The 72089-nt window shown below is 36.8% G+C and overlaps 1 protein-coding gene, 1 long non-coding RNA gene and 1 pseudogene across 30 annotated transcripts; 1 reads left to right on the top strand and 2 right to left on the bottom strand.

The window, feature by feature from the left end:
* Positions 1-22570: 22570 nt before the first annotated feature.
* LOC145009190 (uncharacterized) lies at positions 22571-33767 on the bottom strand. Of its 29 annotated transcripts, none has more exons than XR_013663776.1 (20): positions 33401-33767; positions 33080-33290; positions 32200-32553; positions 32049-32119; positions 31748-31863; positions 31547-31616; positions 31365-31472; positions 30593-30681; positions 30015-30075; positions 29441-29517; positions 29262-29362; positions 28179-28414; positions 27986-28079; positions 27329-27417; positions 24995-25373; positions 24434-24605; positions 24165-24272; positions 23583-23667; positions 23178-23482; positions 22571-22808 (listed from the first exon to the last, which is right to left on the bottom strand). It is a non-coding gene; the product is annotated as an uncharacterized LOC145009190 (long non-coding RNA). The 29 variants fall into 29 exon arrangements; XR_013663775.1 differs by having other exon boundaries at positions 28376-28414; XR_013663779.1 differs by lacking the exon at positions 29441-29517 and having other exon boundaries at positions 28376-28414.
* Positions 33768-45532: 11765 nt separating this feature from the next.
* Positions 45533-48204, top strand: LOC145013193 (G-type lectin S-receptor-like serine/threonine-protein kinase SD2-5; annotated as a pseudogene).
* A 20815-nt stretch (positions 48205-69019) lies between these two features.
* LOC145009512 (protein disulfide isomerase-like 1-4) lies at positions 69020-71340 on the bottom strand. The gene is made up of 7 exons (XM_078968196.1): positions 71179-71340; positions 71052-71092; positions 70854-70923; positions 70691-70771; positions 70452-70571; positions 70304-70360; positions 69020-69109 (listed from the first exon to the last, which is right to left on the bottom strand). The coding sequence occupies exons 1-7, from the start codon at positions 71338-71340 to the stop codon at positions 69020-69022; spliced, it is 621 nt and encodes a 206-aa protein (XP_078824322.1).
* Between the last annotated feature and the right edge of the window lie 749 nt (positions 71341-72089).

Here is a 72089-nt window from a genome sequence, read left to right as displayed (position 1 = left end):
AGGAGTGTGTGGGATCCTTAATCATGACTTAACGGGCTCAAGAGACTCGCATTTCGGAACCAAACACTCACAAATGCCACACTTGAAATCTCTCTCAAATATCTCTCTGTATGAGAAATCTCTCCAAGAATGTCAAATCTCTCCTAAATCTCTCCAAGTATGTGAAATATCTCTCTGTATGAGAAATCTCTCCAAGAATGTCAAATCTCTCCTAAATCTCTCCAAGTATGTGAAATCTCTCCCAAATCTCTCTCAAAAGTTTCCCGTAACTTTTTGGAATCATTCGGGTCATTCCGGCCCTTAACCGGGTCAAAAACGGCTTAAAACGGGGGGAAAACAAAAAAAATTAGACATTAGGAACCGAAGGCCCTCTTAGGGACCAAGAGCAAGGAGGAGCCGAACCCTCCTGATGCTGAACCGAAACCGAGAGCAAGAAGCAAGAACCGAACCCTCCTGATGCTGAACCGAAAGTACTGTTCACAACCGAGCGGTCGGTCCCTCTCGGTGCCTCTCGGTCCGCCCCCACTCTCTGTCCGCTATTCTGTCTCTCGGTTCGCTTTTCTGCCGCTCTGTTCGCTGTCTCGCTTCTCGGTTCGCTACTTCGCCTCTCTGTTCTCCTTCTCACTCTCTGTCTCGCGCGCCTCTCTGTCCCCTCCCACCTCTCGGTTCCTACCCTCTCCCTTCTCCCCTCTCGGCTCCTTCCTTCTCTCTTCTTCTTCTCTCGGTTTCTGCCTCCCTCTCTCTCGGTTTAGCACCAGAAGGCCGAGCCTCGGCCAGATTTCGCATATTTGCCACTTTTAGCCCATTTTTGATATTTTTGACATTTTAAGCCCGTTTTTCATGATTTTAAAGCGGGATTTTCTCCAGAAATTTTATTTTAACATAATAAACCCTAAATATTCATAATTTAAACATATTTTTATAAAAATCATAAATTAAATAATAAAGATCTAATGGGGGATTTATTTAAGGTAGAGTGTTGACTTTGCCTTAACTTATGACACAAGCAACCACCCCACACCCACTCTATGACCAGCCATACCTCCCCACCTTACCTATGTCACTTCAATGTTCCCTTACACTCAAATTTCACTCACTCCCACGTTTTTGAGCTGGAACAAACAACCACACACCTCATTTTCTCTCATTTCTCTCATTCCACTAAGTAACAAACACCACTTTTTCTCTCAAACTCTTCTACACAAATTTTCGAGATCCAAGGCTGATTTAAAGTGTTCTTCCACACTTAGTAAGTAAAAATTCATCCTCCCTATTACTATTTCACTTCATTCTACTCAAATCTTTGGTTGCTTACAAAAACTCCCTAACTATGATGTTAGATTCTCGAAAATCTTCAAGGCATCTCCAAGTGTTCTTGAATTAAACACTTCCATTCTTCAACAATCATCTACTGAAATCACTCAAGGTGAGTTCATACCCCTACATTTTCATGTTTTCTCAAGTTTTCAGGGGGGGAATACAAGTTAAAACACTAAGAACATATCTAAATTTTTCTAACAGCCTTCATCAGAAAAGTTCAACTCCATTCACGGACTGTTTTGGGCATCTTAAATATTTTTGTTTTCAAAACTGTACAAGGTGCAAATAGTTCAAGTTTTTAGCTTTAAAATGGCTACTTGCACATCTCCATACGATTTTTCTACGATTTATGGTGATTTTTACAAAACTGCCTATCATTTCAAACAACAATCCGGACCAGTCTGTGATTTTGGACTTTTTCACCCAAGTTAGAGGTCGTATTAATTTGTGATAAAAATTATGAGCAAACTAGACACATTTTGTGAACTCTCAGAATTTACGGATCTAGTTTTCGACTTCGTATGATTTTTCTATGATTTTTCCAAAACAGGGCAGAATTACTAAATTTTGCCAACAGCATGTAAATATCATAACACTTTGTATTATGTTGAGCAAAGTGTATAATCATAAGCTTTAGTATTTGTATGTGTTTCCTTGTTAGATTATCATTATGAACTGAAACTAAGACATTCATATTAAATATCAAATATTATTCATTCATTTTGGAACACGTACTATTAGACTATAAAAAGTATAGTTTGATAAATTCACAATACTAATACATTTCCATAAAAGAATTCATACATATTACATACATTTTAGATAAACTATAATAGGTATAGTTTATGATACATCACTCAACGCTCTCGTACAAAAAGGGTACATCCATACAAGAAAGATTTATATTCACACACATTTCACGTAAACTTGTTAACCTATGTTGTGAGACTCTCTCTCTCTCTCTCTCCCCGTACGTCCGAGTGCGGGATATAATTCCTGGTAGTTATAATCAGAATCTCCTTGAAGGAGAACGTGATACTTGTATATAGATCTATATTGGGTTTGACACCCCACACCTTGCTGCTAGCTACAGTGGGACCTGCAGGTCTACGGGTGAAAAATGTCATTTCATTTTCGCGACGCTTGAGAAACGTTGTGGCAGGTTCACATAGTCACAGTATGATTATAGCGACTCACTTAGGGGGATAACAATTCATGAAGTTTACGGGGTTTCATAAAACCGAAGTAGGTTTTAGGTTGATAAAAGAAATTTACTTTCCATAACATATTAAACTCACAACATTATTACTAAGAAACGATGATTTCTCATACACTCTAGTCTTGGTTATAAGGCTACATTTCTCGGATTTCAAGGGAAATATCGGATTTTTCTGAAACAAACGCGACATTTACATGTGAAATACTTCTACTAAGTTTATTAATAAAAGCTTATGAACTCACCAACCTTTGTGTTGACACTTTTCAAACAACTTGTATTCACAGGAAAACACTAATCAGGTTATCAAGTGCTTTTGAGGTTGGGACGTTAAGGCGTCAAACTTTTCACATTTTGACAACATATTGTAATTGATTTGGAAACATGTAATTCATACAAGTGATGTAACTTTTTCAATTATATATATGTTGGTTGTGTTTGCTTAAATTACTATTAAAATTGTGGTTATGATGCTATACATGAAGTCCTCCACCCCCGGACGTTTCCGCCATCCTTGGTTTGGGGGTGTGACAGATTGGTATCAGAGCACGGTTTATAGTGAATTAAGTATGTCAACCACATAAGATATACAAACTATAAACACATTTGGGACTAAAAGTCTCTGATTCTTAAAGTGATTTAAAGAGTTGTACTTTTAGAAAACAAATAATTTCTTGTTTTAAAGTATACTTGCATGCATTCTATACTAGCATGGTGTCATAACTTAGGAGAACATAAATTGAAAGAGGAGGAGTCGAACATTATTAATACGCCTTAGCATGTGTAATCAGTTCTGGGAAGGATATAGCCTGATCAACTATATCCGTCCAAGAAGTGACTTACGCACACTAAGGAATAGTCGTAATGAGCGACAAATCTGAAAACCTAATAACACTCCATAAAGAACACGCTAAGAACCAAATATAAACATTTAAAAATACTATAGGAGTATTTGTACGTTTCTATAGCGCCAAATTATTATTTTCCGATACATACTTCTTAACCCCGTTTCTCGTGCAGACGACATGGCAGGATTTCACATACCCGGGGACCCCTACTTTCCCAATCAGGGAAACGCGGGATGGATTGAAGACGAGCCCGAGGAGAATCCCGAAGAGGAACCCGAGGAAGATCCCGAAGAGGATCCCGAGGAAGATCCCGAAGAGGATCCCGAGGAGGAGCCCGAGGAGGAAGACGAACAAGAAGAAGAAGAGGAAGAAGAGGAAGATGACCAAGAAGAAGAGGAAGAAGAGGAAGAAGAGGAAGGTGATGAGGTAGTCATGGTTGGGAACGAAGCGGAGGAACCACCAGAAGTATTCAACCCTCCCTACATCGCGAGGGTACCCGCGCACCGTTTTGGTTACAACGGACCTGAACCCCCTTGGGTAACAACGATCGAAAGATGGAGCCGACAACAACGCCAACGGTCACCATATGGCTACCAACGAGGTTACTATGATCTCACTCATGGTGGACCGGCTGATAGGGCTCTCCCCGTCACGATACAACGAATGGCAAGAATGGATGATCGTGGTAGGACAACGGCAGATCAGGTCCGGGAGTTAAGCGCCATTGTACAGTCTACTACGGATCGCACCAGAAACCTGGAACGAGACTCCCATCACCGAGACCAACTCATTCGAGACCTTCTCGCGGCTCAAGCAGAAACAAGAGAGTATCGGGAAAGATACATGGCACTCGAAGAGAGAATGGTTGTAGCCGAACGCAAATTGGCGGAACTACAGGGTGCATCGACATCATCGCAGCCTCCGTCAAAGAAGGGTCGCAGTGATTAGAACTCGTTGCTATTCTCCCGTCTTGGTAGTAGAATTTTATGAGTACGCGTTGGTGCTACTCCTTGTATGTAGGTCGACCCTGCGACTATGTGATTACACTATTCAAAGGGCTTTTGTAATGCCAAAAACTACCTTTTGTAACGATGTAATGTAGACCCTTATGAGGTCAAACTTTTCTCTCTAAACGTTATGTACTAAAAGTTATCAATGAAATTTGGCATGTGTTTTATTTATTGAATGTTTGGCACTATACATCATAACCTGATCACACAAACAGTTTACGAATAATAAAGTTATGGTAAAATACAAGAGGGATGAAACCAGTAACACTCGACTCGTTATCACTATTGAAGTCTCATCAACTAGTCATTTTTTTTTTGACAGAATCATGCCACCAAGGAAAAGACCAAGGCCTTCCAGCAACCCAGTGCCGCCTCCACCAGCACCTCCGCAGTTTGATCCTGCAATGTTCCAGGCTGCAGTAACGGCAGCCGTGGCGGCAGCAATGTCGCAAATGGGAACCCATGGTTCCGGCGGTTCTGGATCCGGAGCTACAAATTCCATTCATGGGGACAGTACGGGGCGTACGAGGGAGTGCTCTTACAAAGACTTCACTAATGGCAAACCCGATCCTTTCAATGGAAGCGGGGGCGTTATCACAGTGGTTCAATGGTTCGAAAGGACCGAGGCAGTTTTTGAAATCTGCGCTTGTCCCGAAGCGAGCAAGGTCAAGTTTGCGGCATTCACTTTCACTGGAAAAGCACTTACTTGGTGGAATGGCCGAGTTAAGTCACTTACTCCTGCAGTAGCTAACGCGATCAGCTGGGAGGATTTGAAAGCTCTAATGTTAAAGGAATACTGCCCGAGGGGCGAAATACAAAAACTTGAAGAAGAACTTTGGAACCTCAGGATGACAGGCACTGATCTTGAAACTTATACTGCCCGTTTCAACGACCTAGCACTCCTTTGTCCAACAATGGTCACGCCAGAAGAGAAGAAGGTGGAACGATACCTCTGGGGGCTGTCATCCCAGATTCAAGATAGTGTATTGGCTTCGAAACCCACTACCTTTGAGAGTGCCAAGGAATTGGCACAACAACTCATAGATCACAGGGCTAGCCGTGGTACCGTGATAACCACCACCGACCGAACAAAAGGAGGGAACAACAAGAGGAAGTTCTGGGGCAATAAAAGGAAACAACCAATTCAGGACCCCGCCAAAAAGCAACCGATTGTTGCTGTTCGCGCCGCCACTACTGCTGTCGCACCAACGCCACCGAAACAGTATACAGGAACTCTTCCCAAATGCAACAAGTGTAACTACCACCATAACGGTGCTTGTCGAGAGTTACACTGCAATAACTGTAACAAAAAGGGGCACACTGCACGATTCTGTAGAGCGACTACCCAACCCGCCACACAAGTCGCTACGACCGGCAACACTGGAGCAAGCCAAGCCTGCTATGGGTGTGGTGAAACGGGACACTTCAGGAGGAACTGCCCCAAGGCACGAGCCCCTAATGCTGGGGGTGAAGGGAGAGTCCTAACTTTAGGGCAGGGAGAAGCAATCAAGGATCCCTCTGTGGTTACTGGTACGTTCCTCCTCAATAACTCTTATGCATGCGTACTTTTCGATAGTGGGGCAGAAAGGAGTTTCATAAGTCACCAATTCAAACATATACTTAAGCAAAATTCTCAACCACTAGAAGATTCTTACATCGTAGAAATGGCAAATGGAAAGGTTGAGCGCGCTAATGATATTTACATAGGGTGTACTCTCACTCTAGACAACCATTTGTTCAAAATCGACCTTATGTCGGTCACCATAAAAAGCTTCGATATAATCATTGGCATGGATTGGTTAAGCCTTCATCGTGCCGACATTCTATGTTACGAAAGGGCCGTCCGCCTCAATCTGCCGAATGGCAACGTTCTCACCGTTTATGGCAATAAACCTAGTGCGAACCTACAAATCATCTCTTGTGTTAAAACCCAAAAGTACCTCCGAAAGCAATACCAGGTTTTCTTAGCCCACATCGTAGACAAGAAACAGGAGGTGAAGGACATCAAAGAAATTCCAGAAGTATGCAACTTCCCTGATGTTTTCCCAGACGATCTGCCTGGTGTACCACTCGCACGACAAGTCGAATTTCGGATCGACTTAATCCCAGGAGCTACCCCCGTCGCCAGGGCTCCCTATCGCTTAGCACCGGCAGAAATGCAAGAACTATCCAGCCAATTGAATGAACTATTGAGCAAAGGGTTCATCAGGCCAAGCTTCTCACCTTGGGGAGCACCAGTCTTATTTGTAAAGAAGAAGGATGGGTCTTTTCGCATGTGCATAGACTATCGAGAACTGAACAAACTCACTATCAAGAACCGTTATCCCCTACCCCGAATCGATGACCTCTTCGATCAGCTCCAAGGAGCCAGCTACTTTTCAAAAATCGACCTGAGGTCGGGCTATCATCAACTGCGAGTTCAAGAAGAGGATATCCCCAAGACGGCATTCAGAACTCGCTATGGGCACTATGAGTTTGTAGTGATGCCATTCGGATTAACTAACGCGCCCGCGGTATTCATGGATTTGATGAATCGAGTATGTCGACCCTTCTTGGATAAATTCGTCATCGTATTCATCGACGATATCTTGGTCTATTCGAGGAGCGAAGAAGAGCACAGACATCACCTACGACTAGTTCTGGAGGTTTTAAGGACCGAGAAGCTTTACGCTAAATTCTCAAAGTGTGAATTTTGGCTCCGAGAAGTAGGATTCCTTGGCCACGTAGTAAGCAAAGAAGGAATACATGTGGACCCCTCGAAGATCAAAGCAATCGAAGATTGGTCAACACCCACAACGCCGACAGAAATCCGACAGTTTTTAGGACTCGCAGGCTACTATCGAAGATTCATACAAAACTTCTCCAAAATCGCTAAGCCTCTCACCACCTTGACTCAGAAAGGGGTGGTGTTCGAATGGGAAGATAAACAAGAAGCCGCCTTCCAGACACTAAAGCAAGCCCTATGCAGCGCACCAGTCTTGTCTCTTCCAGAAGGAACTGATGATTTTGTGGTGTATTGCGATGCTTCAAATCAAGGCCTCGGCTGTGTGCTCATGCAAAGGGGAAAAGTCATCGCTTATGCATCAAGGCAACTGAAGACACATGAAGTTAATTACACAACCCACGACCTTGAATTGGGAGCTGTGGTGTTCGCCCTGAAGATTTGGAGGCACTACCTCTACGGCACCAAGTGCACCATCTTCACTGATCACAAAAGTCTTCAACACATTCTCAATCAGAAAGAACTAAACATGCGCCAAAGAAGATGGGTGGAATTACTGAATGACTACGAATGTGAAATTCGCTACCACCCGGGCAAGGCTAATGTAGTAGCCGACGCCTTAAGTAGGAAAGAATACTCGGGTCGCCGAGTAAAATCCCTAGCCATGACCATCCACTCCCAACTGGCCACCCAGATCAAGGACGCCCAATTAGAAGCCCTGAAACCAAAAAACGTGGCAAGCGAAGCACTAAGGGGGGTGGATAAGAACTTGGAAGTCAAAGGGGATGGAGCTCGTTATCTCATGAATCGAATCTGGACACCGAAGTTCGGTGGGTACCGAGACGTTGTAATGAACGAGGCCCACAAGACTCGATACTCCATTCATCCGGGGTCAGATAAGATGTATCTAGACCTCAAAAGGTTATACTGGTGGCCAAACATGAAGGCCGAAATTGCTACTTACGTGAGCAAGTGCCTCACTTGCGCCAAGGTCAAGGTGGAATATCAGAAGCCATCAGGACTACTTCAACAACCGGATATACCCGAGTGGAAGTGGGAGCGAATAACCATGGACTTCGTAACCAAACTGCCTAAGACATCAGGTGGGATGGATACCATATGGGTGGTTGTGGACAGATTGACCAAGTCCGCGCACTTCCTGCCAATAAAGGAAACAGACAAGATGGAAAAGTTGACCAGGACGTACATTAAGGAGATCGTGCGACTACATGGTGTACCAACATCCATTATCTCGGATCGAGATAGTAGATTCACCTCGCGTTTCTGGCAGTCCCTACAAAAGTCTCTGGGAACCAGGTTAGACATGAGTACGGCCTACCATCCACAAACGGACGGACAAAGCGAGAGAACCATCCAGACGTTAGAAGACATGCTGAGAGCCTGTGTGATAGATTTTGGTAAGGCATGGGATACCCATCTACCGCTTATCGAATTCTCTTATAATAACAGTTATCACACTAGCATTGGAGTCGCTCCATTCGAAGCTCTCTACGGCCGCAAGTGTAGATCACCACTGTGTTGGGCCGAAGTTGGAGATACTCAGCTAGCCAGAGGGCAAGTCCCTGATAGCACCCTTACCGGGCCTGAAATCATAAGGGAAACCACAGAAAAGATCATTCAAATTCGGGAAAGACTAAAAGCGTCTCGTGATCGACAAAAGAGTTACGCGGATAAGCGACGCAAACCTTTAGAATTCCAGGTCGGAGACCGGGTACTACTAAAAGTTTCCCCCTGGAAGGGAGTGATACGTTTCGGTAAACGGGGGAAACTAAACCCAAGGTACATCGGTCCGTTCGAAATCCTTGCTAGGATTGGTCCTGTGGCGTACAAACTCCGACTACCACAAGAACTTAGTAATGTGCACCCTATCTTCCACGTGTCCAACTTAAAGAAGTGTCTGTCTGACGAGACACTCGTAATACCACTCGAAGAAATCGAAGTTAATGAAAATCTCCACTTTGTGGAGGAACCCGTCGAGATCATGGATCGAGAGATCAAGAGAACAAAACAAAGTCGCATCCCCATAGTGAAGGTTCGTTGGAACGCGAAACAAGGGCCTGAGTTTACCTGGGAACGTGAAGATCAAATGAAGCAAAAGTATCCACATCTTTTCCCAAACCCTTGAAGTCCCAGCCGAATTTAAATTTCGGGACGAAATTCCCTCTAACGGGGGGATGATGTGACAATCGTCAATCTTGAGTCAAGTCAAGTCATCAAGTCAAACCGGTCAACTCTATTAAACCTTGTGTATTAGGGTTTGTGTTGCGTTCGTACTGTATAACTTGCTATATGAATGGGAAAACATCACTGGAGAAAAGTTTTGTGTTAAAAACTTCCTAAGCCTTAGTACTAATCAATGAATTAAACTGATGAAAACCACGTAGCATACTCATTAGGAGTGTGTGGGATCCTTAATCATGACTTAACGGGCTCAAGAGACTCGCATTTCGGAACCAAACACTCACAAATGCCACACTTGAAATCTCTCTCAAATATCTCTCTGTATGAGAAATCTCTCCAAGAATGTCAAATCTCTCCTAAATCTCTCCAAGTATGTGAAATCTCTCTCAAATATCTCTCTGTATGAGAAATCTCTCCAAGAATGTCAAATCTCTCCTAAATCTCTCCAAGTATGTGAAATATCTCTCTGTATGAGAAATCTCTCCAAGAATGTCAAATCTCTCCTAAATCTCTCCAAGTATGTGAAATCTCTCCCAAATCTCTCTCAAAAGTTTCCCGTAACTTTTTGGAATCATTCGGTTCATTCCGGCCCTTAACCGGGTCAAAAACGGCTTAAAACGGGGGGAAAACAAAAAAAAATTAGACATTAGGAACCGAAGGCCCTTTTAGGGACCAAGAGCAAGGAGGAGCCGAACCCTCCTGATGCTGAACCGAAACCGAGAGCAAGAAGCAAGAACCGAACCCTCCTGATGCTGAACCGAAAGTACTGTTCACAACCGAGCGGTCGGTCCCTCTCGGTGCCTCTCGGTCCGCCCCCACTCTCTGTCCGCTATTCTGTCTCTCGGTTCGCTTTTCCGCCGCTCTGTTCGCTGTCTCGCTTCTCGGTTCGCTACTTCGCCTCTCTGTTCTCCTTCTCACTCTCTGTCTCGCGCGCCTCTCTGTCCCCTCCCACCTCTCGGTTCCTACCCTCTCCCTTCTCCCCTCTCGGCTCCTTCCTTCTCTCTTCTTCTTCTCTCGGTTTCTGCCTCCCTCTCTCTCGGTTTAGCACCAGAAGGCCGAGCCTCGGCCAGATTTCGCATATTTGCCACTTTTAGCCCATTTTTGATATTTTTGACATTTTAAGCCCGTTTTTCATGATTTTAAAGCGGGATTTTCTCCAGAAATTTTATTTTAACATAATAAACCCTAAATATTCATAATTTAAACATATTTTTATAAAAATCATAAATTAAATAATAAAGATCTAATGGGGGATTTATTTAAGGTAGAGTGTTGACTTTGCCTTAACTTATGACACAAGCAACCACCCCACACCCACTCTATGACCAGCCATACCTCCCCACCTTACCTATGTCACTTCAATGTTCCCTTACACTCAAATTTCACTCACTCCCACGTTTTTGAGCTGGAACAAACAACCACACACCTCATTTTCTCTCATTTCTCTCATTCCACTAAGTAACAAACACCACTTTTTCTCTCAAACTCTTCTACACAAATTTTCGAGATCCAAGGCTGATTTAAAGTGTTCTTCCACACTTAGTAAGTAAAAATTCATCCTCCCTATTACTATTTCACTTCATTCTACTCAAATCTTTGGTTGCTTACACAAACTCCCTAACTATGATGTTAGATTCTCGAAAATCTTCAAGGCATCTCCAAGTGTTCTTGAATTAAACACTTCCATTCTTCAACAATCATCTACTGAAATCACTCAAGGTGAGTTCATACCCCTACATTTTCATGTTTTCTCAAGTTTTCAGGGGGGGGAATACAAGTTAAAACACTAAGAACATATCTAAATTTTTCTAACAGCCTTCATCAGAAAAGTTCAACTCCATTCACGGACTGTTTTGGGCATCTTAAATATTTTTGTTTTCAAAACTGTACAAGGTGCAAATAGTTCAAGTTTTTAGCTTTAAAATGGCTACTTGCACATCTCCATACGATTTTTCTACGATTTATGGTGATTTTTACAAAACTGCCTATCATTTCAAACAACAATCCGGACCAGTCTGTGATTTTGGACTTTTTCACCCAAGTTAGAGGTCGTATTAATTTGTGATAAAAATTATGAGCAAACTAGACACATTTTGTGAACTCTCAGAATTTACGGATCTAGTTTTCGACTTCGTATGATTTTTCTATGATTTTTCCAAAACAGGGCAGAATTACTAAATTTTGCCAACAGCATGTAAATATCATAACACTTTGTATTATGTTGAGCAAAGTGTATAATCATAAGCTTTAGTATTTGTATGTGTTTCCTTGTTAGATTATCATTATGAACTGAAACTAAGACATTCATATTAAATATCAAATATTATTCATTCATTTTGGAACACGTACTATTAGACTATAAAAAGTATAGTTTGATAAATTCACAATACTAATACATTTCCATAAAAGAATTCATACATATTACATACATTTTAGATAAACTATAATAGGTATAGTTTATGATACATCACTCAACGCTCTCGTACAAAAAGGGTACATCCATACAAGAAAGATTTATATTCACACACATTTCACGTAAACTTGTTAACCTATGTTGTGAGACTCTCTCTCTCTCTCTCTCCCCGTACGTCCGAGTGCGGGATATAATTCCTGGTAGTTATAATCAGAATCTCCTTGAAGGAGAACGTGATACTTGTATATAGATCTATATTGGGTTTGACACCCCACACCTTGCTGCTAGCTACAGTGGGACCTGCAGGTCTACGGGTGAAAAATGTCATTTCATTTTCGCGACGCTTGAGAAACGTTGTGGCAGGTTCACATAGTCACAGTATGATTATAGCGACTCACTTAGGGGGATAACAATTCATGAAGTTTACGGGGTTTCATAAAACCGAAGTAGGTTTTAGGTTGATAAAAGAAATTTACTTTCCATAACATATTAAACTCACAACATTATTACTAAGAAACGATGATTTCTCATACACTCTAGTCTTGGTTATAAGGCTACATTTCTCGGATTTCAAGGGAAATATCGGATTTTTCTGAAACAAACGCGACATTTACATGTGAAATACTTCTACTAAGTTTATTAATAAAAGCTTATGAACTCACCAACCTTTGTGTTGACACTTTTCAAACAACTTGTATTCACAGGAAAACACTAATCAGGTTATCAAGTGCTTTTGAGGTTGGGACGTTAAGGCGTCAAACTTTTCACATTTTGACAACATATTGTAATTGATTTGGAAACATGTAATTCATACAAGTGATGTAACTTTTTCAATTATATATATGTTGGTTGTGTTTGCTTAAATTACTATTAAAATTGTGGTTATGATGCTATACATGAAGTCCTCCACCCCCGGACGTTTCCGCCATCCTTGGTTTGGGGGTGTGACAAATTGGGTTACTTGTTTGATGATTAAGCATAATAATTATGTTATTGTGGGTTGAAAACCCTATGCACTCACCAGGTTTCCCAACCTGACACACTCAGTTTATTTATATCACAGGTGTTGATATGAAGTCACATTACCCAGAGAGATTCAGGAGATATAAATCACTAGTGATAATGAATGTAAGTTTTGTTTATGCTTATGTTTATGTATTGCCGATGACATGCCAAATGTTTTAAAATGAATAAAATACGTTTGTTCGTAAATGCTTTGATAACGTATTTATCATGTTTTTCTGTGAAAAAATTCCGCAACATTTTTATTAAAAGAGGTACTCTGATTTTCATAAAGCGTAAACAAAATCGGTCTTTTCTGGCCGTGAAAATGAGGATGTCATAGTTTTTATCAGGGCATTAGTTTAAGCGAACTAGGAATATGAATTTATTTCTAGACTGAAACTTAGAAAGCTAAGCGATGATTGTAAGATGAGGCTCTTCGAATCCTGTGCCCACAACTAATTGCGAGACACTTATGAGATTGTGTTGCAATCCCTCCACATAAGCCACCTTTCTGATGGAAAAGTCTCCATTAGTTATCATTCCATATCCTTTGATTGTTCCATAGGAGTTGTTTCCAAATTTCACCGAACCGCCATCCTTTAGAGACCGAAACTCCCTTAATTCCTCCTTTCTTCCTGTCATGTGACGCGAGCAGCCACTGTCTATATACCATTCATCGTCGAACTGTTCATCACTGATTACCTGCAATTTGAAGCAGATTTAGGAACCCAAAGTTTCTTGGGTCCTGGTGAGTTTTTCACAGAGAAAGGGATTACAGTAGAAGCATCAACAAAATAAGTTCTTTTGACGAGAGTTGTTTGATCTTTTCTTTTGATAGTAAATACCTTGATTTTCGTCTTATCTTCTTTAAATTTTAAGGTATTCTTATTAGTTAGTTTAGTGTTTTTCGTTTGATTATTAGGTTTAGGGGAGGATCGCTTATATTGATATTGAAACTTGGAGGATCCATATCTAGAATTGGAACAGAAACCGGTGTTAGAACTGAATCTTGTGTTAGGGGTGAACTTGGGACGTTGGCCGAAATCTGGTCTAGAACCGAAACCTGGTTGAAAACCGAAATTTGGTTTAGAACCGAACCTCGGTTGAGAACCGAAAGTCGGTTTAGAACCAAAACTCGGTTGAGAACCGAAAGTCGGTTTAGAACCGAAACTCGGTTGAGAACCGAATCTTGGTTTAGAACCGACACTCGGCTTTTGGTTTTGGGATTTGGAATAATAGGAGTTGGAATCAAAATCTTCCTTTAACTTTTGTTTCCCTTTATCCTTGGATTCTTTCCCAGGAGATTTATAGTTGGGATTTTGAGAATTCCAATGCTGTTTCCGTTCATTTAGATTTAAGGCATATCGCTGATTTCTGAGTCTTTTCTGTTCAGCTAGCTCTTTCTGAGATTTGTGAACATTGAAACTTGACTCGGATTTCTCCTTCATTCTCTTGTCTTCCACTTTGGTTTCGGTGCGTTCCTTATTCTGAACTGCCGATGCTTCCTGTCTCTTGAGTGGACATTTCGGTTCTTTTCTTTCGATTAGAGCGTCAGGTTGCATTGAAGGTTCTGCTGGAACATCTTTCATTCCGCTTGTGCTGGGAATATCGAAACTTGAAGGTTTATTGATGGGTTCTGGTATGTATCGCCCTTTGACTCTCCAAGTGGTTTTCTCAGACAGACCCACAGTCTCATCTGCATTGTCAATTGGAGCAGACCAGAAATAGTCTTCGCATCCTTCAACATTATCCTCTTCAACTATCGTCCTTAATTCAGTTGTTTCTCTGTGAGTGACTCCAGTCACAGCATAAACTTGGTTTGGTACTGTCTGTACCTTCTGATAAACCACAACCTTTTCTTTGAGTTTCGGTTTCTGTTCCTTTGACAGACGAGCAAACTCAACTGAGTTTTCCGAAATAAGAGGTTTTTCACTCTTGGCTTCATCTTTCACAAACTCAGAACAATCAACAATATCCTCTACTGAGATTTCACTCATTTCACTCTTTGTTTCAAATTCAGATGTATTATCTATTATAATTTTATTTTCCTTGACGATTTTGGTATTTGATTCATCGAATGTTTGTATAGTTTCGGTTTTAATATTCATCCTATCATTTTCATCTAAGGTATCTCTTAACATACTTTTATGTTCCTTAGAATCGATGAAAGTTTCTATTTTATCTAAACCTAGCCTATATGACATGGATGAAACTTCTGATTCACATTTTGCTATAACATCATCTTCCTTAAATTCAAGAAAGGGCAAAATCATTTTATGTATTTTCTTTCCAATTTCACAGTTAAGATGCAATTGAGCAATATTAGTATAAAGACGCTTAGCAATTAAACAGAAAAAATTTCTTTGTTTTAATAATTTTAAATTGTCTCTTTGCAAATAAATACTCTCATCGTTAGCCCTAACTAACTCCGCTTCCTTCTGCTCAATCCAGATCCTTCTCTCCTCACTTTTTGAAGACACCCTTCCGAGTTGGTCAGTTAGGTTAGAGTTTGCTAAGCGGGTTTGCATGAGGCTGCTACTTAGGTTGTTAAATTTAAAGTTTAGTTCATTTAATTCTTCTAGATATTCAGTTTTGGAAATTTTAAGAGATTCAAGGAGAGAATGTACCTTTTTTATCAATCGATCGCAGTCGTTGATCTTCTCACTCACTGGCTTGGCTGCAAAGCACTTGTTCTCAGTCATGTTCGGTTCTGTGTCTGCACTTTCGGTTGGTGGTCCAACAGTGACTATCAGGCATTTTCCACCAGAACCTCCAGCCTTTCCATGCGTGGGTCTTCTAACCTCTTCATCTTCAGAATCAGTTGACCAGACTTCTACGCCGCCAAACTCATCTTCCCCTGCATCTTCTTGTACAATTAGAGCATTCATGGAGCTGTTGGAAGCCTTCTTCTTTTTTACTTCTTCAAGTTTTCGCATATAGTACGCTTCATCATCTTCACCCTCTTTCTTCTCAGCCATCTTTCTTAACATGCAATCTTTGGCAAAGTGGTTCTTGTCGTGGCAGTAATTGCAGTCGTAGCCAGTGTCTCCCGCAAGTTTGTTTTCTTCCACCTTTTGGGATGAGCCTTTTGGTTCTTCTTTTACCTTCTCGGAACTGTAACTTCCTTGCCAATTTCGGTTCTTATTGGTAGGAAATTTCTTCTAGCAAATTTCTTTGGATTGGTTATCATCAGAGCATACTCCTCACTTGTACGATCACATTCTGACATGTCTGACTCTTCCTCTTCTTCAACAGTACTTTTTCCTTTAGAGACAAGAGCCAGTGATCCCATGCTAGAGACCACTTTCGCCTCCTTAGTTACAACACTTTCATGTGACTTCAGTATGCCAACTAGTTTCGCTAGAGAGTAGGATTTAAAATGTTCATGTGCCTTCACAGTGGAAACCACAGCCATCCATTCTGGTCTGAGCCCGTTCATGAATGTAACTTTCTGTTCGATTACCTTCCTTTCAATTCCATGCTTGATCATCTTACTTAAAAGACGATTGAACCGATCAAAGGTCTGAATGAGCTTCTCTTCAGGTTTCTGTTCAAAAGCTCCGAATTCTGAGAGCAACAGAGTTTGAATAGAATGTTCCAGATCCTCATCAGTTGAGTAGAGTTCCTTCAACCTATCCCAGATTTCCTTAGCAGTTGTGCAAGAGCCTACAAGCCGAAAGGTGTCGAATTGTAAGGCGAATCTTATCATTCGCATGGCTTTGACATTACACAGAATCTTGTCCTTCTCATCTTGCGGCATCTTTTGAACATCTGTTACCAACTTGTTGTAATCTTTCTGTGTCTTGACAATGGTGTTTGCTTCTGAGTGCACAAACGGTCCAAGAACAATAGCTTCCCAGATGAGATAGCCATTATCCTCGGATCCAACCACGTAATCTTCAAAGTGATGAGCCCATACTTCGTAGTCTTGAGTGTAGAGTATGGGTACTCTGGTTGTAGAACCGATGTTGTTTGAGATGCTAATAGGGTTTGAATGCGTATCTTCAGGAGACATGGTGAGCTGCTAGAATCTTACCTGTAAACTTAAGATTAGGGTTTTATCAAAAGCGGAGTAATCGTCGTTAAGAAGACGACGGCTTCGATAAAAGCGGAAACCCTAACTATTTGTGAATACAGAAGAAAAGTGTATCAACGAACACAATCTCCTGCTCTGATACCAATTGTTAGAACAAAGTTCTTTCAGGATCGTATGATTCTAAGCAAAAGATTAATAAGAACGTAAATAAGAACACAAGTATTGCGATGAAGATGTCGAATGATTAATGCAAAATACCCCAGAAGAGCTCGATTAAGAACTACAATCTGTAGAGGTATGATTAGGGTTCCAAGAATCAACGTGAATGAATAAAGCTATTATATACGCATACACGCATGCATATATTTATAATAAAACCCTAACAACTAATATAGATAAAGGAAACTATTCTAGATAACTACGGATGGATAAGCCCAATCCGTTTACAAAACAAATAATCCAAGACGCAACACTTAAAATATTCAACACTTATAATATGCTAGATACACCCCAACCACCCTCCTGGTGGCCCACGACGGCGACATCAAAAGTCTTGGGACAACAGCCACCACCTCACGGTGGTGGCGGTGGTTTCTCTCAATTCCCCGACAAGCAGGAAAGCCCACCACGCGAATCCTGAAGCAGAAATCACACACACCTATACGAACTCACAGAAAGCGCACACACACGCATTTACTTGCTTGCAAGTGGTAGCGTACAGTGGCGGTGGTGACACGGAAAGGTGGCAGCAGCACACCCGACTTGCTAGAAGTGAACCCAACCACCCCTTTGGTGGCATCCACCGGCAGGAGAGTAACGAACGACGACCATCGCAACGCCACTCCTTCAATCTCCATTGATGCAGCTTCGTTCCCGTCCCAGTTGGTCTTCAATGTCGCTCGATGGCTTTTAGGTGGTCGGAGAACGTCTTGGTGGATGGCGGCGGTGACCGATGACTAAGAGGAATAACGTGGCGGTTGTTGGGAGAGATGACGGGTTTATATATCCCGTTTCCCCAAACTTGTTTCCATAATGGCAATTTCAGCCCCTCTTTTCCCATTTTCTTTAAAAAATGTGATCCAATATTTACACTTTCAACCCAATCCATGGAGATCCCTTACAATTTATGTCCCATAAATTCTCAAACAACCCCCAATATCTTGATTATGACATAATCAGCCCCTCCACCTCATTTCCTTTTAAATTAAATTCAATCAATTACTACGAAGCCCCTGTCTTTATAAATATTTATAAAATGAGTCCCAAACTCACACTTTTAACCCCCGCCTTCCAAAAATGTGGCAACTAACTCCTCGAACCCAACACACTGCATATATAATTATTTATTTCAGGCTACCATTCGTTCATTAACTTATTTATTTAACTAATAAATAATGAGTGTTACAACTCTCCCCCACTTAAATTAGATTCCGTCCTCGAAATCACTCCTTACTATTTCTTATATGCTAGACCACTTCTAGTAACATGATCACCGTATTGGGCTCACCCTAGCCTTCCCAAGGTAGCTGTGACCAATCTTCGTAAAGCCATAATATCCTCATATGTACGAATTCCTCGCAACAGGATCACATCCACTTTGTCTGAATCTACTATCTCGAGATGGTTTGATTCCCCGACAGACCACTCATACTTTATCATTATCATTGAATCTAGTTCGTGCATCCATCAACATGCTACTCAACTTATTATAGCTTTAGGTTCTTACTATAAAACAGGTTCACAGACCCAATTATCCCTGCAGATCACTTATACTTGGCCAAGGCTCAATTGATCCCGCTGTGAGCGACTTGTCACTTCGCAAATCAACCAGCTATTCCGTCCGTACTTGGAACCTGAAACAAAAATACTAATACTGCCCAAACACTAAAACTTCCCGAATACTGAACTGCCTGAAGCAGTATAAGTTGCTACATAGCTGCTTACCAAAAGCTACCGAGACCTCCTGGGTCTCAATTCGCTTGCCAATCCTCTGAAATACTGGGTTTAGACCCGGCTACGGAGCCAAAGGACTCACTACTTAGTCACCTCACACGACTTCTGAATGAAATCCTTCTACGGAACTAGTTGCCACTAGTTATTATGACACTGTGGCTCTACTACTTTATGATATAACCGGTTGGGTCCATACATCGAATCCTGTCATCTTCAAATGCAAGGCTGAAAGTGATTGCTACCTGACCAATGGTACTCGCATGTCCTGAAGCAGTCCGTTGCTTTTCTGATCTCCCAACTGTAGTGGCGCTCCTACAATCCTATCACTGGCTCAACCAGATCTAATCCATCTGGGTAATTCCGAAATCCAATCTGTGGATTTCCTTATCCTTACTGCTACACCCGAACTGGTGGGTACTACTATTCCATCTGCGTCCTAACAACGCGCTCACACCATCTACTAACCTAGTGAATGTTACGGCTACACCCGCAGTCTCACAACACTTTATCATTATCTGATCGCTAGTGAATGCTACGGCTACCCCCGTAGTCTTACAACACCTTCCATACAATCTGACTACTAGTGAATGCTACGGCTACCCCCGTAGTCTTACAACACTTTCCATACAATCTGATTACTAGTGAATGCTACGGCTACCCCCGTAGTCTTACAACACTTTCCATACCAGGTCGGACACGCACTCGACCTAACACATCATTGAACTAGAGTCCTAACCGGAACTCTAACATGGTTCCCGAAACCTGCTATCATGTGACCCCATTGTATCAGTACCGTACCCATGCCCGTGATCAAAGCGTCACAGTAAACCATAAAATCGTCTACACCCTATTACAGGGTGAGAATCAGTGCCTCGCATAACTGCTGTCTGAGAGTATTGAAGGCTGCTTGCTATTCAGGCCCTCAACGAAAGGCCACTGACTTCTTGGTCAGTCGGATAAAAGGAACCACAATCTTGGAGAAGTCCCATGCAAATCTCCGGTAGCAACCTGCTAGACCAAGAAGCTCCGAATCTCAGATGGAGACCTTGGAATCTCCCAATGCATCACGGCCTCTATCTTGTCCGGATCAACTAGAATACCCTTCTGGTTGACAAGGTGTCCAAGAGATTGCACCCCGCGCAACTAGAACTCACATTTGGAGAACTTTATAAAAAGTCTCTCCCCCACTTAAATTCGACTAAGTCTTCACTGCACGCAAAAATTGAAGGATTTCCAATCCTTCTCGCTTTCTAATATCCCACTGATGACAACTGTGCCTGCCAATGCTAGTATTTAATCACTGATTAAACCTTAAGATCTCACATCGTCGGAAATCTCAATGAGTACTCTTGACATCTGATCCAGTCTGACACCTCGATCCATCTATCATGTTGTCAATTGAAGGTCTCAATCTTCACTCTGGTTGAAAAATCCTCGTTCTCATTTCCAATCTTGCAGTACCACTGAACTCTAACCGAACACAACCCATGCGGAAATACAATTCTCCTGAACATGCGATAACCAACCACTTATGCATCTAACACCCGCAACTGACACTACCCTTTTCATGTCACCAGCTCTGTCCTAGCAACGGTAGTGTCTTGAACTCCAAAGTTCATCCATAGACAATTACCGACCATACCTGAACAATGATAGAACCCCTGAACGCTGACTTCACTGTAGAACTATTACTCTAACCCTAACCGAGGATCTTCCCAAACAATACTCCTGCACAGATCTCAACATAGATCCGAAATGATAACGGTACACGCGGAACCCGCTCCGCAATATGCATCCCTTGTGGGTTCATCAATGACTTTTCGGCTTGCAGGATGGCATATATGATCCTTGATAACCCAAACACTAGCAGGAAACCGACCCGAGATCTAACTTATCCAAACTTACTCATAACTCCAACGCGATACGTATCCCTAACATCCATCAAATAGCAATAGAAGATGACATACCCGCAACACCTGGAGGAATACTAATCACCTTCTACTGACATGACCAACCCCGCTACCCTGTAGTAGCTTAAACCCTCGGAGCGACAAACTCTCTTGTACACTATCCTGTACGTGCTGTACTGACTCTGGCCTTGCTGGCCCTTCACCTGATGATCAGAAATCATGGGTCTCTTCCCGAGACCCCTACTATACACACCTGGCACACACCTCTCTTTCCAGGGTGCTCCCAAATCGATCCCGCATCTGCAACTCTTGGAAATCATATCCTTCAGGGTCTGACACCCTGTCACGCTCACTAACTCGCTTGCTAATGGCTAAGCTGCAACAACTGGAACATCCTCTATCCCCAAACTGGGTCATAAACTCTTCCCTGAAGCTTCTTAGATTCTCCAAGACTCTCACTGATTCGAGTATGGATCCTATGCTTTCAATAGTACGGGCCAATACTACCTTCCACACCTATCCATACTTTCCTCAGCAATCCTACCGAATCCTCCAAGTCACTTCCTCAATCCCAAGTCTCAATCATCCTCGCTACTAACTCACTGAAACATATCCTAGGCTTCCCTAGGTTCCCGAACTCACCCAGTCCTCAACTGCTGAAAGATTCCCAGTAATGGCAACTAGCTACCTTATGAATATAACCACATGCAATAGAGATCAGATAATCCTTCAAGTAACTGACTCATCCCTATAACGGTTAGACTCAAATGAGAGCTGCGCAATAGGGTCAAATCTACCACTCTGAGATTATCCAGCCTGTGCCACATGTGACTTAGCATATTCACTTAATAGCTAACTCACATTACTAAGAGTCCCACAGCAAGCAACATTTTGACAATGGAAAATCTAACCATCATATTCCAATCAATCATTTTATCCTCTAATCAGGAATCTGTACATGCAATTAATAGACTCATACAATCAGGCATAACCTAAACAGGCTATCCTATCATTGACTGATCAGTACTAGCATGCAAGTCTACAAGCACATATAATAGGCATATAAGGCATCCTCCTAGATCCTTAGCCCTAATCTAGCATGCAATTCTCATAATCATATCGTAACATAACATATCATAGCATGTATGGGTATCTTGGGGAAAACTTACTTGAGCTCGGCTGATTGCACGCATCACACACTTTGTTCTTCTCAAAGTTTCTTTCTCTTTTCAGATTCCTTTCAAACTCCTTTTTATAAAATGGTTTTTACTTTTGAAAATTTTCATACCAATCCCTTAGTTTGAGTTCAGACACACTCGAGAGTATGTCCGAATCCCTCAAACCAAGGCTCTGATACCAACTTGTAACATCCCAAAAATACAAGCCAAAAATTTCATTTTTAAATACGTCATTATAATACCAACAGTGTAATAAAACATTCGTAATAGCATGTCATGTCAAAACCCAAGTATAAATAATCAAACGTGTTATCATAAAATAATATCAGAGTGTAATCCCAAAGATCTCATGTGAGGAAAACCATAGTGTGATGCGCTGCGATCAAGCCGACTCATTTCCTTTAAACACGAAGCACATTAAACCAAAACTAAAAACCGTAAGCACGAAGTTTAGTGAGTTCCCCCACTGTACCACATACCATAAAATCACATAACATACATATACTGTCGGGCATATCTGGGTGCCCGACCAACCCCTTCGGTCCTTGCGACCGGATACTACCGAGCATATCTGGGTGCCCGACCTACCCTTCGGTCCTTGCGATCGAATACTACCGGGCATACCTGGGTGCCCGACCTACCATTCGGTCCTTGCGACCGAATACTGCCGGGCATATCTGGGTGCCCGACCTACCCTTCGGTCGTTGCGACCGAATACTCGGGACTATTTCACCCCCTACTAGTACCACATAACACATATCACATAACATCATATCATACTAGCACATAAACATAACACATGTAGTAGCAACCCTAGATGAATATCACGGAGACCATCATCTATCATACAACTCCTACTGGTGGGCCTGCATTGTGGCCGTAGACCCACCGCTACTAGAAGGAAACCCACCTCACACTGCTGCCCGAAGACACAATCCCACACTTACTGAAGTCCCGCAGACTCGACCCCAGCTGCTGGCTGACAGATTCCCAAACTGTCAACACCAAAATAACACCCAATTAATAATTGGGTCCCAACACATAACCATAAATACATACTTGGATAATTACTACATTACCCTAAGATTGGCTTTATCAGGCCCAAGGCCCAAACCATAGACCCAAAGTGAACAAGGAATCAAAGTCCAACATATGGCCCAATTTGGAATTTTCCAAATTGGGCCTAGGCCTATATGTGGTCTTATGGCCCAACATTATACAATCATTAAGGCCCAACTATGACCCATCTATGGCCCAATTTTCCAAATTGAGCCCAACCCCTTATATGGGACTTACCCTAGGCCCATTAAATTATTTTAGCCCATATAATTATTCTTGGATGACCCATTATTCTTGGGACTTACTATAATTAATGTCCCCTGTTCCGATGTTGTTGCTACTATATGTGCAACACTATTTTATGTGCAACTCCAAAAAACATGAAGTAATTTAAGCAATGAACGTTTCTTCATGTGACATTAAACATAGTCCACATTCTCCTTGTTTATAAGGTGGGTCGAACAACATTCTGCTTCTTTTCCTGAAATTAGGTACAAATATAATCATTTGGTCCCTGAATAAAGCATGAACAGAGCCTTTAGAGATTGTAGCTACAAGAATTTCAGGAGTCATATGATAATAAGTATGTCCCTCTTTGGAAACCATAAGACTGAAAATGATCAAAAGGTTGGAAATTAGTATAAACAAATGGAATGAAATGCATTTAAAGAACTGAAGAACATAAAAATTGTATGTATGTTGCTTTTCACCTTGATTGGTTCTGAAACAGAATGAAGCCTAACTAATGTCCCCTGTTTGGATGTTGTTGCTACTATGTGTGCAGCCAATGGTGATCTTTGAGCATTATTAATGAACCATGAATTGAAAATATTTTAGAATTAAGTGCATCAGTGTATATATATCTGGTGATAAAATGCACTTTAAATCTTGAAAGATAATATCTCTAGTGACCATGGGTTTCAAACATGGGTTTCTCAGAAGAATATAATATAAAGCAGACAAACAGGAGTAAAATACACTTTTGGTCCCTGAATAAAGCAAATTTACAAAATTTGGGTCCTTATCCAAGCATTGTAAGGTGACTATTTTTGGTCACCAAGTCCCAATTTTTTTGTCACCTTACTTGGAACAAGTAAAAAACGTTACAAACCCCAAACAAGAACCAAAATTGAAAAAAATTAGTTACACTCAGGGACAAAAATGTAACAATACTCTAAACATACAGACAAATCATTCGTATATTGTTACTTAAATACTGATATTTGATAATAAAAACTATTTATTAAGTAACACAAAATTATCTATTAAAGTATTGACAAAAATTGCAACACCTGATCACATTTCTTTCTTGTACAGATCACCACCAGAAAGAAATCCATACTTTCTAAAAGGTAACAATAAGATGCTTGTTGAAGCATCACAGCTGGATGAAGAGATTCCTGCAAAAAAATGAAGTTTTTTTTAACAAAATTCTCATATAATTATTGTTCTTAACATTTCAACCCACCAAAGACCACACCGTGTGGCATTTCCCGTCCCTGATGAGTGATGTCCCAATTTGCTAAATAAAAGTATATTTTTAAACAAGTAAAAGAATTACCTAAATAACAAAATATCTTTTGTAAAGAATTACCCAGCGAACTAAATGCAATATTCAGAATCTTTTTTGATTGATTTAACATGAAGTATGTTAATCCCATCAATTCCTGAAGACAATAAATGACCACGAGTTTTAGGAACAAACAGGGTCATAGACTCATAGCTGTAGCTACCTGTACACCAACATATCATTTCCATCAAGGCATAATCACCCAACACAACATCCTTTAAACATTAACAGAGTAACTAACAAAGAACATAAAAAGCATGAAGTATTTTCCAGTGTACGATAACAATTAAAATATATGTGATGAAAGATCTTTTTTTCCAGTGTTAGGGGTAAAAATTACATGTTAACCAAAACCAAACATGTCCAGTATAAAATTACAATGGGTTAATAGGTTTGATTATGACGGTATAATCTTTTAATGGAAGTTTTTATACCTTAGCATCTAAACAACATTCAAATTTATGAGGCGATATGGAAAGACTTAATCCCTATTAGACATTTTTCATGTATATTAATATTAAGTAATACGCAAAGTACAATTTGGTTTCTTACCATGGCTTCATTGAAAATGTTCATTTAGCCTCTTTTTTTCTTCTTCAAGATTTCTGGTTGCTCTTGATTGCTCCAGTATTGCAAGAGGGAAAAAATGGTATATGGGTAATTTGTCCTTGTTCTGCTGGAAAATTGCCCAGGGGCATTTTTGTACTTTTGTAGTGAAGTGTGCTGTAATTCCTTTGTCTCATCTAAGAATTGATTTGTAAATAACTTTGTTCTTCTTGGAAACACCATTCCTCTTGAATGAATGAAAATTTAACTTTCTTTAATTTTATCCTAGTTTGATGATCAGTTTAAGAATGTATCAGGGCCTATCATATACTTTGTTATATAATCACACAAGAGGTCTCAATTCTGCCATGTCATCCAAGTTTTCCTATATGAATGAACATACAGTGAAAAGGTTTCCCACATTAAGTAAATAAGAAACAACAGTTTTGTCATGAAGTAATCAACTACAATAAAGAAATCATTATCATGAAATTGATCTGGAAAGAGTATATTTGTGATGCATGCGAATCAGGTTTCCATGGATGAAAATACATTAAGTAAATGACAACCATGATGAAAAGGGAGATGGTTGTCATTTCCCTAAAAAGCAGCAATTCATATGGCAAATAAATCTGTAATCAAAATGGCAGAAATCATAAAGTATGAACTCAAATCAAAGAAGCTCATGTTATTAGAGATGTTTAAGTAATACAAACTTGTGAATCAACATAAGGATTTGAAGTTGCACTAATTAATGGGGGACAAACCAGGGTAAGTGTATCATCATATAAAAGGACAGAGATGTATGTATATAAAGTCCAATACAGGATCCCTGTTGCAATGCTATACAATTTCAGTGAAGAAAGTATAATACAGACAGACAAGTAGACACAAAATGATGTTGCAACTAACTGTAAGGTACCAATTTCAGGAACTAACTTCAATGGAGATGCAGCAGAAGATCTGTCCCCAAAAACGAACATTTGTTACTTAATAGGAAAACATTATAACATGTAATCAATGTTGTGAACCTCTGAATAGAAAATTTTATACAACCTATGCATCTGCATCTCTTAGATGGACCTCTTATTTGTAACCTTATATTCAAAAAAGTCAAGGTTTGGACCAAACCTCGAAAAATATGCATACCACTGGGACCATTTTTGCAGTTTTGTCTAGAGTTTAATGCCATACATGGTTACATTTTGAAAGTATATAATATGCCACAATTAGTATAAGTTTACATTTTAAACTGCAATTACAAAAAAAGCATGTCTTAAGAAGTTGGACTTTGAAAGAATAATATATTAAAAATAGAAAAAAAAATGTTGCATATGGTTTGATTTTAAAAGTATAAAGTTTTAATCAGAAAAGGTAGAGAGGACAATGTTTTCATAAATACATAATTAGATTACAATATCTTAATTAGTTAGTTTTTGAAAGTAAAAATATATAATTGAAGATATAATGTTCCATACAGTTAAATATTAAAACCAATTAAAAGCGTATTCTAATAAGTTAGATTTTGAAAGTACAATAACAAAAGATAAAAGTACAATGTATCAAATACCTGATACATGTTCTTATGCAGTCGGTACAACAATTCATACTTCCAATATAATGTCTTAATAGGTTAGATTATGAGAGTAAAAAGCTACAACTAAAAATATAATATAATAACTGAAAACAAAACAAATGAAGTTTAATTTTTTAAAGTTTAATGCATATATAGTTTATATGTAAAAAAAAAAAGAATGCTATAAAGTGAAGGTATAATGTTATAATGCATATATAGGAATATTTATAGTCTTAATAGAAAAATAATAATAGAAAATTTAATGTCCTAATAGGAAAAATGTATAATGCAATAAATAGTAACAAAAATCAGAAAGGGTAATATTTTAAAAGTACAATATCTTAATAAAAAAGATTTTGAAAGTATAATGATAATGATATACATGAGACCATAATGCCCTAATTGATTGGATTTTGAGAGTAAGAGTCTTAAAACTTAAAAAACAAAATAGAAGTCTTAATAAGAAAAAACAAATGAAAGTAAAATGTTGGATTTCAAAAGTATACATGTTGGATTTTAAAAGTGTAATGTTATACATGGTTAGATCATCAAAGTACAATAACTTTCATATGCTCTTTAGAAGGGAATAAAAATTGTCGAAAAAGTAATGGTAAAACTAAAGGTATAATGCTTAATGTCAAGTAGAATATATTAATAGGAAGAAACTATTGAAAGTATAAAACAAAAGTGAAGAAACCAACCATAGCCTATCAGACAGACATTTTGTATGTATGTAATCAACAAAGTAAGGTTTGGTTTCTTACCTTGGTATCCGCATCATATAATGGTCGGTCATTTTTAGCTTTATTCCAGAGTTGTAGGTGCTCTCAACTGCTCCAGTTAAGTTACTCTTCTATCAAAAAGAGGATTTTGTTCCATGATAATAATTGAAATACATAAATGTGGCAGATTATGTGAGCCTTAATAACAACCCATGAGGGCAATGTTGTTGTTAGCTAATATTAACATAAGATTAAAATGGAGTAAACAAACATAACACATTCAAACCATGACTAGATCCATGATTTTGACTAGTAAATGGAAAGCAATTGAAAGAAACTAGAAACACAATAAACATCAGGCCATATTTTATGCTTTATAGAAAGCAATGGATCATATACACAAAAATAGATTTCTTTGAAACAAAACCATCTAAACACACCAGACATAACAAAGATAAATAAAGCACTACACTCAATAAGACTGAAATTATAACGATTAACAAAAACCAATCTTTTTAATGCCTGAAATTTGTCATCTTCTTCATACTTATCAAAAAAAAATTTGTTGCTACAATTCTCATTTTTGAACTAAATGTTGAACATGTTGATGTTGTGGAGTTTTAGGGTAGCAAAAGAGAATAAGGACGGGTTTTTTTTTACCATAAAAAGGGAAATTTGGAAAAACAGAAATGTACTTACCACTCACTTCAAATGTCATCTTTACTTTTTTGCAAGGTTAAGTGAAGATGTTTATGCCCTAATTCAAAACTTGAAGCCACAAATTTCTATTTACCTGCAGAAGATTCCAAACATCAATATATCTCAATTCTCAATTAAAATTTCCATTTCCATTTCAAAGAAGCGAGTAGATGTAATAGTACAACTTCCATACTCATAAGACCAAAGCAATTTTCTTTAGAGTTTTACTTGCTTCCTTTGGCCGTTTATTTGTTATCTTAAGAAGCATCATTCTTCAATTAGTAGGATTGAACGAACATTAAATAAAAAATTGTAATAAAAAAGATCACATTTTGTAGAAAAAATAGAAAAGGAGAGCACATCATCATGTTTATAGTACAAAACTCGCACCACCAATTTTCAACAGCTTCTGGATGGCCAGGGTGACACCTACAATTAAAACCAAAAAAAATACATTACTAAGCTTGGATGTAAAGGAAGATAGAAGAAAATAATGAGTAAATCTTATATGAAATTTGACCTCAAAGAGAAAATGATAAATTTTGAAAATCATATGAATTTTGACAATGTTTTCTCATCACTCCAACTTTCTAGCCAAAATTGATATTTTTGGACAAATTCACCCTTGATGATCAATAAGATTATATTATTATAGTGGCCATAAGTGCTTTACTCAATACTACAGGGACTCAACATACGTTTTTCCAAAAAATAGAAAATCATGGATTTACAGTAACAAAAAGAGCTTGTAGCTACAAGAACTTCAGGAAGCCACAAACATATGGCCCATATTTTCCCTTTGGAAACTAGTATAAACAAATGGAATGAAATGCATTTAAAGAACCAAAGAACATAAATTTGTGTGTATGTTGTTTCTCAAAATAAACCCTAATTAATGCCAATGGTGATCTATGAGCATCTATCTGCATTATTAATGAACCATGAATTCAAAACATTTTGGAATTAAGTGAATCAGTGTAGATATTTGGTGATAAAATGCACTTCAAATCTTGAAAGATAAAACCTGTAGTGACCAACGGTGTTTACACATGAAATCAAACATGAGTTTCTCAAAAGAATATAATATAAAGCACACAAACTTAGAAACAAGAGTAAAATAATCTTTTAGTCCATGAAATAAGGTTCTTGTACCATTTTCGGTCCCTGTTCTAAGTAAAGTGACTATTTTTGGTCAACAATTATAGCTGATTTTTGCAACTTTGGTCCCATTTTTTTTGTCATTTTACTTGAAACAAGTTAAAAAAACGTTACAAACCTCAAACAAGGACTCATAGATAAAAGTACATATCATTTCCATGAAGGCATAATCGCCCAACACAACAGCCTTATTTGGGTTCGATGGAACTAAAACTGTACCTTTAAACATTTACAGAAAAACTAAATAAGAACATAAAAAGCATCATGTGTTTTATAGTGTTAAGGGTAAAAACATACATGTTAACACTTCGATTCTCAGTGGGATCTTCTTTTTCTTTTCTCAACCATAAGTTCTTTTATCTGATTTCTAAAACCTTTTCTTGTTGCAGAGCAATGAAGGGGGTTTGTCAGAGGAATTGAAATTAAGACTAGCAATTAATCTCAGAGTAATGCAAGGGAACTTCTGGTTCGATAGGTTAATTCTTAACTAAAGGTATAAAGCTAAAATTAAAGTAGAACATCTTAATAGGAAGAAACTATTGAAAGTATAGTTGGTATCAAAAGTCAAGAAAGTATAATGCCTATTAGGAATTTTATATGGTGAGCCAATTAGTTTTTTTTTTTTTTCAGATCTATAGGTGTTCTCAACTGGTCCAGTTGTTCTATCAAAAAGGCACAAAAAAAAAATAGAATTTGTTAGTAAATGTGGCAGATTAGATCCTAACAACTAACCATGATATGTCAATGTTGTTGTTAGCCAATATTACAATAAGATTAAAATCGATTTCACTACAACAAAGCCATCTAAACACACCATACACACCAAATCGGATTTTATAGAAAAAAAAAAATAAAGAGAGAAGTGACAAACCTTGTCCATGAAACATGGACATTATCACAAAGGACAAAAAACACATGTATATCTTCTATCCCTGTTAGAAAATAAACGTTAGACAACATTTTTAAAAAAGAAAGATTATATCTAATGTCTTGAATTCTAATCTTTTAATTTAACAACTAAGGTTAAAAGTTGTAGCATTAATTTATGTACAAAACAATTTTCGTCCACCTACAAGGAGTATAATCTAGTTAAGGAATATTCAGAATGCATAACTAAACTAACATCTTATGTGATCAAGTAAAGTTGATGACTATCACTATCTTACACAAAAAGGATTTTTCTTCTTATACTTATATGACACCCTCAAAGATTCAATGCCATCATCCAACTGAATTTCTAAATAATCTACAACCATTCCAAGAAAGAAAGCATGAACTTCGAAGAGCTTGTAGCTACAAGAATTTCAGGAGCCATATTATAAGTATGTCCCCCTTTGGAAACTAAAAGACTGAATATGATCAAAAAGTTGGAAATCAGTATAAACAAATGGACTGAAATGCATTTAAAGAACCAAAGAACGTAAAATTTGTATGTATGTTGCTTTTCACCTTGTTTGCTTCGGAAGCAGAATGAACGCTAATTGATGTCCCCTGTTCGGATGCTGTTTCTACTATGTGTGCAGCCAATGAGCATCTATCTGCATTATTAATGAATCATGAATTCAAAATATTTTGGAATTAAGTGCATCAATGTAGATATCTGGTGATAAAATGCACTTCAAATCTTGAAAGATAATATCTCTAGTGACCAAGGGTTTTTACACATGAAATCAAACATGGATTTCTCAGAAAAACTAAATAAGAACACTTTAATTCTCATGGGCATCTTCTTTTCCTTTTATCAACCATAACTTATTTACCTGGTTTTCAAAACCTTTTCTTGTTGCAGAGTAACAGAAGGAACTTGTTAAAGGAATTGGAATTAAGCATAACAATTTATCTCAGAGTAATGCAAGGGAACTTGTGGTTCACAGAATATTTTTGATAAGAATGGAATTTCTGAAAGGAATTAGAATAAATTTTGAAAGTAGAACGTCTTAATAATAAAAACTTAGACGTTATAAAGCCATAATTGGCAACCAAAACCAAAGATATTTAGTTTTTCAAAGTATAGTGACTTAATACGACAAATAATAAAATTACAATGTGTTAATAATAGGTTTGATTATGAAAGAAGAATGTTTTAATGGAAGTTTTTATACCTTGGCATCTAAATAGCATTCAAATTTATGAGGCAATATGGAAAGACTTATTCCCTATTAGACATTTTGCATATTAATATAATATTAAGTAATAGGCAAAGTACAACTTGGTTTCTTACCATGGCATCATTGTAAATGTTCATTTTTTCTTCCAGATTTCTGGTTGCTCTTGACTGATCCAGTATTGCTCTAGTTTCTCTCAGACCATCAGATGAGATATGACTTCACTGCAATAACCACACACCTAATTCAGCATCAATAAGCCTTGCGAAATTTACTAAAATACATAAATTTATCATACCCATCATATCATACACTTTGTTATATAATCACACAATAGGTCTCAATTCTGCCATGTCATCCAAATTGTCCTACATGAACGAAATTACAGTGAAAAGTTTTGTCCCTCATTAAGTAAAAAAGAAACAACAGTTTTGTCATGAAGTAATCAAGTACAATCAAGAAATCGTTATTAGAAATTAATTTGGAAAGAGCATTGGACCTTTCATATATGTGATGTGTGCCAATCAGGTTTCCATGGGAAAGCACCTTTGTTGTTCACTTGTATAACAGATTATCTAGTTTTGGTGGACGAAAAGGGCGAGGGTTGTCATTTCCCTAAAAAGCAGCAATTCATGTGGCAAATAAATCAGTAATCAAAATGGCAGAAATCATAAAGTGTGAACTCATATCAAAGAAGCTCATGTTATTGGAGATGTTTAAGTCGAACACAAACTTGTGAATCAACAAAAAAGGATTTGAAGTTGCACCAAATTGTATTAAAGTTTTGAAAATGATACAACCTTATTAACCCAAGTTGCTGATGGAAGAGATAGCATTACCAATACATCATATATGGTCCAATACAGGATCCCTGTTGCAATGTTATACAATTTCAGTGAAGAAAGCATAATACAGACAGACATGTAGACACAAAATGATGTTGCAACTTACTGTAAGGTACCAATGTCAGGAACTAACTTCAATGGAGATGCAGCAGAAGATCTGTCCCCAAAAGGGAACATCTGTTACTTAATTAATAGGAATGCATTATAACATGTAATCAATGTTGTGAACCTCTAAATAGAAAAAATTATATAAACTATGCATCTCTTAGATGGACCTCTTCTTTGTAACCTTATAATAGAAAATTTTAGACAGTTTTTTCAATGAACAAAAATAATAGGAGACATTTTTTTTTGACCTAACTCAGAAATAGGAGAGGCGATGATATAAACAGGCCCACAAAAAAAATCACATCGCCTCTTGGAAGTATCCTCATTTGATTAAGATTCAATCTCTAGAATCCTGCAGTAAGAAAATTACAAACAAAAGTCCTAATATTTCTGTAGCAATGACAATCAAAAATTATTTCAAATTACACTGCTATTTCTAACTGAATTGAAAATACAAACAATAAATTATCTTTCCCTACTTGAATTTCTAACAGCTCAATAACTTGTTTAATGTTTTAATTTGGCTTGTGATTATTTACTTCTCTCTGCATAATTTCACCATCAAAACAAAGCAAAACAACTCTTTAACTTAGTTAAGACATTTCATCAAACACCTAAAATGCACAGAAGAACAATCTACAACTAAACAATAATTTTTTGGGTTTCAAAACTATTTAAGTTTTAACGACAGCACATCATGACTTTCTTGACCAATCATCTCTGTCTGATGGATGCTCTAGTTTCAATTGGGTGGCACAATTCAAAAGACCAACAAAACAAAAAATAAATGGAGGAGAAAAAGAAAGAAGCCTAGAGAGGTCGTATGTGTTAATTGAGATTTAAGGCAGCAATCAGGTATATTTATGTCATTAATTTACCTCTAATAAAGTTCAAGAAGATCCATGGGCATAGTGTTTGATCCTTCAAGCGATGATGATGCATGCTTAGAAAAAAACAGTTTCATGACATAAAAAGTTACCATAAACTTAAACACGCTACCTGGAGATCAGATTGAGAAAGATCTGTACTCTTTTTTGTTGATCGATGGTGGACCAAAATTACATCGCAACCAGACGTCAATGAAATACACTGCATAAAGGTACAACCCAACAGCATGATGAATCCAGTAATGAAGAGAGACCCGAAGAATCTTTGCCTATTTGAAACTACCTAACAAAATCAATAATACAGAACGTTACCTAAGAGACGAAGAGGGAAAGGCAGAGGATTCTTAAAAGCCCGAGAATGAAAGAAAGAGGAAACACTGGTGTCGCTAGAAAAAAGGAGATACGGCGGTGTGAAAGAGTCCACTCCAAGTAAAACACTCTGACATGTCTCCGGCGGTGTTTGGAGAGCCGTGGGATGATTGAAGAACGAATGAATGGGAGAAGAATGAAAACTTATGGAGATCTTGTTAATTTCTTTGGATTATAGAGACGATTGCGAGTGTATAGGGGGTGCTTGGGTCTCCCGTCTCCGAGGAGCGGAGTTATAGAGACTAGTCTCTCCGGTGGACGAGTGAAGAGTGGAAGAGCGAAGAAGGTTGTAATAAGCGCCACGCCACTACACCGACGCAACCCTTTTGACTTCCCACAACGGTTATTTTTTAAAAGCTTTAACGTTTCCAAAATTAACACCTTTTTATTCACCTCTCAAATTTCTTACCCTCCTTATTTATTTATTTATTTTGTTGTTTTTTTGTTTTTTACTCCCTTCATCCCAAAATTATTATTCATAAACAAAAAACATACAAAAAACATACAAAGTAACAATTAATCTTGTCTTTTTGAATATAATAACCATTTTGCCCTTTCTAAAAGCATACTTAAAATTTTAATTTACTAAATGTCCGGCACAAATTTCCCACCATTAACTTTTTAATTAAGTTAAACTATAGAGCCAATTTTTCCCTTCCTTAATTTTTAGTTAAATTAAATTATAAAGCCAACTTTTCCACCACTTACATTAATTAATTTCTTAAATCCCTAGATCTTCTATCAACAAAATTCCTAGCTTCTCTCTTCTACCTAAACTAATTTTTTTATTCTAATCTTCCAGATCCATTTACTTCATTATTCTAATTTCAAAGCACTAAATGCATCTCACTTGTTTAGTGTAAACCCACCCAAATTTCTCAATCACCATCGTCGTGTATCAGTCACTCTTGCATGCAAGGTACATATTTTATTCTTCATGTTATCTCGATTCGAAACATGTGATAACGATTTGGAGTTTTGATACACTTGTTGGATACCATGTAACCGCTTTTAAGAAATTGCATTTGATGGATCGATTTGATACATACAATTTGCTTTATTTTTTCTTTTGTTGTATACATAAATCGGTTTAGTGATTCAATTAGCTTGCGTTTGTTGTAGTCGGTTTTTAACAATTTGATTAGCTTGCATTCGTTGTAGTTTGTTTGCTTATTTTTGTATATGCATGTAGTTGGTTTATTGAAATGATTTTTTTTTACATATGTTCGATGTAACCAATTTGATTTGCTTCTTAATGTGTTGTTTTACACTTTGTTTATTGTTGTATTGTTTTGGTTTATTGTTTGTTTGCTTTTGTTGTATTCTTGATTTTGTTATAGATTACGATTTATTTTGGTTCAATGCTAGCTGTTACTATTGTGTTTTAGCTTTAGATAATCAAAATTTTGTGGACTTTGTTTAGTTTATGCTTGTTGCTGAACTTTATTGTTGTTTTAATTAGTTCCAGGTTCACCTCTTCCAGATGGAGCATTCTGCAATTTCAGTAACTAAAAAGAACACTAGTAATGAAGATCGTCAAGCTATATATCAGTCCTTATTGCAAGATAGTTCCTGTGGTGAGTTAAAAAAGGGTTCCATAGGTGATTTATTATCACAATTCTCGGTATCCAAGCGGACCGTTAGTTGCATTTGGCATCAAGCGAAATGTCAAGTTGATAATGGACAAACGGTTGATTTATCTTCAAACATGCCAACAGTTGTTGGACGAAAAAAGGTTCAAATCAATTTAAATCAAGTTATGGAAATTCCATTACATCATCGAACCAATATAAGATCTCTTGCTAAATCTTTAGGTGTTTCTAAATCAACCATGCATAGATATATCAAGGAAGGTGAACTTCGACCACACACGAACGCCATAAAACCGAATCTCACTGTTGAGAATAAAAGAGCAAGGCTAGAATTTTGTTTATCTAAGGTCACACGTTCATTGTCAAGTCCGATTCCTAAATTCCATGATATGTTTAATATTGTTCATGTTGATGAAAAGTGGTTTTACATGTCAAAACCATCAAAACGTTACTACCTTGTGCGTGACGAGAGTGAACCATTAAGAACATGCCAAAGCAAAAAGTTCATCACAAAGATTATGTTTTTGGTAGCCATAGTGACACCAAGATTTAATGAATATGTAGGACTGTTCACTATTAAGATAAAACCGAATTATCCAATTGGACAATTTGGATTGGACTATTTTGTTCGGATATTCGGATTTTTGGATTGGTTTTCAACAAAACTGAATTATTATTTTGGATTTCGGATTGGTTTTGGTTTACAAAATAAGAACCGAATAGTCCAAAAAAACCGAATAAACATTTATTATATATCTATTTAAAATATATATCTATAATTATTTATTAATTTTGTAATTTATTTTTTCAAATATGTTCAAAATGTTTCACCCGATAAAAATAACATTAATATGCATTTCTCTAAAAAGTTTTGTATCTATAAAATATTTAACTATAATATATCTTCTTATTAGTTGTTTATAAATTTCAAATCACAAATAAATTATTTGTTTTTGCTTCTTATGTAAAGTTGGATAATATTATAATTGTATGTCGTTTTAAAATGTTTTGGTTTTTAAAAACTGATCCAACCGAATTGTAATTGGATCGGATCGGATCGGATTTGAATTTAGTTTGGACAATTCGGATCCATGTTTTGAAAACCGAAATCAATTTGGATTTACTTGATTGGATCGGATCAAACCGATCCATCCAAACGAACACCCCTATGAATATGGGGACGAAGTTTTTTCGGGAAAAATTTGTAACGATCCAAAATACGACCCAAAAATTTTTGTTTTAATATTACTAAAAATCACAACATCAACGTCATATATTATAAAACCATGGAACGAGTAACTCAAAATCATAATAACAATATTCAAAACAAAGACTATATCAATCATATTAAAATATCAGAGTAAATTCCCAGGCTAAACTGAAGTTGTGGTGTGTGTTATGCTATCATCCCGAACTCTTCCCCTTATTGGCTGAAGTACCTGAAACCAAAACTGAAACTGTAAGCACAAAGCTTAGTGAGCTCCCCCAAACTACCACATATCACACAATAACTTATAAAGCACATATTGGGTCTCACCCACTACATCAGACCGAAGTTCGGAAACTGCATCAGATCGAAATCCGAAAACTAACCAGGGCCTTGCCCTCTGCATTGGATCGAAGTCCGGAAACTGCATCAGACCGAAGTCTGGAACTGACTGCATCGAACCGAAGTCCGGAACTGACTGGGACCTTGTCCCATGCATCGAACTGAAGTCCGAAACTAACTGAATCATAACATAGCATAACATATCAACTAGCATGAACACATATATTGCATACTGCATCGGACCAAGGTTCGGAACACATAACACAAAACATGCTTGAATCACAAAGACATCAAGCAATCTAACCACTGCATCGGACCAAGGTCCGGAACTACTGCTAACTAAATGGGCTGACATTGTGGTCGTAGACCCGTTCCTACTAGAAGGAAACTCACCTCGTAATGCTGACTGCTGAACACCTGAATAAGGAATCCCTGTCTGTTGCTTCGGCTGCTTCCCGGCTATCATGTACATATAAAATACTTAATCAGAAAAGGGATTTTTCTATGGGTAAAATGACCATTTTACCCCTGCTATGGTGTGGGTCACAAACATGGCCCAAACCCTTAATTCCTTCATAGCCTTCCAATGGCCCACTAAAGGCCCACTAATGGCCCAATTTTCTATATTGGGCCCAAATCTCTTTATTGGGCCTTACCCTAGGCCCAACACCTATACTTGACCCATATTCACTGACTTCTAATGGCCCCTAAGGCCCAAAGACTCTAAGTCCAAAGCACAGCCCACACCGAGGCCCAAATGCTCGAAGCCGAAACTGGCAGTGTACGCGGGGCGTACCTCTAGGTACGCTGAGCGTACTAGCTGCTGGCTTGTACGTCGTGCGTACCTCCTCGTACGCCCAACGTACAGCCCTGTTAAGCCAACTTCCTATTAAGTGCTTAATCTGTCGATTCAGAAGCTACAAATTCAGATCCACGTCTTATTCTCTGTCCTAAACCATAAAGTTGCTTGCTTGATGGCTTGGGTGACTCAAAAAAGCTCAAACTTCAAAAAGTAATGTCCTAACTCCATAGAAATGGCTAGATCTCTTGCATGTCCTCATGCAAACCTCCAAGATCGAAACTATATTGCTAAGAAGGTGCTTTGAGCCTAAAGGGTGGCAATTCCAAGCTCAAAAACGAATCTTCATGATCAAGGTCCAACCTTTGGACCTAAAGATGACCAAAACTTCAATAAATCTAGATCTAGCATATGAGGAAGAAAGTTCAGTGATTTATACCTCTTTTGGTTGCCAAATGAAGAAATGATCCCAAATCCTTGAGCTCAAGATACTCAAGTTCTCCTTCTTCCACTTCTCTTCTTCTTCCCAACTTTTCTTCACAAAAATGAGCCCAAAAGATCAACCACACATAAACAAGGAGAAAGGGACGAACTAGGGTGTTCTTGGAGTGAATGATATGTGAGGAGGCCAGATGGGAGGCTATAATGGGGTTTAAATACGTCTCAAACCCTAAAATTAGGGTTTTATCACCTGGTCACGTACGCTGGGGCGTACCTCTAGGTACGCTACGCGTACGCCTCTCACAACCCGCGCATACTAAAGGCACTACGCCTCTCCTACTACTATCTACTCAATCCTAGCATGCAATTTCATATACTGAGGCACACAAAGCAGGCACATAAGGCATCACTCCTAGATCCTTAGTCCTATTCTAGCATGTTGTTATACAGGAACTGATAAACATATATAAACTTGTATGGGTACATTGAGGAATACTTACTTGAGCTCGGCCGGTCACGCACATCACACACTTCGTTCCTTCTTAAAACTCTTTACTTAGCTTTTCATAAAATATTTTCTTCTTTAAAATCTTTTAATCCATCGATTTGAGTTCAGACACCCCCCGAAGGCGTGTCCGAATCCCTCAAACCAGGGCTCTGATACCAACTTGTAACATCCCGAAAATACGAGCCAAAAATTTCATTTTTGAAAACATATATTTAGCAAAACATTTGAATTAAAACGTTTACTGATCATAACATTTTATAAAGATATCACATGTCTGGAAAACATTTCATAAAACATAATAATGTCAGAGTACAAATCCCCAGGAAGATCTCATGATGCGGAATACGAAGCATGTGTGTGATGGGCCGCTACCGCGCCAGCTCTTTCCCCTTCGAAGAAGAGGTACCTGAAACCAAAACTGAAAACTGTAAGCACGAAGCTTAGTGAGTTCCCCCATCATACCGCATACCATACAATCACATATCATACATATTGCCAGGCATTTATAGGGTGCCTGACCTACCCGATACGGCCATTCTGGGGTGCCGACTACCCGTGTCAAGCCATTCTGGGGTGCTGACTACCCATGTCAAGCTGTTCTGGGGTGCTGACTACCCTTTGGTCCTAACGACCGAACCTCAGGGACTATTTCACCCCTACTGGTACTATAACATATATCATAACATATCATAGTATCAGACATATCAGGGGTGCCTGAACTACCCTTCGGTCCTAGCAACCAAACTCGGGGACTAGTCCCCTCCTACTACCTCTATCGCATATAACGTAAAAAGCCAGCATGCAAACATATCATCATATACTGTCAGACGTATCTGGGGTGTCTGACTACCCTTCGGTCCTAACAACCGAACTCTACTACTATCACATACAATATATCATGCTAGCGTATAACATATCAGGTAGTAGCAAACCTAGATGATATCACAAAGACAATCATCTATCATACATCTCTTACTGGTGGGCCGACATTGTGGCCTTAGACCCACCGTTGCTGGAAGGTAACGCACCTCGAAAGTAGCTGCTGAAATCTGCTTGCTGAGCGTCTAACTGCTGGATCGCAAATCCTCCGGCTATAAACCATAAACATAGGTTAGACACCCATAAATACCATTAGATCAAAAGATTGACCCTCCCTTGGCCCAAGGTCAACCCCTTGGTCAAAGTCAATGTTCGTTTGACTGGACTCGCCGAGTCATGGCATGGACTCGCCGAGTCCTTTTCCTAGTAACCCGGTCCTACCCAACCAGTCCTTCTTCCCACTCACTGAATCACTCTTCATTCATGACTTGGGGCAATTGAACTGACTCGTGACCCGACTCGCCGAGTTTGAAGAACAACTCGCCGACTTCCAGACAATCTTCATAGGACTCGCCGAGTTGTTCATCCAACTCGCCGAGTCTAAGGCCATATTCAGGAACTCGTCGAGTCCCTATGACCCATTTCCCATATAGGCCAAATCTGAGACATGCAACGCTTCCAAACCATATATCCATGTCCCTTGAGCATGCTTATCACGTAAAGTTGCAAACTTTACATGCATGCATGGCCCTATAAGCTAAAAAGGCCAAAACCAAGCTCTTCAAGAGGTCATAGACTCAATGGGGACCTTAATCACTTCAACCATAGGAACTTTATGCTACTAATTCATCCAATAAGTCCAGATCAGAAGTCGTTTCGGATCATTAAGCACCACACATGGAGCTTGGTGTTTTAGGGCTTGAAAACCACCAATTTGGGACAAAAATGGCAACTAATGATCTAAAGATCAAGGTAGACTTTTCTAATGGAAGCTTCTCCCTGCGTAGAGTTCGGATGTACTCCTTTCCTTGAACTCTTCAACCACCTCTTTCTCCTTCTAAGCTCCAATCTCCTTCACAAGGCCAAAAACTCTCTTTAGATCAATAAGGGGGGCTAGGGTCTCACTCTAATGCTCTCTGGAAGTGTTATGGACAAAGGAGGCCAAGATAGAGTGTTTAAATAGGGTGCAAAGACCCGAATTAGGGGTTTTTCCCAACCAGGTTCTACTCGCCGAGTCCAGAGTCCAATTCCCGCACCTTGACCCACTCCTACTCGGCGAGTTGGCCCATCAACTCGCCGAGTCCAAGGCAATATATAAAGAAATAAATAGCAAGGAGTACGTACCGGGGACCAGGTGCTACACAAACAATATGAGGTAAAGGTACATTTCAAATAAAGTTTCTATTACCAAAAAAAATTGATTTTTTTAATCAGAATCTTCATCATATACTTCAATGTCTTCTTTATCCGTATCATAATCAGAATCGCCATCATCATAATCAGTCTCTTCATCGGAAATATTATCGATTCTACCCGTTGGCGGAGGTACTTCAGTCTCGTCTTCATCGTCATAATCAACATTGTTTTGAGCTACGTCAACATTGCTTTGAAAGTATTGTGAGAAGTCGATAAAAAGTCTAGCTCCAGATGAAGAGTTGTTTTGAACTATGTCAACATTTTCGACCTCCACATTGTCGACATCTTGGACAGAGTCACTGTAAGCATTTTGGACATGAGCATTGTCGGATGGTAGATCCCAAATATTTCAATGATTAACATGCTCGACGACACAACGAGGGTTGTTTTTTTGGTTTCTTCGATGATTAACAGGCTCGTGGATGTAGAACACTTGTTTGGATTGCGAAGCATATATGAGTTGATCATCTTGGTACGCTTCTTTTTCTGTGTCGATACTTATGAAATTATCATCAGGAATATCTCCCGTATCGAACCACTTGCACCGAAATATTACAGTCGAATAATCATATGGATATTGCACTTCCATAATCTCTTCTAACTGACCATAATATTTCTCTCCATCAAGAAATTTAACATCTCTTATAAATTGACAAAAGATTTTGCGGTCAGGTTTCTTGAATGAGTAGCTTGCATGTGGTCTAGTGAACTTGTTACCCTTTTTTGCAACCATTGATTACGCCAGATATTCAGATTTTTCAAGTCCTCACGTGCATTTGATGTGTCTTTACTCTTATCATTCATCATAGAAGTACCCAAAAGACTCTCACCCACATTTTTCTCGACATGCATCAAATCTATGTTGTGCTTCAGCTGCAAAGAAGACCAATACTCGAGCTCGAAAAATATGCTACATTTCGACCAGTTCAACTCGAATCCTTGCTGATCAATGTTTTCTTTGAGAGTGTTAAGATGTTTACCCGGTTTATGAAGTATTAGACGACCTAGTTGCTCTTGTATGTCTTCATTAGTAAAGTGTCTCGGAGCGGGTCTTGTCTCTGGTTGCCCATTAAATTTCAAACTCATCCTTAATGGATCATCAGCATCTAAGAACCGATGATGACCGATATAAACGACTTTATTACTGCACGGTACGACGGAGTGTCTTCATTGCAAGTCGGGCATGCTGTATACCCTTGTCCGTTCCAGCCCGATAAACTACTACGAGCTGGAAAGTCGTTTATTGTCCATAACAACATAGCTTTCATCGTGAAGAATGTGTTTGTTGCTGCGTCTTTAATGTGTACGCCTGATTACCATAAAAACTTAAGCTCTTTCACTAACAGCCTAAGGAAAACATCTATGTCCTTTCCGGGCACTTTAGGGCCAGGAATCAACAAGGCCAACATGAATGATGAATCTTTCATACAAAGCCATGGTGGTAGATTGTAAGTGGTGAGTACAACCGGCCACGTACTATGCGGATTACCCATGTTACCAAATGGATTAAAACCATCAGCTGCTAGCCCTAGTCGTATGTTGCGAGGTTCACTCGAGAAGTCAGGGTAATCTACATCAAAATTTTGCCAAGACTCTCCATCAATGGGATGACGCATCACACCATCTTCTTATCTCCCAGTACTATGTCATATCATATTTTTGGAAGTGTACTGTGAATAATACAAACGGCGTAGTCTAGGGCCACTGGAAAGTACCGTAACACCTTATGAGCCACCTTCTTACCCTTGGTGTTTTTATCAATCCACCGACTCTCTTTACAAATTGGACAAACTTGCAATGACTTGTGTTCCTTCCAGAAGAGAAAACAATCGTTTTTGCACACATGAATTGACTCGTACCCCAAACCTAACTTCTTCAGTTTCTTTTTTGCTAGATAATATGAACGGGGAACCTTGTTGTCTGGTGGAAATGTCGAATGCAACAACTCAAGGAGTTGATCAAATGAACTATCAGTACATTTGTTGTTGACCTTCATATGCATCATCTTTGCTAAAAAATCAAGGAATGAAAATGTACAACCAGGATATAACTTGGTTTCGATTGCCTCTAACAACTTTTCAAAATCATCATCAACACCACTACCCCCTGTATTCGAGGTTCCTTCATCGAGGTTTATATCGTTTTCTCTTGACTCCCACATAACATCATCAATAACATCAGCCATCTCGTTGCTTGGCGATATGACATCTACAACTGGAGGGATTAAAGATTCACCGTGATATATCCATGTTTTGTATGATTGACTGAAACCATATATATGAACATGACGTCTCATTGCTTTCAAATTCATGAAGTAACGATTATCACATTTCTCACACGGATATCTAATTTCACCTTTACAATCTAGGTGTAACATGGATCTCTCGACAAAAGTGTCGAGTCCTAGCTGGAACTCGGGAGATTGACGATGTGGATTAGTAGTCCAGCTTTTATCAATAGACATGGTGCAACTGAAACATAATTAAAGCCAAAGTTGTAATGACCAACATTAAGTCACTAAAAGTATATTTATATTATTTTCTAATTAATTTAATATTTAATTTTTTGTTATTAGTTAATTCTTTTAAGTAATTTTATTTTATTTTAATATTAGCATTAACTTCATTTTAAAACTACTGTAAGTTGATTTTACAATTAATTAAAAAAGTAATTTTATTTTATTTTAATATTAACATTAATTATATTCTAAAGGTAAATTAGTTTTAATTTCTAATTAATTTAATATTTTATTTTTTGTTATTAGTTTAATTTTTTAAAGTAATTTTATTTTATTTTAATATTAACATTAACTTGATTTTAAAACTACTTTAAGTTGATTTTACAATTAATTAAAAAAGTAATTTTATTTTATTTTAATATTAAAATTAATTTGATTCTAAAGGTAAATTAAGTTTATTTTCTAATTAATTTAATATTTTATTTTTGTTATTTAGTTTGTTTTTTAAAGTAATTTTATTTTATTTTAATATTAACATTAATTTGATTTTAAAACTACTTTAAGTTGATTTTACAATTAATTAAAAAAGTAATTTTATTTTATTTTAATATTAACATTAACTTGATTTTAAAACTACTTTAAGTTTATTTTACAATTAATTAAAAAAGTAATTTTATTTTATTTTAATATTAACATTAGTTTGATTCGAAAGGTAAATTAATTTTAATTTCTAATTAATTTAATATTTTATTTTTTGTTACTAGTTTAATTTGTTAATGTAATTTTTTTTTATTTTAATATTAACATTAACTTGATTTTAAAACTACTTTAAGTTGTTTTTACAATTAATTAAAAAAGTAATTTTATTTTATTTTAATATTAACATTAATTTGATTCTAAAGGTAAATTAATTTTATTTTCTAATTAATTTAATATTTTATTTTTTGTTATTAGTTTATTTTTTTAAAGTAATTTTATTTTATTTTAATATTAACATTAACTTGATTTTAAAACTACTTTAAGTTGATTTTACAATTAAGCCAATTTCATCCAATTAAAGCCAAACATTAAGTCACTAACAAAATTAATCACTTTGAAACCATATACAATACATTACTAGAAGTAAGTTGTTATTAATAACCTAATTAAGCCAAATGTATACATCCAATTTAGATATTCCAATTTCATCCAATTAAGCCAAATGTATACATCCAATTTCTTACAATTTGCTATTCCAATTTCATCTACTTTACATATTCCAATTTCATACAATTAAACCAAATATATACATCCAATTTGCATATTCCAATTTCATACAAGTTTATACATCTAAATTTCATTCAACAAAATTGAATGAAATTGAAAATGCATACAATCCAACAAAACAATCGAACAAAATTTATACATCTAAATTTCATACAAATTTATACATCTAAATTTCATTCAACAAATTTATAAATCTAAATTTCATCCAACAAAATGCATACAATCCAACAAAATAATCCAACAAAATGCACAACAACTTCATATCTCAAAATAATAACATCATCACTCAACAAAATTGAAAATTACTCACAAGTTATCATCTAAATAAACACAAAAACAGAAAAATCATAAAAAAAGAGGAGGAATTTGACCTTTGATTGGGGGCAATTTCGGAATGTAGCTAAATATCGTCGGATTTTAGGGTTGTGGCAGTCTTGGGGGAAGAATGGGCTAGCACCGGTCCAACAAGCAATTCCTACTCCACCAAATTGGAAATTACTCGCGAAATTGAAGAAAGCTCGAGAAAAAACGAGAGAAAGAACAGAATGCAGAAAAAAAAAATAGCAGAAAGGTAGTCTGGAAAGGGAAATCTGTGTAAAGCATTAGCGGCGACGGGCAATAGTGGCGATGCTAGGGCATTAGCGGCGACACCAGGGTAATAGCGGCGACAAGTGGGGGAAAAGTCAGCGCGTTTTTTCGCTTTCCTCTACAGCCGTTGGATTGAAATGGAATCGGACGGTTGGGGTTAAATTAACGCGGATCGCTGTAACAAGGCATTAGCGGCGACACATAGCAATAGCGGCGAATAGCGGCGACATGTAATGCGTCAACTACATGTCGCCGTTATTGCTAGGTGCCGCCGCCGGTAATGCCAAGCTTACTGATTATAAATTCATTTTCTTTTCTTGGCCTTAAATCTTTTCTAAAGTTGTTAATTATATATATATATATATATATATATATATATATATATATATATATATATATATATATATATATATAATCCTACTTTATATTATATCATATGCATTCATGCCTACTTTACATACACAATTTTCACAACATCACGCAAGGACTCACCCCTAGCTCATAACAAATGGTATACCACATGAAGACAAGATTTGTACTTTACTCAAAAAGTTTGTATATGGTGGAAGATGTATAGTAGCCATGTTGGAAATAAAGTTGACTAAGTCATTACTTGAGAGAAGGAAACTTGGCCTGAAATGAGTCAACTATAGCATGGACTTGAGTTGTTGAAACCTTCTTATACGTTAGATTAGATTATTATATCATGTCTTACATTTCATAGGTTCTTGTGGTGTAGGTTAATTAGTGCATGATGAGGACGCCTTGTATCTGTAGCTTTTTGTTTGGCTTCTTTCTCATCTTCTCATCCATCGCTGCTCAATTAGACTACGTTTCTAATGCAAATCTTTCAACCACATGGACCAACAATGAATCTTCTATCCCTTCCTCCAATTCCCCAGATGGCTCAAGGATCAGAATCATTCTCAGTGTAAAACACAGATTCGCTTGTGGCTTCTTCTGTAATGGAACCTGCACATCTTTCCTCTTTGCCATTCTTTTCAATACAAATGATCATGTGATCCTTTGGTCAGCCAACCGAGACAATCCAGTTGGGGAAGGCGCAATCCTGAATTTCACTGCAGCAGGAGAATTGATGTTACAGGATGTCGATGGAAGCATAGTTTGGACTACAAACACTGCAGGGAAATCTGTTGCTTTCATGGACCTAACTGACAACGGAAACCTGGTATTGTTTGATAATACTAAATCGATGGTGTGGCAATCTTTTGATCACCCAACAGACTGTTTGTTACCAGGGCAAAAATTATTTCAAGGGCAGAAGCTCATACCCAGTGTTTCCTCAACCAACTGGACAGCTCAAAAGGATTTATACCATCTAGAAGTTATCTTTCAAGGTTTGATTGCTTATATTGGCAACCCACCTCAAGTCTATTACAGTAACTTTCCAGATAACACAAATACACATATACGAAGAACTTTTATTGAGTTATTTATTGATGAGAGTGGGTCTTCCTCTTTTGATATTGTTACTGGGGGAGGAGGAAATGGTCAGCTTGAATTTGGTAACCATCCAGGATTCTCACCTCTGTATATAAAGCTAATGCCAGATGGGCATTTGAAAGCGTTTGCATGGGAATGGAATCTTCAGAAACCATTGGAAGCTGATATGCTAACCATTAATGGCTGTTATCCTTTTTCTTGTGGGAGAAATGCCATTTGCTTGGACTTTGCTAATCAACAATGTATTTGTCCGGAGACAGACTATTTTAAAGCAGTGGATGATCAACAACCCTACAAAGGTTGCTTTCCAGTTACTCCTCTCACATGTAATGCTACGCAAGATCAACATTTCATTGAACTCAAGAACATCAACTACTTTGGTGATATCGTGGACATGGAGGTTAGGGATGTAGAGGCTTGCAAACAAGCGTGTTGGAACAGCTGCTCATGCAAAGCAGCTATATTTGAGTACTCTTCGAATTCTTCATCTGGGTATTGTAGATTACCTTATGAGCTTTTTACCATGACACGTTTTGAGGCAAATGCAAATGATCGACTTCATGCTTCAGCTTTTTTAAAAGTCCAGAATAGAACATCAACTCCTTCATCTAATGGGTTCCATACTCTTGGTCTCATAGGTGGAAGTTTCGTGCTGTTTCTTATTTTGGTCGTTGGTTTTACTACGTTCATACTTCAAAAGAAAAAAAGGGGTCGTGAAATAGAAGAAGAGCATCTAGATCAAGTGACAGGAATGCCCACTCGGTTTTCCTATCAAGAATTGAAAACAGCCACAGATAATTTCAGTAAAAAGCTTGGTCAAGGAGGATTTGGATCAGTTTTCCAAGGGACTCTTGAAGATGGCTCACAGATTGCTGTAAAATGTCTTCAAGGTCTTGGGCATGTTAAGAAATCATTCTTGGCTGAGGTTGAGTCCATTGGCAGCATTCACCATGTGAATCTAGTTCGTCTTAGAGGATTCTGTGCTTGGAAATCAGAACGACATCTCGTCTATGAATTCATGAGTAACGGATCATCAGACCAGTGGATCTACGATGGAGACCGAAACCACATACTTGGATGGGAATTTAGAAAGAAAATTATTCTTGATATAGCTAAAGGTTTAGCATATCTTCATGAAGAGTGTAGGCAAAAAATCATCCACCTCGATATTAAACCTCTAAACATACTCTTAGACAATGATTTCAATGCCAAGATATCTGATTTTGGGTTGTCTAAACTCATCGACAAAGATCAAAGCAAAGTGATAACTACAATGAGAGGAACCCCTGGCTATCTGGCTCCAGAATGGTTGAGCTCATTTATCACCAAAAAAGTGGATGTATATAGCTTTGGGATCGTTCTCTTGGAGATCTTATGCGGAAGGAAGAATTTTGATAGATCTCAGCTGGAAGATAGTTGGCACTTACTTTGTGTCTTTCAGAGATGTTGGGAACATGAGACATTGTTAAATATGGTCAAGTATAGTGAAGATATGGATGGATGTGGTTCAGAAGTCGTGGAGATGATGAAAATTGGCTTCATGGTGTTTGCAAACTGATTTTACGAGAAGGCCTTCAATGTCAACTGTGATTAAGGTGTTAGAGGGAACAATAAGTGTTGAATCGAACTTGGATTACAACTTCTCGTATGCAAGAGTGCAGGAAACAACTGTTGAACACGAGAAAAGCTCGAAACCAGTGTTGCCTTCTACTCTATCAGGGCCAAGGTGAGTTGGAATTAGGTTCTTGTGGATCAGTTATATGGATCCCTCTAATGCTTATCTTTTTTTTTCTTTCTTCAAAAAAAAAAAAAAAATTAAGTGGTAGTTATGAATCGTATGTATTTTCTTCCCCAATGAATAAAATGGATTTTTCCATTTCTTTATGTTTTGTCCATTCACCAGGTGAGATTATATTAACCTTTTAATATTTCATTGTTGTTCGAGCTATTATTCATTGCTTGAATATTTTGCAATCATCAACAATATAAGGTACTGGATTTGATTTACGTCAATCAGCTTAGACAACCAGAAATCCATACTCTAGCTCCTCCTTCACAAAGTTATTTAATTTTCAAATAAAGTATTCCTTCATCCCAACATTCCTCTTTGGCTTGCAAATTATGGACATAATAAAACTACAACCACCACAACAAGTAGAAGCCCTAACCTTCCAATCATGGAACCTAGAATTGTTGTAACTTGATGTTTTTTTTTTATCGGTAATGGATCAAACTTCCAATAGTGGAACCTGGAATTGTTTATCCTTGGTAATGGATGTGAAGTTTGGGAAGCAGACATAGGAAGTGAACTTACAATATAAAAGCAGAAGCATTCTGGTAAATTTGGATCAACATTCATCATTCCAATAGCTTTGAAGCTATGTAATATTTCCCACTTGAAGAATTGGAACCATGCTGAAACAGAGCTGTTTTGACATGCTTGTTTGCAAGTCTCCGTATGTGAGATTTCCCAGTAGTGTTCGAGGTCAAAATTGTGCTCCTATGAACATACTGTAGAACCAATGCTCCAATCGCAGTGATCCAGTAGTGCATGGGTGGTAACATGATAGTCTAGATTAGCACACCAAATGACTTGATGGAACATATAGCAGGTGGAAACGATATCAGATGGTGGGGGGTCCATTACAGAAGAATTCACAGGGGAATGATACATCGCCAAATTCCAAAATTATAAAAAGAAATGGTCGATTACTTTAGAGTGTATCATCTTCGTCCCAAAGCAAATATAAAACCTGCAATAAATTGACCAGAAATAAGAAAGAAAAGGGATAAGAGAAAGAGACCTGCAGTGGCGTTCTCGAGCATAGATAAAAACCCCTGCAACTCATAAATGTTCATATTCTGTTTTATCCTTATTCATGAAAGTCAATTGAGGGGATGGCTTTTGATCAACTGAATTTTAAATGGAAATCCAAATGCCCCATTACAAATACAAGGTTTAGGTTTCAACAATGGGTTTCCTTCACGAGATGATCTAGTCACATTGTTGTTGCTTTCAGAACTCTTGCCTCTTTATCACGAACCAATCCTTTCTGACTACCATTTTCTTTAGCTTTTCTTCTTTGCTCACTTTCAGATCTCCATGTTCTAAGCTCCTGTAGTCCTGTTCTACAGCAAGTTTCCCTCCTTAGCCTTCTTAGCTTTTTCCTTCACAATCGAGATTTGTTGCCTCTTTAAAACCAAATCTGAGTTCACTTGCTCAAGGTTATTCACAGTTTTCACTTCTGATTCTTTTGCTAAATCAATCTGGGACATAGCTTTTGACACCCTTGAACTAGCTTTAATCTCAGCTTCTTGAGCTTTTCGAGTCAACTCATACTAATCCTCTAAAGAAATTGTAATTCCAGATTCTCCTTCACTCTTATTGCTTCGAGCTGATTCGGTAATGAAGTGCAGTAATTGCTCCAACGGATCACCTTGAACAGCCAGCTTAACCCTATGATTCAGATTCCTATTCTCTTCACATCAGTATGGCGGAAAACTCGTAAAGAAATAAGAGATTGATACATTGTCGACATTCCAGCGATCCTTTCGATTCCTGTTGTTACCAATTCTCCATTCCCAGATTTCCTTTCCCATATTTAATCCACTGATCAATGCAGAAAACCGCTCAGAAATTGAATGAAAATCAATGCAAGAAGAAATTGAATTTCAGAGAGCAGGGAAATTCAATCAAGTCATCAAAAAAAAAATTGTAGCAACGAGGAACTGATGCAGACGATCAAAGGAAGAGGCGAGAAGAAACGATCAGAAATCACAGTAGGAGAGGTTGAAAACGTTTGATTCCACCGACGTTTTACCGAAATCGCCGGAAGAGGGTTTTACCTAACATCCCCGTATATCTTTTAGGAAAATACTTGTAGTAAAAAAACGGGGTAATTTTAAAATAGACATGAAAATTGGACATTTCCAGGTATAGAAATGCATTTTGCGGAGCTACTCCGCGGAATGACAAAATCGTAATAAAAAAAAAACCTCAAGATCCATTCCGCAAAGCTACAATAGATTCCGTGAAAGTAGCTCCGATGAATGGATCTTGAGGGTTTTTTTTTGGGCATCGATTCTTCGGAATTTATATTTATTACCCAACTATTATTTTCAAAAAAAGATTATCATACTATCATAATCTTTTCTTGAAAATAATTAGTTGGTGAATAAATATAAACCCCGAAGAATCGATCCGAAAAAAAAAAAAAAAAACAACTCAAGATCCATTCCTCGGAGCTACCTCCGCGAAGCTCCGCGGAATCTACTGTAGCTCTGCGGAATGGATCTTGAATTTTTTTTAATACATTGATTTAATTACGATTTTGCCATTCCGCGAAGCTACAATAGATTCCGCGGAGCTACCTCCGCAGAATGCATGTCTATACCCGGAAATGTCCATTTTCATGTCTAAATTTTGAAAATACCTCCTATTTTTTGGCTATTGCCGATATTTTCCCTATCTTTTATTCCTTGAAAATAAAAATATAACCGGTTAATCTATGGTTGCCTACAATACCAGTAACATAGTATTTTTAGCATTAAAAAAATAAAAATGGTATTTCTTTTATATACTTTTGAAACTTTGTTACTTTTTAGATCATTTTCCCAAATATAAATTTTCAGAAATATCATATTATTTTGAAAAAATTAATTTTGAAGTCCTAAATTTATTTATTTGAATAGACAAACCCAGACAAATTTATTTATTTTAGTTATTTTTAATATTTTGAGCAGGTCATAAACAAAATCATTAATTCCCACAATAATGAGATTTTTCTAGAAATTTCCTCAAAAAATTTATATAATGTCTAAACGTATTTTTATGTATTTTTTAAGTATTTTTATATAGTTTTTGTATGTTTATGTATTTCTTTTAGTTTTTTAAGTTTTTTTATATAATTTATTATGTATTTTAAATATATAAACGTATTTTTTTTTACATATTTATGTAAAATTTTAAGCATTTTTATGTATTTTTATGTATTTTGGTATATTTTTTATGTAGTTACGTATATTTTTAATCTTTTTATATAGTGTTTTACATATTTTTATGCATTTTAAACGTATACACGTGATTTTTACATATTTATATGTATTCTTTTAAGTATGGGAAATCTCCAATAAAGTCCTAAAATTTTGGTTCGGTTTACGTTTTAGTCTTAAACTAATTTTTGTTAACGAAAAAGTCCTAAAAACCGGCAAAAGTATGCATTTTGACCCCTTTTGACCGTTTGGAACCGGCAACAAATTAATTTGAGACTATTTCATATACTAACCTAAAATATTGGGACTATTTCACAAAATGACCTAAAATACTGGGATTTTTTCTGCAAAAAAAATATTATGACTTTTCTGCAAACAAAAACTTTATTATTATTATTATTATTATTATAAACAAGTATAATAGTTTTTAAATTCATTATTATTAATATTTTTAATAATCATATAAATACACTTAAATAAAAATATATTAAAGAAATTATTTAAAGGTGAAGGTAGTGGTGATGGTAATGCTTTAAGCATTGAAATCACTAGTTGTATGTCCTCACTTTGTATATGATCATTTCACATTTCTTATTATTGTTTTCAATTCAAAATATTAACACTTAACAATTTAAAAGAAGTTGCATATTTGTAAAATTATGTATAAATAGTTTAAGATAAAAGGATTTCTCACTTTGTATATAAAATTTCTTAAGATAGAATGATTTCTTTTCAAATCCAAGAGATCCACAATAAATATTTTCATTGGTGGCACATATCAAAATTCAAAAATATTAATTAGAATATCTTATTTAATAGAAAGAAATATGATTTATTTTGCTTTATCACACTATATCTGCTATGTTTCCAAAAAAACCACAAGGATAAAGTAATGAAAAAGAGCAACACACATGTTGGTAATTCAAAAATACTTACACACAAGACATACACGCATATCACATGCTCACTATTTGTAAACAATTTGAAAAATCAATAGTTTCTTTTAAATTGTTAAATGCTAATATTCTGAATTAAAAACAATAATACTAAATGTGAAATGACCATATACAAAGTTAGAATATACAAACAGACATTCATGATTTCAAAGCTTAAAGCATTACAATCCGTTCAACCTTCACCTTTATAAAATGTCTTTAATATTTTTTTAATTTAAATGTACTTATATGTATTATTAATAATATTAATAATAACAAATTTAAAAAATAGTATACTAATTTATATTTTTAATATAATAATAATAAGATTTTTGTTTGTAGAAAAACCCTAATATTTTTTGTTTTTGCAGAAAAGTCCCAATATTTTGTGTCTATTTATGAAATAGTCCTAAATTAATTTATTACCGGTTCCAACCAGTCAAAAAGGGTCTAAATGCAAACTTTTGCCGGTTTTTGGGACTTTTTCGTAAACAAAAATTAGTTTAGGACTAAAACATAAACCGTGCTAAAATTTTAGGACTTTATTGGAGATTTCCCTTTAAGTATTTTTATATATTTTGGTATCTTTTTTATGTATTTTTTTTTTACTTCAAGTTTCATTGTAAGCTAACTGATAGACATTGTAAATGAAAAAAAAAAAAAAACAAACAAACTTCAATACAAACATTAACAATCAACGACATTTTTGCATGTAAATGTAACCCAATAGTATCCAGTTTTGTCATCATTCCTTGAGGTTGAGGATTCAAATATCGTCATAGACATAGATAGATTTAAGGAGTTGTTTTAGAGTAGGTTAGATATGCTTTAAAAAATATTATCTTTTTTCTTAAATTCGGTTTGTAGATGAACAAAGTTTACGAATATCTTTATTAATGACAATGATATTCTTAAAATTTGTTCATCTACAAACCGAATTCAAAACAAAAGGGAAAATTTTACAAGCAAAACGGACGTTGATTGTTAATGACCGTCTTTGAAAAATGTTTGTTTCGAAGTACCTTAGTGCTTTTTTTCTTCATTTACAAGTTTTAATAGTTAACTTATAATAAAAAATTGAAATAAAAAAAATTCATAAGTACGTAAAAAATATATCAAAAAAACATAAAAATACTTTTATATATATATATATATATATATATATATATATATATATATATATATATATATATATATATATATATATATATATATATATATATATATATATATATATACAGACACACACACTTATGTTCAAATGAGAACAATTATGTAATTTAGAACACGAGATTCTATGGGACATATATTTATTTTTGCCACAAAACTTTTCCGCGTTCCGTCGTGACGGAGGAATGTAATATTCATATGTGAATATAATTGTAAGTATATTCTCACGTTTTCCACCCCTGTCACCGCAACCACAACCACTGCTACCCATGTCACCATTACCACCTTCGCCACCAACCCTCATATTCTTATATGAATAATCATTTGAGAATAGACATATACTTATTCATATATGAATATATTTATATATTCATATGTGAATATAAAAGTAAATATATTCTCACATTTACCACCCTCGCACCACCACCACCGTAACCACCACTGCCACAACCACTGTTATCCCTAGCACCGCCACTAACTGTTATATTCATATATGAATAATCACTTGAGAACAACCTCATACTTATTCATATATGAATATACTTATATATTCATATATAAGTAAGTATATAGTTATTCATATATGAATATCTATGATCGTTACCAACACCTCTACCGTCATCACCTTCGCCACCAACCATCATATTCATATATGAATTATCATGTGTGAATAAACACTAACTTATTCATATATGAATATACTTATATATTAATATATTAATACATTAAATTATATATGAATCTTATCTATTATGTCGCCCCAGACTGTTTTTGTCAAAAATCGATCTAAGAGATATTAACCAAATTGTATGAGAGGTTGTGTTGTTATTGTTGGATTAGGTGTCTAAGCCCATAACTATAATTGGTATATAATTGAATTGATAATAGCACAATCCTTTTGGGTTGCCTTCAAACCTGACAATTGAATATGATAACAGAGAAAAGATTGATTTATTAATTTATTACTTTGTTAATAACTTAACTAGAAATCAAAATAAATGATTTACTAATGTATTATGGGTATAATATATTAATTAGAAATCATGTTGTTTAATTAATATTTAATCAAAATTTAATTTGGAATTAATTTTGGGATTAAATGAATTAATTAAAACTACAGGGACTAAAGGTGATAATGTTCAATAGTTGAGCATTGGGCAATTCTAGAACCTCCCTAAATAGGAGGGGGGGGGGGAAAGAAATCTAGAGCATCTCTAGGGTTTCCTTGGGCTCTAATGGTGTATTGGATGCCTTATGGAGGAAGTTAAGGGATTAGGGTTATCTTGGATACATCTGCCTTATCCAATACTTTCTTACCACCTATATAAACCCTCCTTATGATTAAATTTCGACAATGACTCCTCTAAGAGCCTAAGGGCCGAAATTTCTCTTCTATTACTCTCATTCTCAATAGTTTTCCTTGGTTGTTTGAGTTTGTTTGTGAACCATTAGAAGCACGACACTTGTGGCGCTTGCTACCAAAGGTCATTCAAGCAAGGTTTCAAGATTGTTTACAATAACAATCTTAAAGGTATGTATTATAACCCTATTATGTGATTTTCGATTATTATCCATAGATCTAGGGTTTATGCTTTGTTGTATATTATTGTATGTTCAATTAGAGAAAACGTACATTTCAATTAGGGTTGCATGTACACATAAGATTGTATGTTTTTCTCAAAACCCATCAGTAGTATCAGAGCCTATGTTTAGTTTTCTATTGAATTGATACTAATATGAACTTGAACAAGGAGGAGAAAACAAAATCGTCATTCTGTTCTTTGAACTCGTCGTGTTGTTCTTTGAACTCATCGTGTTGGACTGCAACACGATGTGTTTGTCTGTCAGATCCTGATTTTTGATTTTCTTGCCTAACTTTATTTATTTGGTTAATATTTGGTAATTGTCTTTTATTAAATCTGCCATAATATGATTTTTGGTAATATTAGATAATTAAATAAGACCTAAATGTTAGGAGATAATTTTGAATTGAATAATGTTGATTTTATTTGATTATAATTATCCTTATGGATATGATTGATAATGTAATTAATTGTTTAATTAAAGGATAATTGGTTATTAAATAATTAATTTGATTATTAATCGCACTTAACAATTAATGTCAAATATTATTAGGTTATTTTAAATTTGAATTAAAAGGTTTAATTTTTGAAATTTAAAATGTAAACCCTAAAATTACATCCTTATGGATTTTATTGATAATTTAATAAAATGACAGTTAATAAATTCATATATGGTTTAAATCTAATTTACTAAATTATTAAACACTTGGATTTTTAAAATGTTTAAAATTCACCTTATACTATATATATAATTAAGAGTTTAATATATATTATATGTATAAGAAAAGTCAGTCGAACCGCTTGTACGCCTCATTCAAGAAGTCATACTATAAACGGAGTTTAAGGAAGCGGTCTGTAAAATGACCGTCATTGGGTATTCATTCTTACTCACTACTCTCTTGTATGGTGGAGGTTCGTTAGCCGAACGGGTTCGATATGACAATAAATCATCAATAAAAGTATGATGATAAAGTAACTAAACCATTTTCTAAAATCTCATTCTTATTTACTTTAGGAAAAATGTGAATTTTATGCCAACCCATGAAATTGCACATTGCACCTTATTGGTCGTTAGTGGAGTGTGAATGGTTAACCGACACACTAATATGGGACATATTGTTGGCAACGGGTGTCTCGAAAATTACCATTGAATTAATGGAGTGTGTGTGGTTAACCAACACGTTAATTTCAGATGATAAATGACATCCAAAGTATCAAACTAATCTGCATGGTTATTCACATCTCGTTTATAAAATTCTTTTTATAAAAGTTCTTTTAAAAAGTAAAAGTTAAAAGTTGTTTTTAAAAAATGTTTGAATGATATTTCTTGACTTTTGAATGTCTTTTACCTTTTAAAATGCCAAAAGTTACAAAAAGATATAATTTCTTAACTTTTGAAAAACCCTTTTCTTTCTTCTTAGCAAAAAGTTATTTTGAAAAATACTTTTCTAATTCCCAAACGTCTTTTAAATTTTTTTTAACTTCTTGAAAAGGGATAATGACTTAAAAGGGTAATACGATTTGTACACATTTGGTCACTGGGTTTTTTTCGTCTACATTTACCCCTTCAACCTGTTAAAGTGTACACATTCGGTCCTTATGACCGGTTATTGCAGGTTAACTGGTAAAATGAGTTAATAGGGTAATATATTTCACATTTTGTACATATTTAGTCCTTAATATTTAAGTACACATTTTGTCTTTAATATTTTTTTGCTTCAAAAAAAGTCTTTCTTGTTTTTGTACTCATTCAGTACTTATGAATGATTTCTTTAGTTTTTTCTCACAACAATCGTTGATGAGGTATTTTGGGTTGTTGATGCTTAAGTCCATAGCGATCTTGACTGCTTGATTGCGTAGGTCTTGTTGTTTGGCTTAGGTTTTGTGTTATGAACGTCGTAACTTCATATATAATATCACATTTTAACGATTTTTATATCCAAATGTTCGTTATTTTAGTCTACTACAACTTTCGTTAAGATTATTATCGTTAAAATGTAATATATTTTTACTTATGATTTTATAAATAACATCCATACACACATTTTCATAAAAAAATATGGATATAAATATATATTACTTTTTAACGAAAGTAATCTAAACGAAAGTTGTAGTAGGGTAAAATACGAACACATGGATATAAAGATCGTTAAAATCCGAGATCTAAAGAAGTTATGACGTTCTGAACACATGACCTAAGAAACAAAGTAGTCGAGATCGCGATGGATATAAGAATCAAAAGCCCCAAACATCTAATTAATGATTGTCCCACGTAGGATGACATGAGAAAAACCTAAAAAAACACTCATAAATGCTAAAAGAGTATGATGCGACCTTGCTCCTGTTCTATCCACCTGATGTTCTCCGGCGTTAAGTTATCACTGCAAGATCACAAAGAACAAAGGTCGTCAGCCGCTTTCCGGGAGGGGCTCCCGGAAGAACGCTTCGACGACCAAGTTAGAGGGTGTTTAGGGTATGTGTATATTCTCCGGTAGGGATCCAGAGAACTTACCTCATGGGTCTGAGAATGTACCCTTTTTATACCTACCTCCCTTGCCTGATCCGTACTAGACAATATCGTTTTTCAGAAGACAGGATCAGGGGCGCCGATTGGAGAGTCGTGCGCCTTTAACCATTAGGGTGCTCTTATTGGCTTTGACGGTAATGGGGCGATCCTCCTGCTCGTCTCCTGACCGTTACTTTTTATCTTGGAGCTGGGAGCGTCTCTAGGCGGACGCGAGCCTTTTGCCTGTGCGTTCCGCTCCCAAGAATACCAATGGTCGCTAAGCTTGTTGGGTCGGGTTTGGTTGGCGTGCGCGAGCCATTCGTCTGTGCCTCCCACTCCCGGGAGCCCCAGTAGACACTAAGCCTGCTGGGCTAGGCCCGACTGGCGTGTCCGGCTCGTGCTTCTATCATGCTGCCCTAGGCACATCATCAAGTCCCCTAGTCCTGTAGGCGTACCATTGCAGTGCTAGCTACGATGTTCTAGACTTAGATAGCTTACACACGTCGGTTTTCCTTTGCCCGTCGTTCCGTCTTTAATGGCGATGTGACTGCACATGATGTCTGGCGGTTACGTCATCATTGATGGGTCTTATACAAACAATCCTATGTGTGCATGCAACCCTAGTATTGGATCTATGTTTTCACTATTAGTTATACAACTTTATGAACACAAAAAGAAACCTGGCATGCTACTATAATTTTCGAAATTCATATATAAAGCTAGAATACATACCTTTTGTTGTTATATAGCAATAACAACTAGTTCCTTGAATTTCCTTAGCTCTTGAAAGCAAGTACCACAAGTGTAGTACCTCTAATGGAGTCACAAACACCATATGCAACTTGGATGAAGAGGAGAAGAAAAAAAGGCACCAAAAACGGCTGGAAACCCTAATGGAAGTGTTGTCCTCGTTTTTGGGGCTTAAGGGTCCCTTTTATACATGTAGGCTATTAGGGTTTACAACTAGGAAACCCTAATCTGACTGCTTAGGCCCTAAGCATCCCATGGACTCCTTAAACATATCCCTTGGACGATTTCTAATGGGCTTCCCATAGAATTCGTTCAACCTATATATTATTAGGTGATCCATAGCCCAATTATAATTATCTTATAATTACAACTTCAGTCCCCTAAGTTTAATTAATCTCTTTTAACCACAAAATTAATTCTTAATTAATTCTTGACCAATATTAATTAAACAATATGATTTCTCCTTTAATATATTATTCTCATAATATATTAATAAATCATATTTAAACCTTTCTCTCCTTAAATCATCCTACATATTGCTATGGTGAAGGCAACCCAAAAGGACCATGCTCATAATCGGGTCAAGTACATACCAAAACAGTTATGGACTTAGACACTAATCCAACAGTCTCCCACTTGGATAAGTCTAATAACTATTTTTCGTATGACTTCAGAACCTGATCAGCAATCGTAGCTTTCAAAAGCCGCTATCAACTCTGATCTTATCAGATAGCGTGTCCTCTAGATAAGGGATTATATATTCCTCCATTCTCAAGATATCGTATAGACAAAAGACATGAATTTCAATCATTCTCTCTATACTATTTCCCGACTTCCGACTCATGACGACTGATAACAGACTACAATTGAACACATCAACTTAGTCCCGGCTTGGCCAAGCGCTTAGGTGTCATCACTAAATCATCGAGAGGCCCACATATATCGCTTTTATCCCACTTTAGGTAAAAGGAATGGATAAAATTCGACTCAAATGCTCGCTTGCATTTACTGATCGAATCACACACAACAATAAGTTTTATAACACCAAGTTACTGGTGTGTTTACTTATTATCAATGTGTAACTGACCAACAAATAACAACTCACACGTCTCGGTTTCAAGAATATACAATATTATCATCTCACTAATCACTCGTGATAAAACCGTGAAGTGATCCAAGTGAGCGTGGGTTTAATCCAATACTTTAATCTTATCAAAGCACTCACGAACTCTGCAGCAAACTTGTGCCATGTCTAAACACTTCAGACAATCTACAGACAGATTCATGACAGTCTTTATTCATACCTACTCCCAACGTATGACCAACTGTGGATGTTTGAATAACCTAGTTATTCTGGAAGCCAAAACATGCAAATTGAAACATAACAACAATACTTAATCCTATATGGCCCCAAACTTGTGAGAGTAAATAAAACCCTTCTATTTATCCACCATATTGATTACTCATTATTTATCATTTAATGTTTCGGATAATCAACTCATTGCTTGAATTACAACAACAATTGTCCCATGCTCTAAGCATGCACACCGTATTTCCTATGGTCCATGCTTTGTGAAATAGATCAATTGAACACATTTCCAATCATTCTCATTTCACGACTCCAAATCCATTTTCATAAGTGTAAGAATATCAAATTCTCGCTACTTATAGAATATGCTAGATCTTAACACTTTATGCAACGATCCCTTCATAATGTCATTGCACTATTGCCAATGATATTACAAAGTCTTCTATCGGAGATTGTTACAAGACAATTCCTTAGATATGATGTCTCTCACTCAAAGTACATTCCTTTGAACATCCTTTTGCATAAAAGTTTCTAATCTAGATTTTCAATACTTACTTCCTAATATGAACACGCTTCCATATTACCCTCATGACAACCCATTCTTAATAGAATCTTTTCTATTTGTAATGATGTCGATATGGTCCATCCAATATGGAAACATTTCCATATTTTTTCAATACTATACTTCCAACTACTCACAAGCGACCAATCCTCGTCGAACTTTGGATTGTCCTTTGATAGTTGTTTAATTATTTTAGTCAAAACCAATTCTAGTCCCTTTTTTCCCTCTAAATGCGCTAGACATTTGGAAAATTTTAGAATGGTAAAATACTATAGCATTTGCAATCGATCCTATACCCGAAGCGTATGGGACACAATGCATAATGTCCTACATAAAGATATGATACTTTACCAATCTTTTGCCATAATATTTTATGTGTCATGTTCTCATAATTCGAACTATGAAGAGGGATGCCGTAATCATAATCGTTTTAAGAACACACAATGTATCCTTTGACTGAAAATATTAAAATTTCTTAATCTAAGCTTTAGATTTTGAAACGGAGTATAATATTCTCTCCCTTAATTATAGCAAAACAACTTTTCAACCCATGCAACTTTGCAAATTAAATCTTTGTTTTTCTATAATTAATATTGCTAACTTGCAATACTTTCCATAATAATCATACAATCATAACTTTTATGCTCCCACTATCATGATGATTACTATAAAACATAACACTTATGCTCTCACTAGCTTCGACATGTATTCATAAACATCTTAACTTTCAGAAAGACAATAACTATTGAATTTCTTAAGTCCATGTTTCTAATACTTAGTGCTTTGATAATCTTTTATCAAGGCTTCTTGAACTTATACACCTTTGCCTTAGATAGTTCATATGTGTGTCTTAACAATTAAGACTAATTGCCAAACCTCACAATTCAAATTATGGAAAGGGATACCGTAACCATGATCGAATTCGAGAATGCAATTTTACAATCACTATCTTCTTAAAATCTTTCTAAGTGAAAGCATTTCCTCACAATCATTTTCATGAAGGAGGAAATCTTATGACACTTAGATTTAAATGGTGTATTTGTTCCTATCCATGTGAATTTGTTAAAACCAAAGTTTATGACAAATTCAAACTCATATGGACTGACCTTTCTTAATCTTGATTTCTTGCCTTATGGTAGCACAGCTGCCCACCATGTCATCCAAGTAGTTAAGCAGCTCACCCTTTCTTATCAATGTACTTTCATTGATCAAGGTCCTTGCTTTTTATGCATTCAAATGAGAATTCATAGAACTCACATGCATAATTAACTCAAATGGATTGGCACAGAATCAAAATAATGTCAACACGATAGGTTGTAAACCTCAACTCGTGCGCTAGTGATGATCGATAAGGTTTATTTGATTTGTTCTTGAAACTTTTTCAAAACATTAAAACTCCCACTGACCTCTTGACATATATGATTCTCTTTGTCAAGAAACATTTCTTGACAATCAAATATTCAAGAGTCAGTGCAGTTATTATCAAGACAAGAACACTTCACAAGTTGGTCCTAGTTGGTCTTTGTCTTATCCAAGACATCACAACTTACTAATCTCAAATATACAAGAATGAGAAAACTTTTCCAAGTTCCATATTTGATGAGTGTTATAAACCTACTTAAAACTTTTCACTCAATGTCACAATCTTGACTTTAAGACTTGATATTGGAACGAAGTATGATTGACTTCTTGATTTAACCATTTCTACAATACTTGATTCCTCTTCTTAGACATGCAATTGCACTAAGACTCACTTAGAGGATCTATTGAGACATGGTTCTTAATCTTTAAGACTTATCATAAAACACAATAAAAGGTACTCTCCCTTCTTTCTAGAAGAGAGAAACTTTTATCTTTCTGCCTACTTGATTCTTCTTTATTCGTTCTACTATTCATTGAAACTCTTTCAATCAATCTCAGAATTACACTTAATCTTATAAGTATAATCACATTTACTAAACTTTAGTAAATCATGACGAATATCTTTGTCACTCTTGTGGTGGACTTGATCAACGCACAACCTAGTGTACTTGATCTCCTAGTCTTTTAACTGACACTTTGCCAAAGAATTAGTCTAAGTTTCCCAAATGTGAAATTTTTCCATTCATCATACAATACACATTGCATGATTCCAAGTTTCTGTCCAATTGAAACTTGGGCGATGAGAAAGTCTCCCTATTTGGTACACTTTTGACATTTCCATAATTAAGAATCAAATCCATTTTGCTAATAATAGAAGTACATGAACATCAATTTTTCATATATTTCATTGTAAGGATAAATAAATAAGACAAAATCAAAATTTATTTTATTGCGGAAAAAACTTGTCCTTACAATGCAATTCAACTGAAAAACTATGTTATTCTAACTCCAAGTTGTAGCTCAAGAATCCATTCTTCAAGTAATGCGATCGAAATCCATTTCTTCATGATCAGATTCAGCTCACTTCTTTTCTCAAGCTTCCTTTCTTTTCTTCGATCCTACAAAACATCAAAATGTAATCTTATCACATCATGTATTAAGAATCTAGAATAGGAACTTAAAAGAGTTAGTTAATGGATTTTACCTGAAGCAGAGTCATACGTCTTGACTCTCCCATCTCTTAGATCTCTCAGGTAATTAGGGCAGCTTCGTCTCCAATGCCCCTTCTCTTGGCAATAAAAGCAAATAGACTCCTTTGGTACAACACATCGGACAATCACAGACTTAGTTCTTTCTGGACTTCCAATGTTGCCAGTGTCCATTGAAGTTTGGGAGTTTGATTCACTAGACAAATTTGCTTGACCAACACGCCAAATCATTGCTGATTTAGCAGCTATAAGCAAATAGGTGAGATCAATTAGGGTCACGTCGTGGTCCATCATATAGTACTCTCTAACGAACTCACTATATGATTCAGGAAGTGACTGAAGAACCCAGTCAACAGCCAACTCACTTGAAATCTCGACACCCAACATGTTTAACCTATCAATGTATGACTTCATCTCTAAGACGTGCGCACACACAGGTTTCCCATCTTCGTGTTTACTTGCCAAAAGGGCTTGAGTGAGCTTGAACTTTTCAAGCCTTTGAACTTGTGGGTCAGGGAGAATAATTGGAGGAGGTGGAGGAAGTGAAGCATGACTCTCATTTCCTTGATCGTATCTCGGAACGTCATCTTCATTTGGAAAGCTTGTTCCAAAGGATTTGGGAAGACCATTGTAAGATTCAGACATCTACAAAACGGGAGAAAATTCAAGTTAAGTTGATTAGAATTCTTGATGCAACACCCAAATGAAACATCAAGCTAGGATCCAACACAATACTCTACAACCTAGAAGAGGGATGCCGTAATCTAGTTGCAGAATATTTGAAGGTAGGTAAATGACGATTTACCAATTTCCACCATGAAAAACGAAAAAAAAGTTTAAGTTTTAAATGAATTGAAACTCCTAGATCTTTTGAGACTCATTGAACTCTTCAATGGCATGTTTAATCTCGATTATGCCCTACTATTCGTGACTGGGATGCCGAGGATCACAAACAAGGTGTAAATAACCATACGAATCACGTGGTGCACCCAATGCTACTATCACCTAATCAATGTGCCGGTCAGCCACACACGCTCCATTGATCTATGATAAGCATCGAGCCACCCTTTGCCACCAATGTCATCCCCAAATTAGTGTGTCGGTTAACCACACACGCTCCACTAACGTTTGACAAGGGTACGAAGTGTAATTCCATGGGTTAGCATACAATTTCACATTTTGCCTAAAGTAACTATGATTTGGGAATTTGAAAAAGCATTTAGTTACTTTGTACTTCATTATACTTATAATGAAAGGTTTCTGTCCTATCCTACCCGTTCGGCTAACGACCCTCCACTAGTCAAGAGTGCGGTTGGTAAGAGTAGATACCCATTCAATCGCCATTTTATAGGCAATTTCCTTAAACATCCCTTATAGACTAGTTTCGTGAATGAGGCCTACTAACGGTAAGACTGACTTTTTAGTTATACATATATAATATTAAACTTTTAATGTTATATATAGTATAAGGGTGTATTCTACACTTTTAAAATACTAGGTGGTTTAAATTATACTTTTAACTAACCAAAATCATTATGGATTTATTAAATCTCTTTTAATTATACACTTAATTAATTTAATAAAACCATAAGGGTTTAATTTGAACTTTTCAAAATCAGGGTTTTGGAATTTAGACTTTCAAAATTAACTTTTAATCAACAATTTAAATTCCAAAACTTGAGGGCAAGTTTTGAAACTCTTCAAAACAATTAGGTTTTAATCTCACTTAAAATTTTCGAATTTAAGACATTTAAATTAAAATTTTAAATATTAAAACTCTTGATTTAATAATTACCATAAATTAAACAATTAATTTAAATTATTAAATCACAAGGGATTATCTAGATCATGAGGATAATTACCAATTATACATCTAAGATATCCTAATCCCTTGAATCCCTCTCTAAATCTCGAAAATAAGGGATGGGATAATTCAAGATCTTTAATTACCATATTTAACAATTAAAAGATAATTACAAGATATGGGATTATCCAAATCCCTAAAATTTAGGATCTAACCTTGGGGAAGGAGGTAATTTCGAAATCCAAGGGTTGGATAACCCTAGATTTCAAAATCTTGGAGGCTAAGGAAAGGATTTGGGAAACCCTAGCAAAAATCGCCATCTAGGGTTTTGCAACCCGGATTGCGAAAATTACCTAGCCTTTAGGGTTTATTAGCCATAAACCCTAATATGTCAAGTTCACAAATTTGAATAAAAGCTAATTGAAAACAAAAACCAATGGCTCTGAAACCACTGATGGGTCTTATACAAACAATCCTATGTGTGCATGCAACCCTAGTATTGGATCTATGTTTTCACTATTAGTTATACAACTTTATGAACACAAAAAGAAACCTGGCATGCTACTATAATTTTTGAAATTCATAAATAAAGCTAGAATACATACCTTTTGTTGTTATATAGCAATAACAACTAGTTCCTTGAATTTCCTTAGCTCTTGAAAGCAAGTACCACAAGTGTAGTACCTCTAATGGAGTCACAAACACCATATGCAACTTGGATGAAGAGGAGAAGAAAAAGAGGCACCAAAAACGGCTGGAAACCCTAATGGAAGTGTTGTCCTCGTTTTTGGGGCTTAAGGGTCCCTTTTATACATGTAGGCTATTAGGGTTTACAACTAGGAAACCCTAATCTGACTGCTTAGGCCCTAAGCATCCCATGGACTCCTTAAACATATCCCTTGGACGATTTCTAATGGGCTTCCCATAGAATTCGTTCAACCTATATATTATTAGGTGATCCATAGCCCAATTATAATTATCTTATAATTACAACTTCAGTCCCCTAAGTTTAATTAATCTCTTTTAACCACAAAATTAATTCTTAATTAATTCTTGACCAATATTAATTAAACAATATGATTTCTCCTTTAATATATTATTCTCATAATATATTAATAAATCATATTTAAACCTTTCTCTCCTTAAATCATCCTACATATTGCTATGGTGAAGGCAACCCAAAAGGACCATGCTCATAATCGGGTCAAGTACATACCAAAACAGTTATGGACTTAGACACTAATCCAACAATCATGTCAAGCATTTAAATGTCCCACCTCTCCCTCTTCTTTATAGGGGCTTTCGAACGGTTTACCTTTATCCTTCCCTTCTTCCTTCTTTGCCTTCTTCTTTCTTCCTTTTTCTTTCTTCTTTTCCTCATGGCAGACCTTCCCGGAATCGTCCCCTCTACCACTGAGTATCGTCGCCTGGAGGCCACCTATGGCTTATCTTCTTTGGAAGGTGTAGAGTTTCCTGCACCTGGTTCTAGTATTTCCTCCCTTCCTCCCGGCAAGATTGGGGTTTTCTTGAAAACCCTAGACGCTAGAATCTATTTCCTGTTGACCGATTTTCAGGAGGAGGTCCTCCAGAAAGATGGTGTCAGTCTTCAAATGTTGACTCCCAATGCGGTTAACAAGGTGGTTGCGTTTGAAATGATCTGCAGAGCCAATGGGTATCTTCCGGATTATTTCGTCTTCAAGTTATTCTTTCGATTCTGTGTTACCGGAGACAAATACATCTTCTCGGTCCGGTGAGGAGGACATGTCTTGGTTCCCGACAGGCGCACCCTGAAGAACTGGCAGGATAAGTGGTTGTGGGTGAATCAGGAGTTAGTTGGGAGTGGTCGCTATCGTGCAAATGCTTTCGCCGAAACCATCCCTAAACTTTTTCCCCACAACCAGGGTGTCGCCGACTACCTGAAGAGTGTGCAGGTCTCTGCTGAGGATTACTCTGAGGCACTTCTTCCTGGGGTAGGGATGAGAACGTCCTGGAGGCGACGTGGCAAGATGGATGTGTTCTTCTCCGTCGTTGATGGTAAGTGTTTCATCCTTCTCTTCCCCTTTTTGTCCCCTTATTACTCCCGTGTTACTTATATTTTCCGTTCTGCTTGACGTAGGTGCTGAGTCCTCTCTGTCCATGGATGATGTGTTGCGCAAACGTTACCGGGGCACGTTGGAGTTTTGCGAGGTGGATCTGGTCGATCGGCTCCCTCCGCCCCGCCGAATGGATTAGCTTGCCCTGACCATTGTCCCTCCCGTTCCTCCAGCAGGTTCATCGATGTTCGAGGAGAACCCGTTACATGCTCGCCCCATTTCTGTTGTTATGCACCTAGGTGGTGTCTCTTCTTCTTCCATGGAGGGCAACGAAGATAGCAAAGAAGGAATCATTGCAGATGTCCAGCGGATGCAGGCAAAACGAAAAGTTGTACAAGCCATGGGCGAGCCTGTGACTGGAGCGCCCACCGCTTCCAAGAGAGTGCATACTAGGCGCAGCTTCTCTCGCCTACTGAGTTCTATGAATTCCACCCCAACTGGTGTGGTAGTGATCCCTGATGACGACATGCAATAGGCCGAATGGATTAATAGGGCGACTGAACAGCCCGTTATTTCAGACTTTTCTTCTATTCCTTCTCCTCGTGTTCCTTTTGTTCCTTCCAAGCTTTCCCCGGCCAAGGATTTTGGTGTCCCTGGGCAAGCTAATTCCCCCAAGGATAGTGGTTCTGGAGATGGTACTTCTGAGTCTGCTGTTTTTGTCCCACCCTGGGATCTTAGCAACGACTCCCGACTTTCTGTGTGTGCCAATGCTTTGGAATTTTCGGGCAAACCATTCCTTTCCCTAACCTGATGAGTCATGGAACCCTGTCCACGCTCCTACTGATAGTGAGATACGGGCCCGACCGACACTCACCCTTTCCCTAACCTGGGCCTCGCCCTTACTCTGCTACTAATGAGATATGGAACACCGTCCATACCCTGCTGTTTACGGGACCTCGTCCACACTCACCTCCTTACCAGGCACATACATGTATCACACAGACAACAAGTATAACTATCATGCAAACCATTCCTTGGGCACCCGCCCGCTAACATTGGACCTCGTGTTGAATATCATACTAGCATACTGTGCTTAGGGCTAACCCCCGGGTCTTCCTGCTCATAACTACATGGACCGGCATTGTGTCCGTAGACCCATCCACACAAAAGGGAAACTCACCTCGAACTGCTGAACTTGCTGATAACCTTCTGGATGCTGACCCACAATTCACTGAACTGCTGTTCCGCTAGCTCCCCGAGCTACCAATATCAATAAAACACTTAGCCTAATCGACTTCTCAAAAGTCAACCAAGTCAACTCTGGTAAAAGTCAAAGTCCTGGTCAAGGTCAACCTTCCAGGTCAACCCTACTCGCTGAGTCTACCTACTGACTCGCCGAGTTCATATGCTCAGAGTCCTTCTATTCGTGACTCGACTCGCCGAGTCAGCCCATGACTCGTCGAGTCCACCGATTTCTGAGTCTTGTCCTGTCTAACTCACTGAGTCTCCACCCGACTCACTGATTCTAGTCTTAACTCAAAGGTTTCAGGGTTTCGCGACCTGACTCGTCGAGTCCAAGAACAGACTCGCCGAGTCCAAGGCAATCTTCATCCGACTCGACGAGTTGTTCATCCCACTCGTCGAGTTTCTCCTAATCTTCATGCTACTTGCCGAGTCCACCTAAAGGACTCGCCGAGTCCATTCAGTTCTTCATACACGCAGAGGACTTTTGAGTCATGCTTGGACTCCAAACTGTAGATCTACCCTTCCCAAGCCTTTTCCTCATGTAAAGTTGCAAACTTTACGTGTAGAGAAGGAGATCTAGGCTAAACACACCATAAACTAGGGTTTAAGGCAAGGAGGCTCTATAATCAACTCAAGGGCAGATACTTTATGCTTCACAAGGCCAAAATGTGTTTAGATCCGAAGTAGCAACTTCAAATCTGGTTTCTAACTCAAATGGATATCTAAACATGGCTTAAAAACCCCAAAACTCATAACTAGAATAGATCTAAATGAAGGAAACGACTTAGTACCTTCAATAACTTTGAAAGGTTCCACAAACTCTGGATCTAAGGCCAATCCTTGAGGCTTCAATGATTTCCCTCTTCCTTCTTCCTTCAAATCACCCAAAAATGGCTTGGAAGCTTGAATGAGCAACAATGGGGCTTAGGGCTCGGTGTTCTGGATGAGAGGATCTTTAAAGGAACCCTAAGGAAGAGAATGAGACGTTTAAATACTACACAATGTCCCGGATTTAGGGTTTCTCTCTTCAGACTGGACTCGCCGAGTCCATTCTCCGACTCGCCGAGTCGGCCACTTACACCTTGACCCGGATCCCGCTCGGACTCGTCGAGTTCCTCCTTGGTATGTAGGCCTATACCATTTGTAAGCTATAATAAATAGGGATTATAATTTTGTATTTTACTCTTTTTCTGGTATGTAGGCCTATACCATTTGTAAGCTTCTAACATGAAGTACGACACAAATTTCAATTTTTTCTCCAGCCTCCATCTTTAGTCGTTGCTTTGACCATATCTGCAAGCAATTGAGTATAAGAGATAGCAACGTACTTTAGTTAATTACTATGACAACCAATTTAGAATAACGTGTCTTCTAACCCATGCAACGCGTGAGAAACTCATCTAGTTATAATTACAATTAAAACAAATATATATATATATATATATATATATATATATATATATATATATATATATATATATATATATAGGTTATTTTTTTTACTAACTATTGTGTGCCAAAATGCACACATCTGGACCAACGGATGGAATTAATCAATGGATATGATTTGAGAGTGCATGATATTAAAATGGGATAACATGTACCATATAATCACACAAATGTTAGCAAAATGGTATTTTGGACAATTAACTACATTTATAAAAGTAAATTTTCGGATTTTAAGGATAATTAATTCTCCTAATTTTAAAAATCTGAATTTTTTTAATTAATTCATTTTTAATTCTAACTTAATTTTTTAACATAACCGATTTATTCTATCTAAATATTTTTTTTGTAGAATGATGTGCTTTCAGAATTTTATTCTATTAGAATATTTTGAAGAATACCAAAATTGTTGAATTCGAGGTTGAAAAATAACAACATTTAACATATTCTTATACATCCGAACTTAAATACAAATTCATACAATATTCTTACAGACTAAAAGTCTTATACATTTTAATATAATTATACATATATTCTAAAAGAATATCAACAAAAATGAATAAAATTCTTAAAAAAAATAACAACATTCTTAAATTATGAGTATGATCAAACTTTATTCATTCTTCAAGTTATTCATATTAGATATTCAACGCATTCTTTCAGCCATTCCTATCATAAATACAAAATAAACTAATAATGGTTAAAAATGTGTTACTTGCTATTAATTATCACTTTATATATTCTGAAAGAATACATAGAATATAACATAATACATAAAATACATTCTAGCAGAATACATAGATTTTATTCTGGTAGAATACATAGAATACATTCAAAAGTATTGTATTTTCTGCTAATATAATTTTAGATTCCAAATATACAATAACGAGGGACAATAGAAATTGGAATTCAAAATCACAAATTGAACCAAAATAATACACAAATAAATTAATTACCTTTTTAAACAATTACATAAAACATGTGTTGCCAGTAATTTTGACAGAATGCATACCACAATTTATCTATCCAAATATCACTTACAGGATCAAAGCTTTTGTTTCCTGCTGGATAGAAAAGAATTGTCGGGTACCCATCAGCCTTCCAAAGTCCGAAATCCAAAATCAGAAATCACGTTTGGACTTAATTAAAAAACCTTTAAGATTCAAAAGATTAAAATTAAAAAAAATACCTTTGCCTTTGGATGTTCATTTGTAGTTCCATCCATATTTGTTATTACTAAGGAATCAATATCACATAAATGTTTAGCAAGTTTGTTGTAAGTTGGTTCTAGAGCTTGACAATGCCCACACTATGGTGTATTTTTTGACTCATCCAAGACAATGTAGATAAAAATGGGTTATATTGTAATATTTCATTCCATTCCATGACGGAATAGACCATTCCATTCCTTCCCCGATTCCATCTTACCTCTAGTAGAACATCTTTTGACTCATCCAAGACAATATCATCAAAGTTATTCCCAACTACTATCTTCACATCACCATCATTCTAACAATCATCAAAAGAAAAAGTTATAACTTACTCTCAGAATAAATATATAAAATCCGAATTCCCAAAAATAACAACTTACATTCTCAGGAATTGGATCAGATTTATAAAAAGCTTTAAGCTTTTCTTCCAAAAAAACCCTCCACAAAATCCTGGCAATTTGATATAAAAAGGACATTAAGACATTAAGAAACACCCAATTGGATTCTTACATTGTTAATTGAAGATCATTGTTAATTTTAATGCCTTAAGGTTTTCAAAGGTCAAATCTTGGTCAAACACAAATTTCTTCACATCATCATTTCTGGTATATCCAATAACCTGGTTAAGACATCCAGTATTTACATTACATTTTGAAAAAAGTAAAAAAAAAATGAGAAAAGATGGATAATGTAGAAGTGTCTTACTTGTGGAGCATCTCCTATGATGCCAAAATAATCTCCAATAGGCTTTATAAAACTAGTAATTCCATATACTTTGCCCTTGAATAACTTTGCAGCATTCACAAATGTCGGGAAAACCTTAGTTGAATCATTTGAAGTTGCTCCTTTGACCTCTGACAGTGACATTGATCGAAAAGAGTAGTCGTGGTGGTCAGTGGTAGCGGTGGATATGAGGAAGGAAGAGGGTAGTCACGATGGTTGACTGCGATGGAGATGATAGTGGTGGTCAGCAACCGAAAGGACAAGAAGATGGTGGTGGTTGTCGATAATGAAGACAAGATACATGTGGGTCGATGTTTCTTTAGGTTTAAACATTAGAAATTGAGTTCAAGAACATACCAGGGCTAGGATGTTAGGGCTAGGATGTTGGTGTACAGCGGTAACTATAGACCGATTTCGGTGATGGAATACGAAGCCGACAAAGGAGAGGGAGGAAGAAGATATGGCAGTGGCAAGATGAGGAATACAGAAGGTATGTCGATGGTTATAAAGAATAAATATTAGGTCAACGGGAAATCTACGAAAAAGTCCCAATATTTTAGGCCAGTTTACGATTTAGTCCCAAATTAAATTTTGTTTACAAAAAAGGATAGATTACTGACTAAAACTTCGGATTAACCCTTCGTGGCCGGTTTCACAAATTTAGCCGGTATCTCGTCTTTTTTCGTTAATTAATCCAAATTTTGGGGCTTTTTCATTAATTAATCAAAATTTTAGGGTTTTTCATTATTTATTACCAATAAACCAAAATATTTGGACTTTTATGAAGATTACCTTTAAACCCGTGTTGCAGAAATCGGCCTTGGCGGCCGATTAATCGCTTGGCGGTCTCGAACCAATTACGATTAGGGGCTTGGTGGAAATTAGTCAAAATC

This window comes from Lactuca saligna, chromosome 8 (genome assembly GCF_052625555.1).
Source record: "Lactuca saligna cultivar CGN05327 chromosome 8, ASM5262555v1, whole genome shotgun sequence".
Classification (NCBI taxonomy): Eukaryota; Viridiplantae; Streptophyta; class Magnoliopsida; order Asterales; family Asteraceae; genus Lactuca; species Lactuca saligna.
Note: the sequence above shows the minus strand (reverse complement) of the source record. Positions and strands in the feature narration are given on the sequence as shown.

Coding starts and splice junctions, on each gene's coding strand:
- LOC145009512 (XM_078968196.1), bottom strand. CDS start 71,340: ATGTCACTGTCAGAGGTCAAAGGAGCAACTTCAAATGATTCAACTAAG. Junction 70,924..71,051: donor GATGATGTGAAGAAATTTGT/GTTTGACCAAGA, acceptor TCAAATTGCCAG/GATTTTGTGGAGGGTTTTTT. Junction 70,772..70,853: donor CTGATCCAATTCCTGAGAAT/GTAAGTTGTTAT, acceptor GATGATTGTTAG/AATGATGGTGATGTGAAGAT.